Here is a 72089-nt window from a genome sequence, read left to right as displayed (position 1 = left end):
CGACGCCCGCCAGCTCAGCCTTTGGAGCCCCATAGCGACAAGTCTTACAAACAACCTTGTTTTTAACACCAAAAAATATATATATGTAATATGTATAAAAAAGTTTGTGCCACCGAACCTTATGTTTCCTGGCAGATGGTGCGGCTCGCACACTCTCCGAGCCTCCTCTGATATCAAGGAAAAAACACATATTTTTTTATGAATAAAGACACAATTAATGACAAAAATAAAATATAAAAAAAATATAATAATAAATAAAAAGACAAAATTATTTTTTTTCTAAATATTATTTTTTTGTTTTGTTTTTTTTTTCGAGAACAAGAAAGATAGGAAGAACATTTTTGTTTTTGTTTTTATTTTTGTATTTCTTTTATTTTTTACATTTTATTTTAAATTTGAGTTTTGATTTTTACACTAATTTATTATTATTATTATTATTATTATTTGTGAGTTTTTTTTTTACCATAAGTTTTTCTCGGCATTCTTATTTGTTTCTCACTTTGTAGAATAACTTAACTCTATTATAAATATATATTTTTCCAACAGCTAAAGATTTTACTACTAGAACAAGCTATCAAACAGGAGCTAGAAGTATAACACAAAATAATAAGTAATTACGTATAATACAAATTTCATAACAAGTTACAATCTAGAGAGTATTGTTTCTATTTTTTCTTTTAGATTAAGGTATACCAAAGTTGACTTTGATAAAGCCTTTGATTTGGTTAACTATTTTTTATATTGATTCGGTGCTGGAGAATATGGGTTTCGGTTCTAAATGGAGATATTGGATTCAATTAACTCTCTTTTCAGGCCTAGCCTCGGTGTTAGTAAATGGTGCACCGACCGTGGAATTTAATTTCAAGCAAGGTGTAAAATAAGGGGTTCCTTTTGCTCCATTTCTCTTCATAATCGCCATGGATGGGCTTAATGTTGTATTGAATTCGGTAGTTCAACAAAATTTGATTAGAAGGATTCGGTTACCAAAAAACGACCAGCTTATCTCTCACGTTACGTACGTGGATGATGTCATTTATTTAATGTTCGGTCTTAAGGTGAATTTCAACAATAGCTAGGTGTCTGGTGTTGGGGTCACAGAACCGGAAATTAACTCGTTGGCTGCCATCATTCATTGTGAGGCGGGGTCTCTTCTGGTCAATTTTCTTGGCATGCCGGTAGGTGCTAATAAGAGATTATCAATGCATTGGGATCCAGTAATCGATCGGATTAATTAAGAAGAGGCTAAACGGATGGAAAGCAAATTTTTATTATTCGTTGGTAGACTTACCTTAATTAAGACAGTTTTAGGTACTCTCCCGTTTATATTATTTTTCTATGTTTTAGGCTCCATCTAAAGTGGTGGATGAGATTGAGAAATTAAGGATGAACTTTTTGTGGGGCGGTACTCATGTAAACAAGAAGATCAATTGGGTGGCTTGGAACAAGGTCGTTAAGCCAAATATTTATGGGGGTTTAGGTGTCGGGTGTCTTAAATTGATGAATCTAGCATTACTAGCCCAATGGTGGTGGAGATGGCGTTTAGAAAAGGATTCATTATGGGTGAAAGATGTCAACGCAATTCATTTGACCCGACTGCATGTGGATGGTAAGATGGCGAGATCTTCCATTTGTGGGTCGTGGCAGAACATTTATAATACTGGGCATTGTTTCTCTTCATTGGGTATTGCTTTGGCAAGTTTGTTCGCTAGAAAGTCAGGCCGGGAAATACTACAACATTTAAGCTAGACGTGTGGATGGGCAGGTTTCCTTTATTTGTATAAAGACTTGTTCCCTGATTTATATAAGTTGGAGCGATTCAAAACTTGCATTGTGTGTGAGAGTGGTGTCAAACGGGTCGGGAGTAGTAGATACGGGTTGGTCTTGAATTGAATCCAAACAAGTAAGTGACGTTCACTAGTTGGATTCTTGGATTGATTGGTTTGGTCATAAAAAACATCGTATTTTTTTTGAACTCACAACATATAATCATTTATATAATTTACTATTAAACGATTACAATAAAGTGGCAGACAAACGGGCAACAAGCTGCGCCGCAACCCTCTTTTGAAAGATGCGCCGCAACATCGTATTATAATACAGGATCGTACAATCGTACGTTAAAAAAAGATTTATTTTCACCTGGAGGGTGAAAGTATAGTAGAGTAGAGGGTAGACCACATGGGAAATTGATGTCTGAATATTGCAGATCACAGTATCAATGGCCAGGTGGCAGGTAACCAGTCTTCACTGATTGACTTCTCTTCACTTCAGCCTTCCATGTTTTTCTTCTTCACCCTTTTTATACGTTATTTCCTCTAAACATTTAAAATAATTACTTTTGTTAGTGGTCATATTGAGGCGAAATGTTTTAACTTATAACTTGATTATCACTCGTCAACTAATTTAACAAGTTCAGATAATGAATAAAATGGGTTGCGCTGGGAGTATACAAGTGTGTGTACGTGGATTAGAAGAATTAATATTCGAATCGGACAAAAAATATCGAAAGTTGATTAAACTTCAACTTCTAATCAAATTAACTACCGATTTGAATTCAACTTTCATATTTCAATTTTTTTTAGAGAAAATATTGATCCTTTTATATATAACACAAACCGAACTACATCTGGATAATGGGTAAGCGAGCAACAAGCCGCGCCGCTATCCCCTTTTGAATCGCAAAGCCTATTCTACTAAATATAAATCCTTGGTTCCTCGGGCTCTGCGAGTCACTGTGGACCACCTTCTGCACCCGCTCCAAGAAGCGAACCGCCTCGGGAGCTAGGGATCCAAAAGTGTCGAAGGCAAATGGAATGAACACGTGGTGATTCTCCAAACACGATGTCTCATGCTTAGCAACCTTCCTAGACTCCGCTCTCAAAACCGCCTGTCCCGGTACGAAGCCACTGTCTCTCAGCCCCACCAACGGGGACACCCCAGTGAGGTCAACACACGCATGCTTACCCCCTGCCCAGCCAAACACAAGAACATCCACAGGGCGCAGGGTAGATCTTCCCTCACGCGGATCAGTCAAAAGTTAACAGGTGCCTCTTTCTTGGCTGGGATCCCGGCACGTCTAAGCACATCCCATAACACATCTCTAACCCAGAGGTGCCTCTTTCAATTGATTTCGAATTTATGATTTTCCAGGTCGGAATTCTAAATGGAGCCTTTTACGTTAAAATATATATTTTTTCTGTTAATATGAATTAAATTTAGTTTTGAATTCAAGTAATTTTTTAATCTAATTGGAATTTAGCTTCCAAATCTTGAAATTTGAATAACCCAATTCCATACATTTGAGTAACTCAATATTTGATTTGTTGAAAATCCATAAGTTTGGTCGATGTATTTAACACTGTAAAAATATGGGAAGAGTTCGCGTTGAACAATTTAAGTCGCGGTTCTATGTCATGAACTTTCTCGCCGTGTCAGACGCTTCAATGCTTATTCTATGCTACAGACCAGATGTATTCAAGTAAAAAACAAGACAATAAGTATCACTATTAAAAGAAATACAACGTATATACGTTTTTTTAAATGTATTACAACATATAAACTAATATTTATATATACTTACCAAGGTAATACATTTTTTTTTCTTTTCACTTTTTATACAGTAGCAGTACAATACATACATTGAATGCATTGATAAATCTTGTATACATTTTTATCATTTCACCCATTTTTATTTTATTTTTCTAACAGGTAATATACTTGTTATATATAAATTTTAATCATTTAAAAAGGTATTTACAAGAACTACTCGCTTTAAATAATTTTGCAAAAGAAAAGAAAAAGTTGAAAATGGCAATTAAGTATATTAATAATATGGGCTCCATTTTAGTCCACACTTTCGGCATTTTGACAGGCCCCAAGAGTGTATAAAAAACTCAACTGAATTTCCGTGATAAAAAACTTATTAAACATGCGATTAATAAAACAGAATGATTAGGGAAAAAGTATATTAATACATTTATTAAATTTAATGGCGGTGAAGAGAATTTAGAGCCAGTGAAGGTTATGCAAGGGTCCCAATTAAACGCCATTTTAAAATATTTTATTAAAGTTTGTTTGAAAAAAAAAATATTTATAAACGAAATTGGATACTTGTGATTACAAGTTTACAATTTAAAACCAGGGTAACTATTATCCGGCTCGGTTTGGTTTTATGTTAAAGCTTAACCTATAACCGATATATCAATTCTAGTTTTATAAACAGTCAGTTTTAGTTTTAAATGGTTCGATAATTTGGTTATTAAAAAAATATGGTTAGGTTAATTCGGTTAGCCATTTATTTACTGTGGACTTTAGGTGTTGGTGAATTCATATTTTGGGGATAGCATAAAGCGAGCCGACCCCAAAACCAGGATAAGATAACCTAACCGACCCAAAAATCCGAATATATGTTGTATGGTGCAGTCTTACTGTTCAAAAATATTCCTTGTAATTGGGGATGTATGACGAAACCCGAGAAATCCGTTTAATTCTACAAGACCCAATTTTCCCATTGTGTTCCATTTCATAGAATTACCTCCGATATATTACGACAATTCCACAAATTCACCTCAAATAAATATATCGAAGTTCTCGTAACAAATATATAAAAGTTGCTTCTATCATATTAAGTGTGACAACTTCATATGATTTGGGCTTGCAAAAAAGGTTTCTCTGGATTCCAAAGCCCAGCTACATATCAATGTAGAGGTGTAAAAAAACCAGTTAACCGGAAACTATACCGAACCGATTTGTTTCTCAAACTGGTTTCTACCAAATCGAACCAAACCGCTGGTTCATATAATGGTTTGGATATTTTTCAGCTAAAACCGGTTAAAAACTGGGTAAACTGGTTTAAAACTGACCCAAACCGGTTTGGATCAGTTTGGCTGGTTCTATGCTTAAATCGGTTCAGTTTAAGCAAAACTGGTCGGTTTAGAAACCGGTTTGAAATATGCAAAAACCAGGTTGTAAAAAAAACCTGTTTTGTACACCTCTATATCAATGGGACCTCCCCGAGCTCAAGAGATCGAAGACCCGACTAGAAAAACCGGCATAACACAAGTCCGACCTCCTCCTGGTCCGGTTCGGTCCTCGGGTGGGTCTCAATATTCACCTTCCTCGGTTTCGGTCCTTGGTCAGTGCGGTTCCTACCCGGGTTAATCACGCAAGCATATTAAAATTTTAAAAGACAAAAAATGAAAGCTTTTTATGCGGCAAACCTGAACAACTTTTGGTAACTAATGACTATTGTTGTTTCATGAATATCATCAACTACTCCATGACTTTACATGGATAAAAAAATCTGGGCCTATACCTAGAAACATATATTATTCGTTAGCTACCCGTGTAGCACACGAGTTAAAATAAATAAATTTATTTAAACAATAACATAATATGACTTACAAAAAAATATGTTGAACAGATATAAAGATATATTATATGGTAAAATAAATTACACACTATACAATATGGAAATAGAAAATTTATAAATCTCTAAATATTTCTTGATACAGAATATGTGTAGTTTTAATTGTAAATTTACTTGTTTTTTCAAAACTTAGTAGTTTCACATTGTTTCTGATTTTAACTCTAGATAATGCAACAAATAACTGGTCATGAGTTAAAACAAACTGTCTAAAAAACAAACCAACAATCTACAATGATTGACCTTCGCTTTTGTTAATCTTCATTCCAAACAAAAATTAAGTGAAAATTTCATTCTTTAAAATTAGTACTTTTATCTAAAGGTGTAGGATTTAAAAAAATAAATAAATAAAATTGTGAGTTCCAATATTATTTACGGATATGATTTCGGCTTCTATAGCATGGCTATCATATTGTATTTTCACATGTAGCTTAATTTCATTGCATAGATCAATTTTCTAGTTAATATTTTAATCAGCATCAATTCAACATCAGCTTTTAGAACTAACCTATGACTTAACAACCTTATATTTTGAGGTCATTTAAAAAGTCAAGAAACTAATAATTTCTTGTAACGTATCATTTTATTTCTGATAGATACCATATGAAGAATATAAGGATATACAAAGTCAATTCATCGTCTGATTAACAGTGTGCTAACGTTTAACATTTGTATTCCAAAGGTAAGAAGTTGTCTTTACCGCATGAAAAACCAAAACATGTAGTATAGTGTTAATATTTTTTTAGATTTTTAAGATGATGAACTTAACATAAATGATGGGTTGATTAAATAGCAAATTAAAAAAATGTTGTAAATGGCTACTTTTTTAAACCAACCCGTGGATCGAAACCCATTCTAATAATAAATTGTTTTGACTTGAACCATGTTAAAAAATCAGTCGTTTGAATTAACATAAATATCGAGAATACTTCAATAGTTAATTTATCTTTTAAGAGTTTGAATGATTAAACAGAAAAAAAATGTATTTAATATGAGAGAGAGGAAAGAAAATTTAAAATACAAAATTATTAATAATAAAGATAAATGTATTTAATACGAGAGATATAAGGGAAAATTTAGTAAGAATTAATATGGTGATAACATGTGGCAATAAGAAAGTTTTATTTATTATATAGTATAGATTTACTTTCTAATATTTTACATATTTTTTAAAGCAAAGGCTCTGACATCCTAGAACTTCCTTGCAAATTGACCCACCTACCTAAGAGGAAATTCATAATTGGAAAAACGCTATGGGTATGTTTGGTTGGAGGTAATGGAATAAAAGGGGAATAGAATGGGAGAAGGAATAGAATGAACAAGGGAATGAAATGGATCATTACCATTCATTTGTCTTGTTTGGTTAACCTATGAGAATGAAATGAATTATTAGTTAATGTTGTTTGGTATAAAAAAAAATCATAGGAATGAAATAGAAATAATAAAAACATTTTTTCTCATAGTAAATTATTATACAAAAAAAATGCAATGGCGACGGTGGTGGTGGTAGCTCCGGCAACAAAAATGGTGGTGGCGACGGTGGTGGTAGTGGCGGTCAGGCGTCAAGGGCGGTGGTTATGGTGGGAGGGGTGGTGGTGGTCAAGCGATGGTAGCATTGGTAGTGATGGCGATGGTAGGAGGTTGCGACGGTGGTTGAGGTCAGGTGGTGGTGGCGGTGATAGTCAGGAGGCGACGGTGACAATGGTTGCGGTGGTTACGGTGGAAATGGTTGTGGTGGTTACGATGACAATGGTGGCGGCGACGGTGTGGTGGCGGTGGTAACGCTAGCGGTAAGGTGGTGGTGGCGACGACGATGGAGGTGTTGGTGGCGTCGGAGGTGGTGGCGGAGGTGGTGGTGGATACGACGAAAGTGGCGGTGGAGGCAAGTGATGGTGGCTATGGTAGTGGTGGTGGTTGATGTTGTTAGGTGGTGATGATGTTGAGAAAGTATGATGAATGAGGAATGAAATGAAAAAAAAGAAGAGGGGTGGTAAGGAATAGTTTTGATGGAATGAGATTCCATGTATAATGGATGATTCCATTCCATTGAGCAACCAAACACCATATTTTTCATTTCCAAGCAATGAATCATTTCATTTCAACTGTGATTACTGCATACCAAACGCTACCTATGGCTTAACCTGAATCAAATTGCTACAGTAAGACTCGAACTTACCACCTCCTATAAGGAATGCCATGGGACTAAACAACAATGCAATAAAGCACTTAAAAGCCAGTTTCTCTCTCACACGCCTTATGTATTATAGTTAAATTTTAAGAAAAAAAAAGTTAATTCTTTTCTCACAATTCTCTAGTTAAAACTACTTGAACTAGTTATGTACCGGATAACCTTCCCTATGTATGTATATACATTGATGGATTTAAGTGAAAACTACTAGATATTTAAAAAGAACATTTTAATAACTAAGTACAAGTTTATTACCGATTAGATTTTACTTCTATGGTTGGAAACTCATGCTTTAAGATTACATTGATAAAATTGATTTTCATATGCAACTTATTTATTCTAGTCTTCACATAACAAACCTATGTGAGTTGTGATAGAAACTCTTGATGTCTTCATTCATTATTCATATGTTCACTTGGTTCTCGTCTATGATCTATTGATCGTGAACATACATCCGTCATAGACAAACTTTTCCGATAGTTTGTGCTACCAAATCTATATGTTGCAACGAGGTCAACGTTGTTTTTGCTGCATCATGCACTATATATCGGATTCAACCAAATTCTGATGATTCGTTGTACATTTATTTTGTTCACCGAAAATCCCAAGACAGATAACGTTCACTCGCGTGAACTTGAAGCCAACAATGGAAAGATCTGAATTCTCTTACCAAAGATGCAAAACAGTTTCCCAACAGACAAAGCCGTTTTTTTGTCCGAATATGAAAACGAGACAGATTGTAGAATGTAGATGAAGTGAAATAATTTTGTCCGATTTATAATGAAAAATCTACTAGTTTGTATAAACATATGTGGTTTCGTAAAAGTTTTCTTAGCGTGGGAGAACAGAGCAAGCATGCGACATAGGGAACGGGTTGTTCGATTTTACTCAACATCCATAATAAACTACACCATGTTTTTATCTTTAATTACAAAACTATCACCGTCACGAAGCAGATCCAACGGTAATTAATTGTTTCACAAACAAATCCCAAACCATGTAAAAATTTTCCATCCATCATCAATTCATCATCATGCTTTTTATTACTGCCAAAAATGTATGTAAATTCATTTTATTACCTCTGCACACGCGTATATTATGTACATAAATTACCTCCCTATAAGGCTTCAAAGTCAAAATCCATGTAAAAACAACCTCCATGCTAATCTGCATCACTTCCATAAATCTTAATGTTAACAAAACTACATTGAAAACATGTGAACTTAAGGCGACATAGGACATACCAGTTTACCGGGTCAAATGAATGACGTGGAAGCTGATGTGTCAGATTGTTCTCTGTCTTTACATATCATCTTTGGCATGACCCAACGAGGGTATTTTTTACTGAACGGAACGTTTGCTTCCGGAAGAATCTGTGGAAGAAGATCCTTTTCCAGTTGAGAGATAAGACCATGCTAGAGCAGTACCTCCAAGTGTAATTGCAACACCAATTGAACCCCAAATCCACCTCTGTCTTCTCTGCCTCCTTAGCCTAAGTCGACGCATCGTTTCTAAATCATACACGGTTCAAATTAATATAACGCTTATTTTTTTTTCGAAAATCACCAAAATAGACAAGTTGATCCAAGAAATTAACAAAATAGACATGGACTTTTATACTTTGAAAAAACCATATCCAAAATCAACCAATCAGAGGACAAACAGGCGGAGCCAGCTAAGAAGGCTGAAATATAACTGGCACAAAAATCAGTGGGTCATTAAACAACCAATCTAATAGTTACACATGTAAAGTACCGGCTAGATCTTATTAGACGGTGGGTAAAAGAGTTGGCTATATCTTAGCTGGCGGCTAAATATGCTAAACTTTAGCCGCCGGCTAAGAATTAGCCCATCTTTTTCTATGCTGACTAAGAAAGCTGGCTCTTTTAGCCGCTGGTTAAGATCTAGCTGGCACTTTACTCGTGTAATTACTAGATTGGCTGTTTTGTGGACCCATTGTACATTTTAATGCTGCTTTTTGGCGTTTTCTGATTGGTTGGTTTTGGATATTCCTATTTTTTGAAATGCTCAAAGTCGAAGCCTATATTGGTGATTATCCCTAATCTTTGGATAATAAGAAGTCTGCAAAAAGTGATAGAAGACTAGATTCTCACCAACATTTTCTTGATTCCTTTGAGACATTTCATGATTAACAGCTTCGTAGTAATGCAGTCTATCCAACAACCTATTGATTTCAAAATTCTTTGACTGCAACTGGGCTTCCATCTCAACCTCCAGCTCAGCCCTCGCAGTTCCTCGCCCAACCGAATTGGAGACAAATCTGAGAACATTGACCTGATGACAGAGGTCTTCACCAGGGTCAATGGGTGACTCATCATCCACCATTGTGGGGTCTACAGGAAGAGTTAGTCCAACGAAAGATAATTGTTCCCGGATTCTTCCCCATTGGCTTCTCATGTCATTTAGACGCGTTTCTGCTTGCTTCCGTTTTTCCATCTCTATCAAAAAGCCTGATTTTAATTCCTGTAGTTCACCCTGAATGTTGGTTGCAGTGTGCTGAACTCCAGTCTCGGTTGCTAGTTCTGTCGAAATAATGTAAATATAGTATCTCAGGTCAATCCATGCCAACCCGTTCGATCAAACCTGTATAAATAACCAACTATATTTATATATAAAGAAACCAGATTACCTTCCCAAGCATCATAAAACTCAGCAACTACTGGAGTGTTGGTATTTAAAGACCGCTCTACTGCATGATTACTAGTATCTCCATCAGTGTTGCTTCTAACACTCATTGAATCATGAGGATCAAAAAAATGATCCATCTCACCATCTCGTTCCAACGTATCAGACTTTCTTGAAACATCATGTTTATCTGCTTTATGCAGCAGCAACTTGACATTCGCATCTTCAACATCACCAGAAACAGTATCCGTAACGCCAAACATCTGTCTAGATCCAACATCAAGATTTTCATTACTATAAAACTTGACATGTTTATCCTTGAGATCACCAGAAACAACAGCATCCGATATATCAAAAGCCTTGCTAGAATCAATAATAATATCCTCCGCTTCTACACTTTTCTTGATCTTTACGGTATTTTCATCTGTGATATCAGAAACAGCTTGATGAAGAACCGTATCATCCTGAGAATAAGTCTTTGAGAGGCGCGGTCCGCGCCTCTTGTGGTCAACAATGTAAGGTGACGTGGGAAATGATAAGGGGGAATCTGGAAGGGGAGTTGGTTCGGGAGTAGCGTAAAGTGCAGGTGAAATTTGAGTCCAGTGATGCTTTCTTTCAACGGTCATCGTGGCATTTCTCATAATCGGCTTTCTTTCAGCACCTGAAATTACACTGCTGTTCCTCCTCTCCAGTTTCGGTTCAGGCTTAGATTTCCTTGATGCTCCCAGCTTTGAAGCTTTTGGCTCTATCAAAGTATCCAAAGCTACTGTTGTAAATGTAGGCATTGCAACATGAAAAGATCTGTATGATTTCAAACAGAAACAAAATGAAATATGTTCATCGTGTTGGGTTGGTGGGTTGAAATGTGCAACCTGAACCTGACCCATATTATTATTTGTGTCAAATATATCAACCCTGACTCGCACACACATAAATTTGGGTTGACCCGAACACACCCATTTAACCCATTTATCAAAAAAATTAAAAGATTTTTTTAAAAACAAAATTTATAGAATTTTGAGTTGGGATAACAAATAAGTAGGGAAAAGTTAACGTACAAATTAAATAAACGTGTTAAATGTGAGAATCAAGTAGTGTAATTACTTTATGTTGTAATTACTACACTATAATTACACTACCTGATTTGGACAGTTAGCACGTTAATTTAATTTGTATATATGATTTTTTTTTGAAAAATATTAAAAATCTAGAAAAATGGAAAACGGAAAAACAAAACAAAAACAAAAACAAAGAAATAATGACGATAAGATATTCTAAATTCATAATATTTATCGATATATGACGCTAATAGGTTAATCAATTGATGTATTATGTATGTATACTAAACAAACTAATCCAATCTGAGTATACGCCGAATTGCCTACATATCTTCTTCAAAAGAATCAGACCATTGCTCTTAGCATGTGCTACGTAATCTGCATGCAAGGATCTGTTTTATCTGCCCTTCCGAGTCAGCCCGTACTCCAAAAAAGCAGAGGTGAGGTCCGGAGAGTGGGACGGATCTACCTGCACTCAATTAGTAGCGCTGGCACGTCACTCGGCGGGCTTTCAGGGACTGGGTAGGGTGGATTATAGAGCTAGGGGCTAAGGTTTGTCCCCGAACCCGCAAAAAAAATCTAAATAGATCAAGTTTTTCTTGCCGAGGGAGTTGCGTCGGAGACATCTTTTTCTGAGGAGGAGGCATCATTCATTCAACTTACAATACATCTCAACCAAATAAGATCAATAACATGTTAACGAACAAATTAACCGAATTCTGAAATATAAAACAAGCAGATTCGAATGTGAAACATCTTAACATTACCAAATCGAATAACAGATGAATTGTAACGTAAGTACCTTTAAAGAAGCGAAACGAGATGATCGAATTAAAGCAAAGGCGGAAACGAGAAACAAAGAAGAAGATAAAGATTATAATTTATCCCATGGTGTTGTGGAGAAAGTTTTCGAACAAGACTCCTTCCTTCCTGTCTCGATCTCCATTGGTTATGACAAACACCTTAATCATACAACATGCATGCCATTGCTTTTATTAACAACCACAAAATAAGTTTAACGTCTTTTAACTCGTTTATTATTCTTAAAAAATAACTTATTTTGTTTCTACTAAATTTACTGTTACTCATTTTTTTCTTGTTTTAAAAGAAAAACTATATTCTTTTGAAAATTAACATAAAGTGTATTTAACACATATCAGTTAAGGGTTACTTCTATATTCTTTTTGGGAACATTACTTTATGCTTACTTTATGATCTAACATTATACATGGTAGACCATGTGTTGTACTTGAATTATTTCTCTGGATTCATCCAATAATATTGTGCAATGCAATGCTAACTGGACACTCGTTGAAGCCGTCTGAGCCTGTTGTAGTTCAGGAGAATGGTGGTTTCACCAAAATTTCTAATTTTTTTTCTTTTCTTTTGTTTTCAAAAATAGGAAATAAAGAAATAAAAATAAATTTTCTAATAAAAGAAAATAATATATAAATAAAATTTTTATTTATCAAACCATCTAAACAAAATTGAGCCAAGTAATACAAAATAACTTAATAAATTAGGCAAAGAAATAAGAAATAACAAGTATGCTATATAGTTGAGCTTTAAAATTATAAAATTAAAGCCCGTGAAGTAAAACAAATTAGGTCACACTTGTTGCCTTCTTCTTCTTCATCGTGATGGCCTGTTGTAGCAATATGCCTTCTTCCAAACAATCATCATCATCATCATCATCATCATCATCGTACTCAGTATATCCCACCAATAGCAAAACTATGGTAGGGTCTGAGGAGGGTAAGATGTAGACAACCTTGTCTCTACCCTTTAGGAATAGAGAGGCTGTTTCCGGTGAGACCCCCGGCTCGATAGTAGTTTTGCATCAAGCCTTGGACATAAGGCACATAGCACTCAATCATCGGGACACCGCCAACTGGTGCATGTACCCTTGTCTTTCGGCTATCAACGTCACCACATGATGCCTGATTAACCTTCCGCCACTTTTAACGTTATTTTCACGAGATTAATAAAATAACGTCAGATTAGTGCAATTTCACTTTTGCCCAACGAGGGTTCACACATATATACATTATATGCGCGCACCGCAAGCAGGGCGAGCCTTCTTCCAAACAAGCCAACACTAAAAAAAGATCCAATGGCTCTTTCACGAATCACAAGACCCGACCTCTCTTTACCAAAGTGGGCTCGCGCCCCGCTGATTGTGTTACCGCGTTATGGTGTGCGCTACTGACGTGGCTCATGCCACCCTCCTCGCGGCTCCCATCGCGGACCACAACAGTTAGTCTTAGAGCATTCACACGTCAAACCTTCACAAATTGTCACATTATATTCCAAACTTTTATAAAAAAAACTTCGCTTTCATCCACAACAACCTTCATGGACTTTATGCCCACAATGCACAAAGTTTGCAGCCATGAACTTTGTGACCACAATGAAGAAGCTTGTTGCAAGCTTGTCTGCCTCCGAGCCACGTCATTCAAACCTAAAAGTTTGTTCGACATTGTGGATGCTCTAAAGTGGGAATCATAATGAGATCAAATAGACGTAAAGCTATAATAGAAGTTGGGAGGTATATGAACTACACAATGCATTATAGTGACATGATAGTCACACAAATACATTATATAAATTATCTTTGAACCCGATCTACATCTAACATGATCATCAATTTAGTATCAATGAGCAAGTGTTAGAACGTTTATTGTATTTTATAAATTTAAATGGTAGCAAGATGTAACTTTGTTCCCTATATAGTGGGCTATCTTGTATCTCATTATTCAATAATCATAACAAAAACCCTTCGGTCCATCAAGTATCAGAGTTGATAGCGAGGACTGCTGCAACCCACTCGAAACATCTGTAAAATCCGTAAAGGCCCGAGGAACCATAGTTGGCTTGGCCCGGAATTATTTTTGTGAATCAAGAAATCGTGGTCACTTAGAAGCCCGTGTAATTCATAGAAGACAATTGGCTAGGGTGACAACACAATCTTGGGCTCAAATGAGGTAAGCAATTGGAGTCACATCCCCTTTCATCTAAATCTTAAAAAAATTGTGTTTTCAATGTGTATTCTCTAGAGGGGTTGTTTGGCGCATATGATTATTCAAGTGCAAGCCATAGGTTTCTCTGTCAATAACGTGTTTCATGCACGCACAAAACACATTGAGGTTGATTTCCACTTTGTCAGAGAAAAGGTAGCACAAGGCGAACTAAATGTTCAGTTTATATCCACAGGTGATCAAATAGCTGACATATTCACAAAGCCTCTACCATCACAACGATTTCTCCTTCTACCGTCCAAGCTTCAGGTCGTTCCTGCCTTTAGCTTGCGGGGGACTGTTAGAACATTTATTCTATTTTATATTTTTAGATGGTAGTGATATGTAGCTTTGTTCCCTATATAATGGGCTATCTTGTATCTCTTTATTATTAAATCAATCATAAGAACAAAAATCCTTCTGTTTATCTAAGAGTTACAAATTGGTAACATAAACTCACAACTTCATAACAACCAGGGCAACTTTATGCTTACACTTAAAAAATCAATGACAAAATAAACGACCCTCTACTTCTTGTAATTATTCATGCCCTCTCGAGATTCAGTCACTGATGTTTATGTAAAGTCTTCCTGTGTATACTCATGAATTTTGCAACAAACTCTGCAGGAGCAGGAAACATATATAAACAAATTTGAAAAACATAAGGTGTAGCACAACTTTTAACTTTATATCAATTTCATGCATTCATTTATCATCATAAGTTATGTAGGAAATATTACTATTTATCTTTATTACCTTCTAGCTTTAGTAAGGCATTGGTTCCAGTTGGGAGTCTCTTATCCTGTAGGTTGGCATTAACTTTAAGTCAAAATATATTAGACCAAAAATAACATATAAGTCTGGTAAATGAACAAGAACTTTACATAATAACCATGCCAATAATATAATTCCCTTTTGATATTAGCTTCAACTCCCTTGAGGAACTGTTCAATGAGTTTCTGCATAACGGAAACGAAATGAAAGTTTTATTTATTTTATTTTATTAAATTAAAGGTTATCGTTTGACCTGAAGAATAAGTTTTGGATGAACAAATTCCACCAGAAGTTTCTGTAGTTTTCCCCTTGTGAGAACTAGCCTGATAAAAACAAAGTTTAAGGATGTTAGCTAGCTTCTTATCAAGATTTTACAAAGTATAAAATTTATTTTAGAAACTAGCCTCTTGTGTGACGGATCAGCTAAAACGTCGGAAGCGAGGTCAATAAGTACATCTTCCCATCCTATTGCAATTGGTTGATCTTCAACAAATGGATAGCTGCATACGTGGTCGACTTTTTAGATTCATATAAAGATTATTATCAACATAATATTTGTTATCTTACTTGTGAGATTTGCAGGCTTCAAGAGCCATAATTGCTTTCCTAAAATTCTGTTTGGATTTATTAGCAATCTTTGCAGCAAATTTCATCGGTAAATCAAACTTCTCTTTTCTTGATATCTGAATAAGTACTTCCATGATCTGAGATTTAAAGCACGGGAAATTAGATAAAGTTGGAAACTTTAACCGCATAAACTACATTAATAGAACTTACTTCACGAGTTATCGGAGCATCAAGCTTAATAATATGACACTGAGTTTTCACTGATTCAAGAATGCTGACATCATCTTGACAACAAAGAACGAGTTTACAAACATCCGAATAGCAATCGATAATCCACTTTATTAATTTTTGATTACTTTCATCAGCTTTGTCAACATCATAAAGCACCATTACTGTATTAAACAATAGGATGTGTAACTTAAAAAAACTGGACCTTTTAGTTTAAAGAAATTATTAAAATAAATGTACCTGTGTAATCTGGCTTTGTATTAGCTATACTGGTTTCAGTAGTAACTGCATGATCACTACCTATTTGTTTGACTGAAGCCATAAGAGCATATCTAGAATTAGCTTCCAAGTGCATATTTAGCTCTATATGGTGAGGACTTGATGTTACAGGAACTGCTACTTGAGTGAGCTTTGCTTCCTAAATCAATACGATAAGACGTATATAATTACACGGAGAGAAATTTGATAAAGGTAAGGATGCAAATGTCCCTTGATGACTATTAGTGAATTCATGACATGACATGAACCTAACATGAAATTTGTAGTTTGGGTTTAGTCTAAACAGGTTTGGGTCATTTGCCGGTCGAAGCCATGAATACGTTTAGCTAAACGGATCGTGTGTGTGTCTTACCCAGCGGGTTGACTCGTATAACCAGTTTATCTACATAATAACATAAACTATTTGGGTGTTTCTATCTATATAAAGTTTAAAAATAAAATGTCATATTTTGAACACAGTTGCTTCTAAAAAAACATAATTTGTAAACTTAGAACTTTAACATATTAATACGCAATTAGTTATAAATAAAATTCTATTTTTGGGTTAAATTGGTTGTATTTGTGTCAATCTGCGAACACACAAGTCGTGTTAGGCTTCATGTGTGTGACACGATTCTCCGGTCCGTGTCGGGTTCAACCTGCGAACACGACCCGTCTAGCAGCCCTGCATTAAAGACATATAGATCCAAACTCTTGTATGTTTTGTCTTCAGTATCAAGCCAAAAACACATCCTAAAAACTTACATACCTGAATCTGGAAGTATCTTAACTCATGAGATACCTGCAAAAAGAAGACCAATCTAAAGTATCTGTATACAAATCATAAAGGCTAAAAGTTGTTATTCTAAATAAACATAATATTACATTCCGGGCAGCATCCCCATATATCTCACTTAGTAGAGCCATTGCCAAAGCTTTCTTCCCTGACCCGCGAGGTCCCTTCAAAATAATATGTGGAAATATTTCTTGCGACGCCTAAACGAGACAAGGTAAACATTTAAAAGACCAAATTTTCAGACACAATTTCAGAAAATAATGAATGTGCATAATCTACTTACCAGTTTTTTAAGTTGCAGGGCTTGTTGTTTATGGCAAGTGAACTCGTTTAATGATAAAGGTTGATACTTATCCGCCCAAAACCGTCTTAAGTTTTCAACTACAAAAGCTTTCTTAATAAACGAAGCTTCATCGAATGCTCTTAATCTTTCTGGGGACTTCTTGGAATTTTTACTACATCCTAATCCTATGCAAGATAACCAAGTATCTGTCTGGCATTTTCGCCTATTTGCAGTAAACGTGCAATAACTCCCGTTCGACTTCCCATTCACATCTCTTATATTAAAACCTGCAGTATTATGATTAGGAATGGGGTTTAACTTATAACGCATAATCGGTTTGGGCTTTTTTTCTATGAATAATTTGGGATCCGGGCCGGGATGATCTTCCAACCCTTTAGTCTTAATATTCTGGGCTGACACTGCAACATGATCTTGAGAGAAGGAAATGTCACCATATGGAACAGAATGTTCGGTTGCAAGTCGTACTGGACTTTTGACCAATTTTGCGTTTGCAACCGTCTCATTGATCTCAACTTCTTTGTCTTCCGGTGGGGTGATACTTCTGCGCGATGGAGGCGTTCTACTTCTTCCCTCTCTTCTTTTCAACCGTTGATCGTGTTTTAAGTTTTGATCTTTGTCCCTTGATCTAAGTCTAGGTGCTGATAACGTTCTAGCGTAACTCGGCTTATCAGAACTTCCATTATTATAAAAAACAGCAGATTCTTCATCATTATCCGATAGATCATCGTCTCTAGCGGGTATGAATGTTGAAACGCGCCTCCTACGTTCAGATTTTGAAAACGGACTGATACTTCTCCCGGGTGGAAGAGGAAGCGGGCCCGGAGTTGGTGATCTAGAATTCCTATTCTCGCCTCTTCGAAACTTGTAGGGAGACTTGCTGTGTCTTCTTGGAGGATCAAACTTTGAAGAGTGTCTTCTTGTGAGTCTTGATAGATTCAAGTTCCCGGGTTCATCAGAATCCAATTCTGTGGTCTTTTTATTGGACTTAATCCACGGAAATTCATGTAACTCAGTTTCGGTATCAGACGGTTCATATCCGCTTTTTCCATGTTTCATGATGGATAACGAATGCTTACGCGACACTCTGCTATATGATTCCGGACTCTCCATAGCAGACAATTAATAAGCTGAAAACCCACAAACTCTAGACCAAAATAATAATAATAGTTACAAGGGAAAACGAACTGGTTCATGAATATTATAATTAAAAACTTGGTGGGCAACAAGAAACATCGATGTCTACAAAGCAAAGACATCGTTGAAGACAATGTGGTATTGGGTTGGCACATGATTCAGGCTTAGATTTTAAAACCAGTGAATATACAATCAGCATGAACATGCTGTCGTTGGGTAATTGCATAGGTAAAGACAGTATAGTTTTTAATCAGATTCTGGTTTGTCTGTAGCTGTGAAAAAAGGTGCCTTCGGGATATTGTATTATTTTATGTGATGGTTGAAAACACACATGATTATAAATATATAGAGGTTTAAATCAGAGTTATAATAATACTTAGAAACCATGTTATTCATAGCTTAAGACAGCAATAACACATATGCAAAATAAAGTTAAGCGATAAACAAAACAAAATGAATGCTCCGTACCAGAGTTGTTGATCAAACTCTTAACTTATAAGGTTTAAATAAAATTATATATATACAATTTTTTTTTTAAAAAAAATCCATGCCTTACCATGCTCTAGATGCCGGCTGAGACCTGTATGGTGTCAAAGACGGCCCTGCGATTAACCGACTTAAAAATTAAATCGAAGCCGAACTGTTTTGAAGCTGATTATGTAGAAACCGGTTTGGAACCAACTGAAAGTCTGAAACCGTAGGTTCGGGGCCGGTTGGCAATTCTCTCTACCAAAACCGGTTTACCGAACCAAAAATCGGCCAAAACCGGTAGTAAAACGGTCAACAAATCGGTTTCAGCTCGAACCAAAACTGGCCATAAATCGGTTTTGACTTTTTGTGACCGAACAAACCGGTTTAGGGTTTGAAACCAATTTGTGCACCTCTATAATGCGGAGTACGTACGCTCTCTACTTCATGCTAATTTTAGTGTCATTCGGTGATAATGGTTTCGATGGTCATTAGGCATCTACTTCCAAGAAGAGAGCTATGGAATGGTGTAGATTGATGAATGCATAGAAATCTTACGTGATTGTTATATTAAATAGAAATATAAATTTATTAAGGTTGCACACATATGTCACACACATATATATATATATATGCATAGAAGGATAAAGTTGACCGTTGAAAATTGGTGGAGGGTGACAAATGCGACCAATGCTCCCCAATCTCTCCGTAAAGGTTATATGAGCTGCACATTAATCCATGACAAGAACAAAGGATGATTGATTCAATCTTTCCAACATCATGAACAAGAACAAGGGATGAAATTGAAGCAAAATCTTTATTGATTGATCATCAACTCAATGTTTACAATTGTGATCACAGGATATATATAGCCCGATGATGTACATACGCGTCGTTTTACATGATCGACACAAGAGTCTCTAATCTGTTACTAAATACATAATCGACAATAAACATACTTTCTATACACCTTTGACCCTAACTTTATAATCAAACTTGATAGACAATTATGAGGCTAACAACATCATGATTCTTGTGAAAAAAAAATCAAATGTTAATTTCCATAGATTTCATGCATGTTATGATGTTAACGTAGGCATCTACAAGAGTACAAGTAGAATTAACAAACTGTAAAATAATGTCCTAATGTGACGCCATCATTCATTAGATTTTCTGATCAATAAATAATTCAGGTTTTTAAAATGATCAAGATTAATAGAGATAGACATTAAGATATGATATGTAAATACTGCACCCAACCATTACAAATGTGTAACTTATTTAAAATCTTATAGATGCTTCAACAAGGAAAAGTTTAATCATAAACGATGATTATTCTGATACATGAAAGAAATGCTTTTATGCAATTTTAGCAAGATACTCATCAATCGTGGTGTATTTTATCTCTGGATAAAGCTCGCTAGCCTCCACACCAAACGAAGGTTCGATCTCGAAGTTTGTTGCGTCTCCATTTATCAAAACAGAATGCATTATGGACAAAACAATGCTTAACCCAAATGGAGCCTCTGCAAGACAGCGACTTATTATTTTCCGGACTATATTTATTTAAGTCGACAAGTTTTAAATAAGCGTGTTCTTTGATCGAACTCACCTTGAATATTTTTGAGACATTGCTCTTCTTTAACATATGTTTTCTCGAGGGTCTTGCCAATCTTACTTTCCCAGATGGAAACAATTTCATTAAATGACAATGTGTTGCCCGGAGGTCTGAAAATCAATGTCTTGTTCAATGTACGCAGGTCATCAACTGCTTTGATGGTAGTCAAAGCTATATCCTCTTCTTTGACAAAAACAACTAGATCGCAGAAAACAACACAACGACATTAATAGATTCGTTCTTAGTAGGCTTTTGGTATGATCTCTGTATCATCAGATGAATATATCAGTTTTGATGCCTGTTCTACCATGATGAATATATCAGTTTTGTGCATTCATTTTTTTAGTTTTAAATTCGTTTAGTTTTTAGGTTATGACAAGAAAACATAATGGAATAGTATTTAGTCTATTCTTTCTTACTTATACTCACTGCAACTTCAATATGTGTAATTACATCTTTTAGGAATTGTACACAAAATGTGTGCTAGTTTAAAATCCGTTTTATGCTTCCTAAAAGGTTGAGGCGACTCTGTAGAGACTCTGGTTCTACGTACCTCAATCCTTTGTTTTATAACTTATACGCCAATGTACCTTTTGGGTTTCCATCTCCGATAATGGTAATCTTCTCTCTAGGGGCGGTGTATGTGTCCATTTGCCCCACGGTTGGTAAAAAGTAGCCTGCAAAACCATTGCATGACACAAAAGTGTGTGGGATAGCGGCGGCTTCCACAGCTCTACGAATGTTCGCCTTTCCCGCAAAGACGCTCTTTGCTGGTTCGACAGCATTGACATGGTCAACATCGGTTCCAAATTCCGAAGGTAGAAATCTCTACATAAATATTAAAATTACATGTCAACTAAACAAAAACACACAAGCTAGAAAAAATTCATCTTAAAAGATTATAGGTCAAATTATACAATCAACTAGTCAACTAGATATATTTTCAACAAAACAGAAAGTTACCTTAACATTTCCTGCTTCTTTAATTGTTGTAATGAGCTTGACTTGATCGGCTATCAGTTCACCGCCTACCGTCGAGATTACAACATCGACTTGCTTGATTGCCTTCACTAAACTATCATGATCATTAATATCTCCCTGAAAATGGTTCAAGAAAATCATATATTTGCCATATAAATGCCTTAAAATAGTCAAGAAAAACAGGATTATCATCACACAAAGTAAAGTAAGGCTCTACTTACAATAAGAATAGTGGCACCAAGAGTTTTGAAATTGTCTATGAGCTTGGATTTTTCTGGATGTGCGGTTGTGCCTTCTCTGACCAAAACATAAGTCGGGTTTCCCTCTTTCACGCTCGCCTCTACGATGAACTTTCCGATGTACCCGGTCCCTCCAATGATCAAGATCTTGCTTTTCTGTGCCATTGTGATATTGCCGGCTGCCAAAACTGAGTTGATTTTATTTTTTGAAGAGGAAAGAGCTATGAAAACTGATATATGGTGTAGATAGAATATATCGAAAACTTTATGTTAATTATAATTATATTAAATATACATATACTTTTGGTGAAGTTGCTGTCTATGATGAAGCTTTTTAAGGTTGCCATTTGCGAATGATAAAGTTTGACCGTTGAAAATTGGTGGAGGTGGTCACAATGCAACCAATAATATCTAGATTCTAGAAATATATAATCCATCACAAGCCCATCTACAAAGCAACCCATCATATACCCAAACATTTGTTCAAATGTGAGAAAGTCCATATCCAAGCATAGCCCACTCATTTGATAACCAACACAACATGCAACATAAACGTAAACATAAACAAAAAACTAACATTAATATATCACAATATAACATATCTATTTTCAACGGTTCACATATTCTTAAACAAGTATTTTTACCCGCGTATTACTGCAGATCATGTTAAATACATTATATGTTCGAAAACTTTAATATTCATTCGTGGATGGTGATTTTAGATAGGTTACCTACCGGGAGTAATTTGTGTAGTAGAGGAATCGATCTTCCATCTATATATCCTTTATGAGAAGCAAAAGTAGAACATGGTGTCATGTGTTTGGTGATTGTTCTTTGACAAAGAGATTTGGAGGGCGGTTGGTAGATGGTTGGAGGTGTCTTGGCCAAATTCTAAAATGTCTGAGGTGATGTTTTCTTGGTTGGATTATGTGTCGTATAGTAAGCAATAGAAAGTTTTAATTGAAGCGATTATTTTCTCAATTTGGTGGTTCATTAGAAAGAAACATATTGGTATTGTTTTTAACAAAAATGACCTCAACAATGAGCCTCTAGTTGATTTGATTATGCCTTTGGTGTTTTATGCGTTTCCAATCAGTAACGGATCGAGGAATTTTTCTCACAGGGGTCAGAAACTTTTAGATCGGTACTCAGTTATATAAAAAAATTGGTTGGTTCGACTGTTCAGGTCAGGTCAAATCGATATGTAACTTTTTACTCGACCGGTTTGACCGTTCCGGTCGGGTCATAAAAAAAACTTAACCAAACAAAATATAAGATAACCAATATATTTAATGTTGTTTTCTATGGGTTTTCATTTTTTGAAATCTAACCATTACATCTTCTACTTTAACATTGATAAGTAAGTCTTTAATTCTCAATGTAACAAATACAACTATCGCTTAAATTTTCATCACCCATCCGATTACGCAAATCAGACTTCACGTACTTCATCGCCGAAATACATCTTTTAACACTTACGGTTGTGACGATAATACAATAGCTAACTTTAATAAACGATACACCAGTGCAAAGGAATGGTGTTATTTTGTTTGAACCGTCAATAGAACAAGACTTGCTAAACCACTTAAGTGTTTAAATCATTTATCTCCTTTCAAATTATCGATATATGTTGCGAGTTCAAATGAGAGTCTTCTTTTATCATTTTCATCAATATCTTATGGGTACATCTCGACTAATCATAATATTTTTGGAATAAAAAACGCCAGAAAATTATCACAATAAGTTAAACAACTCAAAGAAACAAGTAAGTTGGATTGGGTATTGGGCAAAAATTGGGTAAGGTCTAAATTGGGTTTTGGGATTGAAAATTGAGTTGAGTATTGGTCTTTTGGACTAATTGGTAATTTGGTATTAAACTCAAATTTAATAGGAAAATTTGTTTATATAACATTGATGTAATTATATATGTAAAATTTTTATTTTATTTTTAGAAGGGCCGGTCTCAAAATTTCATGGGAAACCGGTTTCAAAATCTCACAGGGTTTGGTTTTAGTTAAATAGTTTTTCTTAGCTTGTAAAAGAAAAAAGTTATTCAATATGAAAACACCCAACCATTACAATGTGTAACTTATTCAAAATCAATAAAACAACATCACAGTGTTTCAACAAGGAAAAGCATAATCATTAACAATGATTATTGTGATACATGAAAGTGATACTTTTATGCAATTTTAGCAAGATACTCAGCAATCGTGGTGTACTTTATCTCCGGATAAAGCTCACTAGCCTCCACACCAAAGGAAGGTTCGATCTCGAAGTTTGTTCCATCTCCATTGATCAATACAGAATGTGTTATGGACAAAAGAATGCTTAATCCAAATGGAGCCTCTGCAAGATAGATTATTATTTTCCGGTATATAATTCTTTAAGTCAACTCGTATTAATTAAACGTGTTCTAAGATAAAACTCACCTTGGATATTTTTGAGAACTTGTTCTTCAGGAACATATGTTTTCTCAAGGGTCTTGCCAATCTTGCTTTCCCAAATGGAAACAATTTCATTAAATGACAATGTGTTGCTCGGAGGTCTGAAAATCAATGTCTTGTTCAATGTACGTGGGTCATCTACTGCTTTGATGGTAGTCAAAGCTATATCTTCTTCTTTGACAAAAACAGCTGGATAGAATACAAAACATAAAGACATTAGCAGATTCACTCTTAGTCGTATGGTATGATATCTATACAATGAAATGAATATATCAGTTTTGATGTTAGTTCTATCTCGAGTTCTCGACTATCAAAAAAACAAGTTGGAGATAACAGCAATATGTGTGTCAGTTTTTCCTTTTAAAAAATGGGACAAATATTAAACTCCACTTTGGTTCTATGTACTCTACTCCTTTGCCTTATAACTTAAAAGCATTATGCGTTAATGAGTGTACCTTTGGGGTTTCCATCTCCGAGGATGGTAATCTTCTCTCTAGGGGCGGTGTATGTGTCCATTTGCCCCAAGTTTGGTAAAAAGTAGCCTGCAAAACCATTGCAGGCAACGAAAGTGTGTGGGATTTCTGCGGCTTCAACTGCTCTACGAATGCTCACCTTGCCCGCAAAGATGCTCTTCGCTGGTTCGACAGCATTGACATGGTCAACATCGGCTCCAAATTCCGAAGGTAGAAATCTCTACATAAATATTAAAAGTATTGGTTAAGTATGTATTGAGTAGATCTAGAGCCAGCGAACTCATACTTGAGCCAACGGACTGTATCAAAAGTATTGGTTAATTATGATACTAAGTAGATCTAGAGCCAGCGGACTCGTACTTGCACCAACTAACCGAAAACGAATAAGCTAGAAATGATCCAACTTAGAAGATATTGGATCGGATTAATATTAGAAAAGGTCAAATTATACAATCAACTAGTCAACTGTATATGCATAAACAAAACTATAATTACCTTAACATTTCCCGCTTCTTTAATCGCTGCAATGAGCTTGAGTTGATCAGCTATCAGTTCACCACCTACCGTCGAGATCACAACATCGACTTGCTTGATTGCCTTCACTAAACCTTCATGATCATTGATGTCTCCCTGAAAATGGTTCAAGAAAATCATATATTAATTTGCCTTAGAAATGCCTTAAAATGGTCAAGAAAAGCAGGATTATCATCACACAAAGTAAAGTAAGGCTCTACTTACAATAAGAATAGTGGCACCAAGAGTTTTGAAATTGTCTATGAGCTTGGATTTTTCTGGATGTGTGGTTGTGCCCTCTCTGACCAAAACATAAGTCGGGTTTCCCTCTTTCACGCTCGCCTCTACGATGAACTTTCCGATGTAACCGGTCCCTCCGATGACCAAGATCTTGCTTTACTGTGCCATTGAGATATTGCCTGCCTTCAAAACTAAGTGGTTGATTTTACTTTTTTAATGAGAAGAGAGCTATGGAAGTTGATACATGGTATAGATGGTATATATAGAGACCATTATGTGATTATTATATTAAATAAAAATATTCTATTGGTGAGTAGTTGTCAATGATGAAGCTTTTTTTAAGGTTGCCACAATGCATAGTGGAGGGTGACAAAATGCAACCATCTAGAAAGAAACATGATTTAGAAAATATTATAAAATTAAGAAAATAGTATATATGATCAGATGGATTAATGTGTATAGCGAATTTTGTATCTGAAAGCATGATATCTATGAATTCTGTGTATAGCGACTTGAATTTTTAAGTAGTTTACGTTTATTAAGCGTGTTCCTGCCGGCCGTCGTGTATTCATATGTGTATGTTCCCATACTAATAAAATTAAAAACATTAATATATATATTTTTTTTTCTAAAGTGAACATTAGGGCCGTCCCCGAGAATGAGAAAAAAAATTTAGGCCTCATACGAGACAAAATTTGGGCCTCATCCTTATAATATAAAATCATTGGTTATATATCAAAAAACCACAATACGAGTGCTTTGAGATAGTTTTGAAAAAAACACTTATGTATACATGGTCCTTTGTCAGCCTTTGTTTTCCCCCTCTAGCTACTTATTTTTACGTTTTTAGGCGCTGAAGAGTTATTTGAATTTGAGAACGGGAAAAACAAAAATAATTAAAGTTTCAGTTATTGATGTTATGACACCAATATTACATTTTGATTTGGCTTTATAAACCCGTTGTCAAGTTTATTCAAAAACAATTTTAAAAAAATCACGTATAAGGTTGCTCGGGGTTTTGAAAATTCCATCAGAGTTTTTTCCAATAATGCCTCTAGACAAAGGTTGAATGAAAAAGGGGGGAAAATATTTGGATTAATTATACGGAAGACATATGATAAGCAGATATGATATATTAGTAAGCCACTAAGTTTGATTTGAGTTAATATATATAATTTTAATGCTTGTGGTTCAATTTCTATCTCTACATCCAGGCCTTCTTCTTTGTTTAATTAAATTGGACTTGGGCCTTAAATATTATATAAAAACTACAAAAAAATCTTTGGGCCCTTAAAACGTTTGGGCCTCGTGCAGTGGCCTGGACTGCACTGCCCAAGAACCGGGCTTGGTGAACATGATCTGAAATAATTTTCTTTTTTTTATATATATTTTTTACAAATTGTGTTTATTTATTTATTTCTTTTCAAGTGAAATAGTGTTTTTTTCCTAATGATAATTTTTTAACAATAAGTCAATAATCAACCATACGTGATTATTATATACGTTTAATTAAGAATTAATAATTTAAAATGCCTTTAAACAATAGTAAAATACAAGGATATACGTAATCATGTAGAATGCATGACTTTATAGTGATTCAACATGTTTGTAATTAAACAATTCATTATTTTAAACCACATTAATTTGTTTGTAATACAATATTGGCCTTGAATCGTAGAAAGGAAAAATAAGAAACTTCAGAGATAATGCCGGGAGAATAATATAATGCAATTTTCCTGCGACCAATTTTAAAAACGGACATATTAAACAAACATAACTAGCACCTTAGGAAAAAAAAATACATAAACATAAGTGAATGTTTTAACCACTTGATTCACTTAAAACTGAATTTACTTTTCCTGTTAACGCAAAAAAAAATGAGAAAGTAACAATACCGTTTCATTTCTTTGCTCGTTACACCAAAACTCCACAACTTCTTTATTTGAGGCCTTCATTTCCGTCCCATTAAACAATGAACAAGATCTTTAGGACGTTTAGAACTTGGAAGGTATAGGTATAACCTTGAAGAAACCGAAGATAATTAAAGGAACATCAACCCCTTTCTTATCAAGATTAACATGAAATCAAACAACTTCCATACAAAAATATTTACCTTTCTTGGAATACAAAGAATTCAATTTAAGACTTGTTACTACATTTGGAAGAACAACTGGTCAATAATATACCGAGTCACTTCATTTGTCACATCCTGACCAAAGGCGGCGGAACATGCCGGTGTGCAACTGATTGTCCAAAACACAAGACACTATTAAAGTGACAATATTTAATCAACTCATTTATTTCATAAATCAATAAACAATCACATAACTTGTTCATACAAAACAAATTGAATACAAGTAGACAAATATATATTGTTCGTTTTGCTAATATCCTAATAGTCTTGATAACGTTTTTCGTCAAGTCCTCAAGTCAACAAAAGTCAACAAAAGTCAAACCTGTAACATTGCATAAAATAAAGTTTGTCAACACAAAAGTTGGTGAGCAATTTTATACTTTTAAACAATAAGTATATAATAGGAAATTCCACAACTTGTATACAAAATAATATATAATAGCAACAATTTGGATAAAATGAGATCGCTAATAAGCATACATTAGCGACACTGTCTATAAGAGAATACCAAATAGATCGGATTTCCATGAGATCATTAATAATAATACATTAACGACACCTTGCTATAAGGGGATGCCAAATAATCTAGGATTTTATAGTTATCGTTAATAAGAATACATTAACGACACCTTGCTACAAGGGGATGCCAAATAGTTTAGGATTTATGAATCAACCAACCAAAAGCGGTAAACACATAAGCATATACGCATGTAGGCATAGAACACCAAATTGAGGATTTTATTTACGTAAAGTATACAATAAAGTTTGTGGTTTAAGACTCAAGTATAAAGCATTTAGTTTGAATAAGTATGCAATATTACCCCCAAAACGAAAGATGGAAAACGGGGTATGAAAAGTACTCATGTTCAAGTAACAAACTTGATTCGGTAAAATGACGAGTAACCGGAAGGATGAGGTTTAACGAGCAAAGTCTAGGTGAAAGGAAGTCTTTAAAGAATATAAATGATAAGAAATGCAACAATTTAAAGTGGAAAATTGGATTTTAATAATCCCTATTGAATGGCATTGACCGATAATAATCTCTATTCATTTTATCGCCACTAGCGGTCCCAAATTCAAAAAAGTTGGTCCCCAATGGTCCCTCGTTAAAAAGGACTTAACGACGTTATACTTTATTCCGAATTTCAAACCAACTTTTTAGGGCTATTAATCGGAAGGAAGATACGAGTCGAATGATATAAAACTTAGCTCCAAACAATGATTTAAACAACTTAATTTTGGTTAATTGTAAGTTCAAACACCCGAATTGAAGCATTGCTGTAACACCCTTGGCAAACACAACATCGTCCCACTCTTAGGCAAATCCCACATCGGCCGTGGACAAGAGAGATCCTTGGTTCATAAGTAAATGTCCTGCCTCTTCAACCATTAACGCGTTTTGGGCTTAGTTGGCTGTGGAGCACATGAAAACTCCACGGTTAAGCGTGCTTAGGTGGAAGTAGTACTAGGATGGGTGATCTCTTGGGAAGTCTCTATCTGTGAAACCAAAAACAAATCCGTGAGCTCTTCATGGGCAGAGCGGATAATATTGGTGGTGCGAGGGGCCGGATGTTACAATTTCTTCGTCATTTTGAAGCACTGTTTCGAACTAAGTTTTACACCAATCGACTCGTATTCTCCTTACTATCAAAAGACCTAAAACATTGGTTTGCAACTCAGAAAAACTATAACGTCGTTAAGTCATATTTAACGGGGGACCAATGAGGGCCAACTTTTTTGAATTTGGGACTGTCAGTGGCGATAAAATGAATACGGATTATTATCGGCCAATACCATTCAATAGGGATTATTAAAATGTAAAATGTTTAATGTAATCCGTATTCATTTTAAGCGATAAATATTTACATTTTAAGCGAGTGTTCGGTTTTGTCGGTCCAAACTTTGTTATAAGATCAAGTTGGATTCAACATTTCCAAGTACTTAAGAAAATAACTAAAATTAGTTTATGAAGTATTTTTAAAGGTTTATACAAGTCTTGATAACTAAAAACACACTTGTGTGTCTTAAGCGAGTGAAAATCGGTTTAGTTCGGTTTGGTTCGGTTTCCATCTCACAATAAGTTCATAGATGGTTTCCACATGCCCAAATATCAAAGAACTTGTATAAAAATAAATGAAGATACTTAAGTTTTACAAACCAAAAGGTTAACAATAAAGTCTTTAAACGAAAGTTTGGTTTTCGGTTCGGATCTTGTTCGGGTTAAGACCGAGGTAATATTCTACAAACCCATAACCATATAACTTATAAAAATGATTTTAGAAACTTAAATACAACAATAAGCATGTTTAAACAATTATTTAACAAAACTAGTAAACGGTTTACGGTGTGGAGCTATTTACGGTTAACCGAGGCTAGTCTCTTCAAACCCATAACCATAGAACTTCATAAATATGATATACAAACTAAAATAAGCAGAAGTTAAGCGTGGTTAGTAAGCAATAATAAATTTAGATGGTTAGATGCGGAAAATATATAACAAAGACCACGAAAGTCCTCCATGTAGCCTTGCCTTACGAGGCCCGACACTCAACCGACCGAGACTGGAAAAGTGACCACCAAAGGTACCAAGGGGTGTATATTATATATATGTTGTGCCATAAGTTATAAGTGTTAATATGTTAGTGAGAATCAAGTATTATGGTCAGTTTGACTTTTGAAAGTCAAACTACCAAGAACAAAGAAAACAACCATAAAGACTCTTGAATTTGAGTGAGAATATGAAATAAGAGCGGGGATGGATGTAGGAAATGGTCTTGTATTTATGGGACAAGTTGGAGGGTTAAACAAGAGGTTTGGAGGGTAAAAACCGAGTTTTGGTCAAAAGAACAAACAAGAAAACATGGTTGCAGCTGCTGTCTGGAGGTGCCGTCGCGCCACACGACGCCTTAGGTGCTCTCCCATTGCGTAGCGCGATGGGGTGGATGGCCCAGAGTTTTCAAAGTTTCAAAATTGGCAGTTTTGGCCCCCGAAGTTCGTTTTATGTGTTTTAACGCGTTTTAAGGACCGAAAATGATGTTTTCAAGACCCAACAAGTGTAAAACAATATTGTAACATAAAATCCATCATTTTGATTATATCGAGGGTTTCGGTTTACAAAACGGGTCAGCTTACATAATAAACAAATACGAAACGAAAATACGATTGACTCGAAATTTACGAATGTCACATCATTAAAACTCTTCTACCCATCTAACTAACCCAGTGTATTCCCATGCCACCCGTGTCACCCCAAAAGATTCTGGACCGAATCCCCTCTCATAATCACAGAAGACATGCAAAACAAGGACATTTAGTACACATGAAAGTGCCCTTGAAACTAAAATAATCAAAGTAGCCCGAACATCAATATAATCAAAGCATTAAAGCTTTCCATTTCAAAAGTTTCATCTTGAACTTATCAATAGTTAACGTGTCCTTCAACCTAGCAAGAATCGCTCCCAACAATGAACCCAAATAGATAAATGAAATCTTTTGAGATTTACACTCCGCATAGAAGCAAATGATTTTATAACATTGTAATAAACTCAAACACCAATAAGATTAGATTTATGAAGATTACTCTTAAATCCAGAATTCAAAAAGAAGCAGTTTGGAGTCCTCGGACAAATATTATCCTTATTTCTTAGACCATGCCCTAAGGACAATTTTTATTTTACAAAAACAGTTGCATTAGGCATAATGCAAACTTTTTGTCAGATAATGCAATTTGAAAGACATAGTTACATTATCAAACATAAAGGTTGCATCAGGTGTAATACAACTTAACTTAATACAACTGTTTTTGTAAAATAAATGTTGCGTTATACGAATTTTGTAGTAGGAGATAAATACAAGTTATCCCCTCCAACCTGAATACCCTTAAATAACTCTGTCTCCACATAGAGTCCCTCCATAACAAGAATAAACATTAATAAACAAAAATAAAAAGGGTTTCCAGTCTTCATGTCTCAAACCCATATCATTATCATGTATGCTGAATTCGATAGATGGACCCCATTCTTCTAAACAGAAGACCCTACATAATTACGACATACCCTAATCCATCCAATCCATTTATGTCCAAATCTCAATAACTCCGCAACTTTTTCTAACTTGACCCAACAAATAAAGTCGTAAACTTTTTCTAAATCAATCTTGAAAGTCATAAAATATTTGTTTTCTAATTTTCTTTGAACTGGTCCACAAACTCATTCATTATAAGAGGACCATCAAACTGATAATCCTTAATGAAAGGTGATTACTCAGAAACAACTATCCATTACCTTAGTCCTTATATTAGCAAAATTCTTAGCTATAATTTTGTAATAAACACATATTAAACTTGTATGTCTAAAGTCATTAACCCGCACTGATCAAACCAATATGTCTAAAGTCATTAACCAACATCAGACTCCTAAAACTTTCGAATCATAGTAATAAATGAGGAATTGCACCCATTCGGAACACAAGAATCGTTGAAGAATTGATGAACAAAGTTACACACATGCATCAACCCGGATTAAATCTCAAAGTTGCTTATATAGCCAAAGCTAACCCAGTCTGGTGCGGGAGATTTTTCTCTACCAAATGTCCAGACAACTTCCTTTATTTTCTTAATATATATAGAATTCAATTTTAAAAAAATTATTTGGGCATTCTCCAAAGACTTAACCATGGACTACTCCCCATCATGGAGATTTATCGCTACCACATACCCATAATAAGTAATTCAGGTTTTAAAAATGAACAAAATATGCATAGAAATTAAGATATGACATGTAAATACCCAACCATTACAAATGTGTAATTCAAATCCAGAAAACAACATCAGTCTTTCAACAAGGAAAAGTATAATCGTTAACAATGATTATTCTGATACATGAAAGTGATACTTTTATGCAATTTTAGCAAGATACTCATCAATAGTGGTGTATTTTATCTCTGGATAAAGCTCGCTAGCCTCAACACCAAACGAAGGTTCAATCTCGAAGTTTGTCCCGTCTCCATTAATCAATACAGAATGTGTTATGGACAAAATAATGCTTAACCCAAATGGAGCCTCTGCAAGATAGCAACTTATTATTTTCCGACAAATATTTTTTTGAGTCAACTCGTTTTAATTAAACGTGTTCTAAGATCAAACTCACCTTGGATATTTTTGAGAACTTGTTCTTCAGGAACATATGTTTTCTCGAGGGTCTTGCCAATCTTGCTTTCCCAAATGGAAACAATTTCATTAAATGACAATGTGTTGCCCGGAGGTCTGAAAATCAATGTCTTGTTCAATGTACGTGGGTCATCTACAGCTTTGATGGTAGTCAAAGCTATATCTTCTTCTTTGACGAAAACAGCTAGATAGAAACAATATAAAGACATTAATAAATTCGCCCTTAGTAGTCTTTTGGTAAGATCTCTATACAAAGAACTGAATGATCTCTAAACAATGAAGTGAATATATCAGTTTTGATGCATACAACTATAAAAGTATTGCACCAGTATATTTATGCCTTCAGTTTTTTAGGATTTAACTTCGTTGATTTTTTATGTTTTGACAAAAAGATATAAATACTATTCTGTATACTAAAATCGCCACGAATTCAACATGTGTGACTGTGTCTTTTAGAAGTTGTACACAGTATGTGTGCCAAATTATCTTTATTATGAAAAGTACAAATTTTAAAATCCGATTTATACTCCCTGAAAGGTTGAGTCGACTCTGATTCTATGTACGACAACCCTTTACTTTATGACTTACAGATAATGCGTTAATGAGTGTACCTTTGGGGTTTCCATCTCCGAGGATGGTAATCTTTGCGGTCCATTTGCCCCAAGTTTGGTAAAAAGTAGCCTGCAAAACCATTGCAGGCAACGAAAGTGTGTGGGATTTCTGCGGCTTCGACTGCTCTACGAATGCTCACCTTGCCTGCAAAGATGCTCTTCGCTGGTTCGACAGCATTGACATGGTCAACATCGGTTCCAAATTCCGAAGGAAGAAATCTCTACATAAATGTTAAAAGTATAGGTTAATTATGACACTAGGTAGATCTAGAGCCAGTAGACTCATACTTGCAGCAACTAAACAAAAAATAAATAAGCTACAAAAAAATCCAACTTAAAAGGTTATAATAGATGATTATAAAAGGTCAAATTATGCACTCAACTAGATATGTTACCTTAACATTTCCTGCTTCTTTAATTGCTGTAATGAGCTTGACTTGATCGGCTATCAGTTCACCGCCTACCGTCGAGATTACAACATCGACTTGCTTGATTGCCTTCACTAAACTATCATGATCATTAATATCTCCCTGAAAATGGTTCAAGAAAATCATATATTTGCCATATAAATGCCTTAAAATAGTCAAGAAAAACAGGATTATCATCACACAAAGTAAAGTAAGGCTCTACTTACAATAAGAATAGTGGCACCAAGAGTTTTGAAATTGTCTATGAGCTTGGATTTTTCTGGATGTGTGGTTGTGCCTTCTCTGACCAAAACATAAGTCGGGTTTCCCTCTTTCGCGCTCGCCTCTACGATGAACTTTCCGATGTACCCGGTCCCTCCAATGATCAAGATCTTGCTTTTCTGTGCCATTGAGATATTGCCGGCCTTCAAAACTAAGTAGTTGATTTTACTTTTTTAATGAGAAAAGAGCTATGGAAGTTGATATATGGTATAGATAGTATATATAGAAACGGAGAAACCATTATGTGATTATTATATTAAATAAAATATTCGATCTATTGGTGAGTAGTTGTCAATGATGAAGCCTTTTTTAAGATTGCCACAATGCATAGAATGATAAGGTTGACCGTTAAAAGAGTTGTTGACAAAATGCGACCTTCTGGAAAGAAACACGATTTAGAAAATATTAAAAAAATTAAGAAAATAGTATGATCAGATGGATTAATGCTTGTAATTTGTATCTGAAAGCATGATATTTATGAATTTGTGTACAGCGACTTGAATTGTTTAAGATGTTTACGTTTATCAGGCGTGTTCCTACCGGCCGTCGAGTATTCACATGTGTATGTTCCCATACTATTATTATTTACTAGAATAATTTGAAAGTTTGGTGCCCTTAAGTGAATGTTTTAACCACTTGATTCACTTAAAACTGTATTTTCTTTTCCTGTTAACGAAAAAAATGAGAAAAGAACAATATCGTGTCATTTCTTTGCTCGTTAGACCAAAACTCCACAACTTCTTTATTTGAGGCCTTCATTTTCGTCCCATCAAACACTGAACAAGATCTTCATGCCGTTTAGAACTTGGAATGTATAGGTATAACCTTGAAGAAACCAAAGATAATTAAAGGAACATCAACCCCTTTCTGATCAAGATTAACATGAAATCAAACAACTTCCACACAAAAACATTTACCTTTCTTGGAATACAAGAATTCAATCTAAGACTTGTTACTACATTTGGAAGAACAAACTGGTCAATAATATACCGAGTCACTTCATTAAAACTCTTCTACCCATCTAACTAACCCATTGTATTCCCCTACCACCCGTGTCACCCCAAAAGATTCTGGAACGAATCCCCTCTCATAATCAGAGACGGCATCCAATGTCACACCCCAACCTACGGCGGAAGTGCCGGGGCGTGAACTGATTATCACAACTCACAAGGTTACTATCATGAAATTATAAAGCGACAATATCTAATTAATTTATTTATTATCAAACAACATTCATATACAACAAAAATAAAGAAAATTACAAATACAAAACCAACTATTCTTGTATATGATTTATCCTAAAGTCATCTCTATGTGAGCTTCAGTTCGATAAGCAATCCAAATCTATAACCTACAAATGCGTACAAAATATATGTTTGTCAACAACACATGTTGAGTGAGTAGATTTTGACAAAAACAAAAGTGGTAATAATATATAATGATATAAGTGAATAAAAATAGGCAAAACTTTTATCTGTGAGTATAAACAATTAAATCATAGCACATACATAAACAATCAACCATAAAGAAAGGGCTAAACCGTTGCCATTCGAATGGGTATTGGTTACCAAAAATGAGGTGTCGGTGAAACCATTGTCAATGCGATCGGGCTCCGGCCACTACAACGGTCGTATGACTATACTATAATGAAATTATGTTGGACCTCTCCGAATGCGATTCAAGTAAGCAAATAAGCAAAAAAAAAAGCAAGAAACATGCAATCATTCAATTGATACACAACACAAAGATCACAGTTTGCGTTTGAGAAATAATAAGATAAATAATATGATAAATGGTACACAAGTATCCCCAAAACATTTGAAAACAAGTAAAATAGAGAAGTGATTACTCACCTGATTAGATGAACGAAATACAAATGAGGATGACGAGAAAAGTAAACCCTTCGAGATACACGGACAAAGATTCTTAATTAAATATAATATTATGAATTAATTAATAATGAGATAACATGTATAATGAATTTAATGTCTCGATGTGATTTGAGTTATGGTTGGGATTATATTATTATGGATTTGAACGATTGATTTATATAGTTAAGATCATTAGTCTTATTAATTATAAGTTCATCAATAACTATTCTTGATAAAATATACACTTAAATACTTAAATAATTTAAATATGATAAGATATACTTGAAATAACAAAGTCTAAATAATTAAATGATTAAATGTACAAATTAAATAAAATAGTTTAATTAAATATAAGGTAAGATATATTTTTAATTATTTGAATAAATAAGATACTAATATAAATGAATAGATAATCATAATATATATAATATGTGGTAAGATATAAATATTTCGTTTAAATCTTTAAAAGGAAAATCTATTTATTACGCTTATTAGATATCTGATATATATACATACGTACATATATAAAATAAATATAAGTAAGTTTATAAAGACGTTCAACAATGACGAAACGCAACTCAAAGTGTCGGGTCTTAAATAAAAGTAATTATGTTTACTATTATTATAAAAGTAATATATATATATATGTGTGTGTGAATAAACGAAAGCTTTTAATGAAATTTTAACCAAAGACATAACTTAATGATGGTTTTCATAAGATATTATTTGTTGTATGTTTAAAAATAATTATAATAATAATTCAATAAATATATAAACAATTTAAAAGAGCAAAAATTAAATAAAACATCAATAACGCGTCCATGGGGCTCGAACTTGTGGCCCTGGCCGGTTCACAGTACCCACAGAACCAGATGGACTAGCTGGTCAGTTTGTTATAGAACAAAAACAATAATTTAAATACTTAAACAGTTAAAATCCCCAAATCAATAAGAACCCTAAATCTGAAATTGGACCAATTGCTTGTTGTTAGATTAATCAATGTTAGGGCTACTGATCACATCATAAAAACGAACATTCTAGATGTATTAATTACCAGTTGAGATGATCAATTGATGATGAACGGCTAACAAGACCCGACGGCCCAAAACGATGACCAGAAACCATATATGCAGGCCACGGCAATACGATTAAATATGTGGGTTTAATTGGCGATGGGTTGAGGAGGCTGCTTCTTCGTTTAATCGACTTATAACATTCGTTTTATAGTAAATTGAATTTAGGGTTCTTGGTTTAGGAAAAATTAAGACATCTGAACTAGATTGGTGTAATTTGTCTTAATTCCTTTCACTGATGGGCCGCACAGTACTCGAATATTCGAGTTTCCAAAACGATTTTGAACTTGAAAAACGTATTGATCACGAATTAAGATCGGGTTTAAATGTGGGAATGTGGGTCGGGTTCTAAGGCCTGGTTGAACCATGTTTATTAGGGTTTTATATATAATAATATTAATAATAAGAAAAATAATTTAATCAGATTTTTATTTTAGTCCCCAAGGTTTGAGGATGGAAACATAATTGGGTAAAACTTTAACTTTAGGGTGAAAATTGCCAAACTTTGCAAGTTATATAAATATATTACATTATTATAACAAATAATTAACTCGATAATTGCGATAAAATTTCCCGAACATCAATATGTGTCAGGTATTATACAATAATAATTTAAATGAAAATATTTGAGTTGTTACATCCAAATCAAGGACATTTAGTACACAAGAAAGTGCTCTCGAAACCGAAATAGTCAAAGTAGCCAGACCATCGATATAAAGCATTAAAGCTTTCCATTTCAAAAGTCTCACATTGAACTTATCAATTTTTAACGTATCCTTCAACCTTAGCTAGAATCACTCCTAACAATAAACCCAAATAGATAAACGAAATATTTGAGGTTTACACCCCGTCATAGAAGCAAATGATTTCAGACAATACCAATAAGATTAGATTATGAAGAGTACTCTTCAATCCAGAATCCAAAAAGAAGCAATTCAGTGTTCTCAAACCAAATATTATCTCCAGACCATGCCCTAAGGCAATTTTTATTTTACAAAAAACAATTGCATTAGGTGAAGTTGCCTTAGACATAATGTAAACTTTCTGTCAGATAATACAATTTGAAAGAAATAGTTGCATTATACATAAAAAGGTTTCATTAGATCTAATGCAACTTTACCTAATATAACTGTTTTGTAAAATAAATGTTGCGTTAAGTCAATTTTTAGTAGGAGATAAATGTAAGTTATCCCCTCCAACTTGAATACCTTAAAATAACCCTGCCTCCTCATGGAGTCCCTCAATAACAAGAATAAACAAAAATAAAAAGGGTTTCCACGTCTCAAACCCCTATCCTATATGCAAAATTCGATATATGGATTCCACTCTCCTAAACAGAAGACCTTGCACAATTAAGACATCCCTGGTCCATCCAATCCATTTATGTCGAAACCTCAATAACTCCGTAATTTCTCTAAGTTGACCCAACAAATAAAATCATAAACCTTTTCTAAATCAATCTTGAAAGTCACAAATTGCTTTCTCAATTTCTTTAAACCGGTCCAGAAACCCATTCATTATAAGGGCCATCAAACTGACAACACTTTATTAAAGGCGATTAATGTAATCGTTATAGAACAATGACACATAAAGAAAAGAAGAAATGAAGTAGGGAAATAAAATTTTATTTCATCAGAATCAAAATTACAAGAATGAAAAATCACAAAACTATATATATATAAATTAACATATACGGCGTGTAAATTTATACGGTGTATAAACACATGCGGCGTATATGTTCTCACCCCCCCCCCCCCAAGTTGGATGATGTGTTGTGAAACACACATTTTTCATTGCTAGTTTATATGTCGTTTTGTGCTTAAACGTTCACGAATATAATTTGTTTTTGCGTGAATTTACATGATTATGTATGTGATAGGTCCAATGTTGAAGAGAGCGAGAAAACAAGTTAAATGAAGAAAAAATCATCTAAAACGGGTATCGAATGAAGCCGGTACACACAAACGAAGTTTAAACGAGTCGAAAAATGAAAACCGGAGACCTAATGGGCCTGACACGCGACCAGGTGACCCTTGCTGCTTGCACTACGCCGCGTATCCCATGTTCCCAACCTTCCAAAAACCATCGGCCCGTCTATTTTGTCCTATTAGGGCTGATCCGACCGGGTTTTAGTATTTTAACTTGTTTAACAAGTTTATAACATATATATATATATATATATATATATATATATATATATATATGTATATGTATATATATATATATTATAAAACCCTAGAACGATTTGATAACCCTACCAGCCACCAAAGAGGCCCGAGGAACGAAGAATCAAAAAGGAGAAGCTGTCGGTTCGTAATTTTATTCGTTATTTGTCGGTTTTTGAATTATTACCGTCTGCAAGTTCGTTTTGAGTTTTTAAACCGCAAGACAAGTTTTAATCAGTTGCTTATGAACATATTTATCAGTTTTATCATTATTATCTTCTGTTCCATGATTATTATAGGCTAAACTTGTTTGAATCACTTAGGTTTGATGTTTAACGGTTAAAATAAACTAGTTTAGGGTGTTTAACAAGTGGTTGATTGTTTTTGTATTGTCAAAGTTCATAATTTGTGATTTAATCCCATTAATATCTGCCGCCATAGATGTATCGTAGGTTGCATGAGCCCCGTGTGATTGATTATTGCATGAATTAATTTTGTGTGGTCGTTAATTGCATGGTTCGGTTAATACTATGTGAGTTGATTGATTGTGATAGACATATCATTAGGGTTTGTGTTGTCTAGATCATTAAAATCAGTAGATTAACCACCTTTGAGTTGGACCAAAACCTTAAGTGTCGGCTTATCTTGCTAGTTAGTTGATCGGGTTAGTCGTTGCGAGACCACATGCGGTTTTTCCCACTGTCGATTAGGTTGAGTTTGTAAGTTGAGTTGTTTGATCCTTAGGTAGCGTTTGGTATACATGAATGAGAGGCGGAATGGAATGGACCATTTTGATGGAATGAAAAAAATGTGTTTGGTTGGTCAATGGAATGGAATCACTCATTACCATGTCCATTTCATTCCCTTTAAATCACCCAAAATTCATTCCATCCACCCCCTTATTTTTTTCATTCCATCGCTCTTTCACACTATATCTCCTCCACCACCCTCCCACCACTACTACCCAACGCCCTCTCACCACCACTACCACTATTATCCATTGCCCTCTCACCACCATCACCACCACTACTACCCAATATCCTCTCACCAGCCCCATCACTATTACCCATTGACCTCTCACCGCCACCACCACCACCCACCACTGCCTTCGCCACCACCACCAACTACCCACCACTACCTACTATCGCCGTCCACCACCAACCATCGCTCCCCGCCATCACCACCATCACCCGCCGCTTACCACCGCCTCCGCCACCACGGCTCAGTATCACCACGATCTGCCATCACCAACCATCGCTCCTACCGCCCACCACCCACCACCACCATCCCACCGCCACTCACTACCATTTTTATGTTATTATAACTTTTTCTAGCTTACCAAAAAATAAAAACTATTTATGTCCTTCTCACCTGGTAACCAAACATGTCAATGGAATGGTAATAATCCATTTCATTACCTCGTCCATTTCATTCTCTCGCTCATTCCATTCCATCATTCATTCCATTACCCCATACCAAACAGACCATTAGTGTTGAATTACCCCTTTTATCATAGGTTTACAATAGTTTGAACCTTAGCGAGTCTTGTAGCTTAAAAATGGACCAAGTGTTTAGTTATTAGGGTACTTAGAATAAACAACCAAGAATTAAAAGTTGACTAGACGTCGTTAGGGTTTTCTGGTAAAACTGACCGTATGAACCCAGTTAGGCAGTTACCTTAGCCTCTCCTATGTTAGCTCATCTTTAGAACCTTAGTTTCAACCACGTGTTAGCACTCGAGCCATCCTACAACTGTTAAGTCCTCCTACCTAGTTGATTCGCTTTCTCATTATCGTTAAATCCCGTTAAGTCTTTCAGTTAGTTCTATTAAGTTAGCTAAGTTAATTAGTTTAAAATAATTAATATAAAATCAATTAAATATTAAGGTAGGACTTGGATTAAGGTTTATAATCTGATCCGTTCTCACGTATCTTTGAGTTCGATATCCGGACTTTCCCCTGATCTTTGCTATACGCGACTGGTACACTTGCCGTTTGTGTGAACTAGGATAGATTGTTTGGTTTTTAAAGCTTAGTTGCGATTCATGTTTACTATTTATTTATATTTTCGCACATCATTGGATGTTGAGAAAACCCCAACTTGCACAACATCGAGTGAAAATGAGGTCCGGGTAAGTTCTTAGTAAAAATGTCAACAAGCGGAATCTTCATGTTTGTATGCACCAAAGTCGCCAGACAGTCTTGTAACTTCTCACGAACAAAATGACAGTCAATTTCATTGTGTTTAGTTCGCTCATGAAAAACATGATCTTTGGCAATATAGATAGCAGCCTGACTATCACATTTAAGCGTGACAGGAGTGATGTTAGGAACATTTAATGTGACAATCGTCAATTCCAGGTTAACTCCGTTAACTCAACTCCGTCAATTCAAACTTTAAGATCGTTGAATCTATAACGCACACTTCATTACATTTAAACTAGGGTTTAAATGACGCTTAACACTCACTACATGGGTAGTCTTTCGGGATTTGCACCGAAACGCAAACGAGTTGACGCAAACGATTGATAAATAAACGACAAACGTAAAAACAATAATTATATGATTATTATGTGTTAGGATTATGTGCTATGTGATAATACTATGGTCATGTTAACTTATTGTCCAAGTATGATGGAATGTTCTAGAAAAACAACACTTGAAAGTAGAAGGACTAGAGTGTAACTTGTTTGCTTATAAATATATCCTAAACTAAACCCTAACCTATTATTATTATTCCTTCCAAATCCCGATCGGAGCTCTCACCTCCCCTCTCCAAGGCTGCCGTCACTTTCATACACACATACAAACCCTAATCAAGTGTTTAATCCAAGAACTAGGTGCTAGGAAGGTATAATTGATCATCCTTTACCTTCTTGTTGTTTAATTTTGATGTTTAATGGGTTAATTAAGAACCCTAGGCAGCCGATTTTGATAAGTATGTATGAGTTAACATGATGGTTGTTGAATTCATGATGATTGATAAACTAGATTGATATTGATACATGATTGATTGTTGTTCTTGATTTGAATTAAAACACAAACCCTAATCTTGTATGTATGGTGTGATTGATATGCATGGATAGTAGTTATAGTGTCTAGAGGGTTATATGGATGCATAATAGTTCATAGATTGTTATTTTGTTGAGTTTTGATGTGAACAGATTCTGGACAGAATGTATATACGATGTTTAACTGACTGTAACGAAGTGTAAACGTGAAAATTGATTGAGATTGTGGGTACTGCAGTAAACTAGGTTGAGTCTAGTTTCTATAAAGTATAAATTCGTAATTTTTGGATAAGTGGAAGTATACTTTTATGATTTTACAAAAACGTGATGCAAAGCTGAGCTGTTAGACCTGCTGTTAGGTTATATTGTAAATTCTATATCTCATGAACTACGAGGCAAATTGGGTTGGTTCCACTTCTGGAAGTTGACTCACTGAGTTAGGAACCAAACCCAAGTGGTCTTGCATTTATTGGATTTTTCGTTTACCGGGAATTGCAAATAACATTCTGTTGTGCATGAATCTGACTGATATGAGTTTACTGTAGTGTTTTGATCATTATGAGAAATCTATATGGAATAAAAATAATATAAAATATGTTCTGGAAACCTAAGACATGTATGTTTCAGTGGTGATTTTTGGTGAATTAATTGAGATGATATGATCGGTGAAATAGTACAATCTTTCAAGTAGAAATTCTGTCACAATGAAACTAGCTGCTGAGTTGTGTAGGAATGCATGAAATATGATAGTTTTTATATAATTGTTGTATTTTGACCAAAATACCCTTGCGGGGAATAGTTGCTAGTTTGATTGCCATGAATTGACCAAATTGCCCTTATGGGGAATAATGGTTAGTTAGTCTTTGTTTGTTGACCAAAATGCCCTTACGGGAATAATTGCTTGTAAGTATGTTATTAATACATGACACGAAAGTAATTGCTCACTCGTGTATCGTATCACAATTGTACTTGTTTAAATCACACACGGTTCACAAACGAAACACGAAACATGATACGTGCATAGGTATTATGTGCCGAGTCTAGAGACTCGTTAAACGTTCCGATACTTAGAAAATCTCTTTGTTATTTTAGAACGCTAGAGAGTTTTCTACGACGCGCATCACTCGGTGATCTAATTTGGAATATTCTTCGCAAACAGTGAGTTCACTTACCCCGCTCTTTGAACTGTTTTCAAACGTTTTTCACTTGGGGGAGATAACATACTCCGATAAACGCATTTTTGAGATAAACACATATTTAAGATTTTGTTATAAATTATATATATCACTTGTAGAGGCTAAGCGGCACGTAACCCTTGAAGTCCCACGCATCGAACCGGTTAATATTTGGAATAGCGAGTCACTGTTGAGTAGTACTACTGGGTTTGACAAACCCCACCCGACGCTAAGCTCAACTGGAGGTTGAGTGGGTGTAATTTTGGCTAACACTTACCATGGTCTGGGTTGACCTGGTGACGGGCACTTGATAAACAGTCAGCTTCGGTCTCGAACCACTTAGTAATACTTGTTGTATAGATTAGCTACCTATCGATATATAATTTGACATAACATTATCTGGTAACACTTAAACGCTGTAACGTGGTTACACACTTAAACGCTGTAACGTGGTTACACACTTAAATGCTGTAACGTGGTTACACACTTAAACGCTGTAACGTGGTTACACACTTAAACGCCGTAACGTGGTTACGCAAAACTTTTAAACGCCGTAACGTGGTTACGCAAAACACTTAACGAAAACGCTGAACTCAAACGCTAAACGATTTATCTTATATAACTTGTGAACTCACCAACCTCGTGTTGACCCCTTTTAGTATGTTATTCTCAGGTAGCCGAGGCGGGCGCGCGGTTTAGGAGCATGCATTAATTGTTAAACATCTTACTCTGCAAACTTAATTTTAACATTTACATTTGGTTTTAAGTCGTCCTGCGTGACGCAACTTTTGAATTAAGGTTTTACGCTTCCGCACTTATTTTTCATTTAAACGTTTTCTTGGGTTTGGTTATAACTAATGATTCCGATCCTGCCAGTTCACACCCTCTGACGGTAAAACTCCGTTAGTGGATTTTGAGGGTGTGACAGATTGGTATCAGAGCCATTGGTTATAGCGAACTAGAAACTGCATGCATACTAGACTATAACCGCGACGACTCATTAGTTATAATAATACGCACTGCATAGGTTTGTGTAGTCTTGTAATCTTATCTCTTACCTCTTTCGCTCATACGCGCGCGCATATACACGGCTTACCTGTAGAAATGTCGACGCCACCCTCATCATCATCCGATTCGATGACGCATGCTCACGGGAAGGAACCTCAGTTACCTACCGCCTCGCCACCCCGCGTAGTCCCGGAACTCGCAGCTCCCGCACCGAAGAGGTACCGCCTATCCGGAGGCTTGTATGACAACAACGTTAGCTGGGAATGGTACCCCAACATGATCAGACGTATGGTCTACCGTGAACAAGTTCCCCCATTGCCTCACCCGAACCACCCTGCTTACCCTAACACTCTACCACCTATACCCGAACCTGTAGAGCGAGTTCTCGCAGCTGTCGTTTCTTGTTTGGAGCGTGATGTGGGTTACATGCGCTACACTAGAGAAAACGTTTCCAGATTGTTAAAAGACGAAACCGAGAATAAGGAGGAGGTTGCCCGCATGGCGGCGGCAATGAAGGATATGCAAGGGGCTAGTGATCAACAAACGAAGGTTATGATAAAGATGCAAGCCGAAATGATAGACTTGAAAGAGCAACTCCAAGAAGCAAGGACCCGAACCGAAATAGCGTTAGAGCGTTGCGATATCCTACAAATGCAGATTGCTCAGAACGCAGCCGACCCTGAGGCAGAGCCTGAGGCCGAGCCTGGGGCAGAGCCTGAAGTAGAACCTGAAGAAGATCCCGAAGAGGAGCCTGAGGAAGATCCCGAAGAAGATCCCGAGGAAGATCCCGAAGAAGAACCGGAGGAAGAACCGGCTGAGCCAGAGGCACACTCAGAGGTGTCCCCAGACGATGTGCAGATGTGCAAATTCTTGGATTGGAACTGGCTAACGCGATGAACTGGGAGGAGTTCAAAAACATGATGCGAGAAGAGTACTGTCCGAGGGAAGAAATTTCGAAGTTAGAGTCGGAGTTTTGGTCATTGAAAATGGTGGGTTCAGAGATTGAAGCCTACACTACTCGTTCGCACGAGTTGGCGGTGATGTGTCCGCGGATGGTGGATCCGCCGAGCAAGAGAATAGAGATGTACATTGATGGGTTAGCACCACAGATTCAGGGTATGGTGACATCTTCCAGACCAGCCACGATCCAACAAGCGATCCGTTTGGCTCACAAACTGACGGATCAGGCTGTGACCCAGGGTGCGTTACCACCGAGGGGTTCGACTGCTAAAGCCCGTGACAACCCGAGTAATGACCACGTCAGCAACAGTAACAACAACAGCAACCCGAACAGCGGGAAGAGAAAATTTGACAACACCAGATCTTCATCCTCAAACCTCCCGCCGCAACACCACTACCGTGAGCCCGAATTTACTCGGAGTTTCAACACTCAGAATCACAACAACAACAACAACGGTAGCGGGCAGGTTTCGAGCGGATATGTTGGGAAGTATCCAAAGTGCAACAGGTGCAACTTTCATCATGTTGGTCAGTGTGACCGTGTCAAGTGTCAAAGATGTGGAAAGATAGGTCACCTAGCGAAGGACTGTAGAGGAGACCTTGCGGCAAAGGGTGCTCCTAAACAACCGATGACGACTAAGGGATGTTTTGAATGTGGACAGGAAGGTCATTTCCGGAAGGATTGCCCCAAGCTGAAACATAATGACAACAATGGGGGCAATGGAAGTGGCAGTAACGGTGGAGGAAATGGCAAAGGAAGAGCGTTTGTGATTGGATCGGGTCAAGCCCGCAATGATCCGCATGTGGTGTCCGGTAAGTTCCCTGTAAACGATTATTTTGCTTCTATTTTGTTTGACACTGGAGCTGATAGGAGTTTTGTGTCGAAAGCCTTTAGCCAACTTTTAGACCTTACTCCAACCCCGTTAGACGCTAAGTTTCCTGTTGAATTAGCTAATGGTAAAGCTGTAGTAACAACTCATATACTTGCGGGATGTAAGTTGAAACTGTCAGGTCATGTTTTTGACATCGACCTTATTCCTTTTACGCTTAGTAGTTTCGATGTCGTTGTCGGCATGGACTGGTTATCCGAGAACCGAGCGGAGATTATATGCCATGATAAAATAGTCCATATTACCACCCCTTCCGGCGAGATCATTTCGGTCCGAGGCGAGAGAAGCGGCATGACCAACAGCATCATCACCCTTATGAAAGCACAGAAGTATCTACGAAAGGGTCATCCGGCAATTTTGGCGCAGATTGTTGAGAAACCCGCGGAGGAGAAACGAATTGAAGACATACCGGTTGTGCGAGACTTTCCGGAAGTTTTCCCGGAGGATTTGCCCGGACTCCCTCCTATTCGTCAAGTCGAATTCCAAATCGAGTTGACACCCGGTGCAGCACCCATAGCACGAGCCCCGTATCGGCTCGCACCGGCGGAACTTCAGGAGTTGTCCACCCAGTTGCAAGATTTGTTGGATAAAGGTTTTATCCGACCTAGCTCATCGCCATGGGGAGCCCCTGTCTTGTTTGTCCGAAAGAAAGACGGGACTTTCCGAATGTGCATCGACTACCGGGAATTGAACAAGGTGACGGTCAAGAACCGTTATCCTTTACCCCGAATTGATGATTTATTTGACCAGCTTCAGGGATCGAGTTACTACTCGAAGATCGATCTACGATCCGGTTACCACCAGTTGAGAGTGCGCGAAGAAGATATTTCAAAGACGGCTTTCAGAACACGGTATGGTCACTACGAGTTCTCGGTTATGCCTTTTGGCCTAACCAACGCGCCAGCCGTATTTATGGATCTCATGAATCGAGTATGCAAGGCGTACCTCGACAAGTTCGTGATTGTTTTCATCGATGATATTCTTGTCTACTCCAAGAACGAGACTGACCACGAAGAGCACTTAAGGATAATTCTGGAACTACTGAAGAAGGAACAACTGTATGCTAAAGTCTCGAAATGTGAATTTTGGCTTCGCGAGGTTCACTTTTTAGGACATGTGATCAACGAGAATGGTATCCATGTCGATCCCGGTAAGGTAGAGGCCATCAAAAACTGGGAAGCACCTAAGACTCCGACTGAAGTGCGACAATTCCTAGGACTGGCCGGCTACTATCGGCGTTTCATCGAGGGATTTTCAAAGATTGCTCAACCCCTCACCGCTTTGACTCACAAGGGCACTAAGTACAACTGGGGTGACGCGCAAGAATCCGCTTTCCAACTGTTGAAAACCAAGCTTTGTAGCGCCCCTATTTTAGCCCTCCCCGAGGGAACAGAAAATTTTGAGGTACACTGTGACGCATCTATACAAGGTCTCGGTTGTGTGCTGATGCAACTCGAGAAGGTTATAGCCTACGCCTCTAGACAACTACGGGTTCACGAGAAGAACTACACGACCCATGATTTGGAACTCGGAGCTGTGGTGTTTGCTCTTAAGATATGGAGGCATTACTTGTACGGTACCAAGTTTACCATTTACACCGACCACAAGAGTCTCCAACATATCTACGATCAGAAGGAGCTGAACATGCGACAGCGTCGTTGGGTCGAGCTGCTCAAAGATTATGATTGTGCCATCAAGTACCACCCGGGCAAGGCCAATGTGGTGGCCGACGCCCTCAGCAGAAAAGAAACAGAAAAACCCAGACGAGTAAGAGCATTGCAACTTACGATTCATGCCAGCTTACCCGATCAGATTCGCGATGCGCAACTGGAAGCTTTGAAAGATGAAAATCTTCCATCGGAACTCATGCGGGGCATGAACAAGCAACTTGAAACCAGATCGGACGGGGTCCGATATTTTGAGAACCGGATTTGGGTTCCACGATACGGAGAGTTGAGAACTCTAGTGATGGACGAAGCTCACAAGTCCCGATATTCTATCCACCCTGGCTCAGATAAAATGTATCATGATTTAAAGGCACTTTACTGGTGGCCGAACATGAAAGCCGACATTGCCACCTACGTGAGCAAATGCTTGACTTGTGCCAGAGTCAAGATTGAATACCAGAAACCATCTGGTCTACTGCAACAACCGGAACTCCCAATGTGGAAATGGGAGCACATCTCAATGGATTTTATTACGGGTTTGCCTAAGACACCGACGGGATGCGATACCATCTGGGTGATCGTTGACCGGTTGACTAAATCGGCGCACTTCCTAGCGATTAAGGAAACAGACAAAATGGAAAGACTGACTCGAGTATACATGAAAGAAGTGGTGTCTAGACACGGAGTGCCTGTCTCGATCATTTCCGATCGAGATTCTCGTTTTACCTCACACTTTTGGAAGTCGCTGCAAAGCGCACTGGGCACACGTCTCGATATGAGTACAGCATACCATCCTCAGACGGATGGGCAAAGTGAACGGACTATTCAGACCCTGGAGGATATGTTGCGTGCATGCGTTTTAGATTTCGGAAAAAGTTGGGAACCCCACTTACCCTTGGTAGAGTTTTCGTATAATAACAGCTACCACGCAAGTATTAAGGCAGCGCCGTTTGAAGCGCTGTACGGACGGAAGTGTCGATCACCACTCTGCTGGGCAGAGGTGGGTGACAGCCAAATCACTGGTCCAGAACTGGTACTCGAAACCTCGGAAAAGATTGTTCAAATCCGAAATCGCATGGCAGCAGCACGGGATCGCCAAAAGAGTTACGCCGACAAGCGCCGAAAACCTCTCGAATTTAAAGTGAACGATCGGGTGTTACTCAAAGTCTCACCTTGGAAAGGTGTAGTTCGCTTTGGTAAGCGAAACAAACTCAACCCACGGTATGTTGGTCCGTACCGGATAACTGAGCGCATTGGTCCGGTGGCGTACCGACTGGACCTACCAACAGAACTCAGTGGCGTACACGATGTATTCCACGTATCAAATTTGAAGAAATGCCTATCTGATGAAACCCAAGTAGTCCCTTTGGAGGAACTGCAAGTTGATGAACAGTTACGGTTCATTGAGGAACCAGTCGAAGTTTTGGATTGGGAAACCAAAACACTCAAACACAGCAAAATTCCAATCGTTAAGGTTCGTTGGAACTCGAGACGTGGACCGGAGTTCACGTGGGAACGCGAGGATCAAATGATGAAAAAGTATCCTCACCTTTTTGAAGGGCTAACCAAACACCGAAAACCGCGAAACCCGGCAAACCGTCAAACATCACCGAAGGTATGAATTAAATTTCGGGACGAAATTTCTTTTTACTAGGGGATGATATGACAAACTGAAAATTTTTCTTCTTACTCTTTCAGACTCTCATCACGACTTGACTCAAATTTTCGGGACGAAAATTCTTTAACAAGGGAATGATGTGACAATCGTCAATTCCAGGTTAACTCCGTTAACTCAACTCCGTCAATTCAAACTTTAAGATCGTTGAATCTATAACGCACACTTCATTACATTTAAACTAGGGTTTAAATGAAGCTTAACACTCACTACATGGGTAGTCTTTCGGGATTTGCACCGAAACGCAAACGAGTTGACGCAAACGATTGATAAATAAACGACAAACGTAAAAACAATAATTATATGATTATTATGTGTTAGGATTATGTGCTATGTGATAATACTATGGTCATGTTAACTTATTGTCCAAGTATGATGGAATGTTCTAGAAAAACAACACTTGAAAGTAGAAGGACTAGAGTGTAACTTGTTTGCTTATAAATATATCCTAAACTAAACCCTAACCTATTATTATTATTCCTTCCAAATCCCGATCGGAGCTCTCACCTCCCCTCTCCAAGGCTGCCGTCACTTTCATACACACATACAAACCCTAATCAAGTGTTTAATCCAAGAACTAGGTGCTAGGAAGGTATAATTGATCATCCTTTAACTTCTTGTTGTTTAATTTTGATGTTTAATGGGTTAATTAAGAACCCTAGGCAGCCGATTTTGATAAGTATGTATGAGTTAACATGATGGTTGTTGAATTCATGATGATTGATAAACTAGATTGATATTGATACATGATTGATTGTTGTTCTTGATTTGAATTAAAACACAAACCCTAATCTTGTATGTATGGTGTGATTGATATGCATGGATAGTAGTTATAGTGTCTAGAGGGTTATATGGATGCATAATAGTTCATAGATTGTTATTTTGTTGAGTTTTGATGTGAACAGATTCTGGACAGAATGTATATACGATGTTTAACTGACTGTAACGAAGTGTAAACGTGAAAATTGATTGAGATTGTGGGTACTGCAGTAAACTAGGTTGAGTCTAGTTTCTATAAAGTATAAATTCGTAATTTTTGGATAAGTGGAAGTATACTTTTATGATTTTACAAAAACGTGATGCAAAGCTGAGCTGTTAGACCTGCTGTTAGGTTATATTGTAAATTCTATATCTCATGAACTACGAGGCCAATTGGGTTGGTTCCACTTCTGGAAGTTGACTCACTGAGTTAGGAACCAAACCCAAGTGGTCTTGCATTTATTGGATTTTTCGTTTACCGGGAATTGCAAATAACATTCTGTTGTGCATGAATCTGACTGATATGAGTTTACTGTAGTGTTTTGATCATTATGAGAAATCTATATGGAATAAAAATAATATAAAATATGTTCTGGAAACCTAAGACATGTATGTTTCAGTGGTGATTTTTGGTGAATTAATTGAGATGATATGATCGGTGAAATAGTACAATCTTTCAAGTAGAAATTCTGTCACAATGAAACTAGCTGCTGAGTTGTGTAGGAATGCATGAAATATGATAGTTTTTATATAATTGTTGTATTTTGACCAAAATACCCTTGCGGGGAATAGTTGCTAGTTTGATTGCCATGAATTGACCAAATTGCCCTTATGGGGAATAATGGTTAGTTAGTCTTTGTTTGTTGACCAAAATGCCCTTACGGGAATAATTGCTTGTAAGTATGTTATTAATACATGACACGAAAGTAATTGCTCACTCGTGTATCGTATCACAATTGTACTTGTTTAAATCACACACGGTTCACAAACGAAACACGAAACATGATACGTGCATAGGTATTATGTGCCGAGTCTAGAGACTCGTTAAACGTTCCGATACTTAGAAAATCTCTTTGTTATTTTAGAACGCTAGAGAGTTTTCTACGACGCGCATCACTCGGTGATCTAATTTGGAATATTCTTCGCAAACAGTGAGTTCACTTACCCCGCTCTTTGAACTGTTTTCAAACGTTTTTCACTTGGGGGAGATAACATACTCCGATAAACGCATTTTTGAGATAAACACATATTTAAGATTTTGTTATAAATTATATATATCACTTGTAGAGGCTAAGCGGCACGTAACCCTTGAAGTCCCACGCATCGAACCGGTTAATATTTGGAATAGCGAGTCACTGTTGAGTAGTACTACTGGGTTTGACAAACCCCACCCGACGCTAAGCTCAACTGGAGGTTGAGTGGGTGTAATTTTGGCTAACACTTACCATGGTCTGGGTTGACCTGGTGACGGGCACTTGATAAACAGTCAGCTTCGGTCTCGAACCACTTAGTAATACTTGTTGTATAGATTAGCTACCTATCGATATATAATTTGACATAACATTATCTGGTAACACTTAAACGCTGTAACGTGGTTACACACTTAAACGCTGTAACGTGGTTACACACTTAAACGCTGTAACGTGGTTACACACTTAAACGCTGTAACGTGGTTACACACTTAAACGCCGTAACGTGGTTACGCAAAACTTTTAAACGCCGTAACGTGGTTACGCAAAACACTTAACGAAAACGCTGAACTCAAACGCTAAACGATTTATCTTATATAACTTGTGAACTCACCAACCTCGTGTTGACCCCTTTTAGTATGTTATTCTCAGGTAGCCGAGGCGGGCGCGCGGTTTAGGAGCATGCATTAATTGTTAAACATCTTACTCTGCAAACTTAATTTTAACATTTACATTTGGTTTTAAGTCGTCCTGCGTGACGCAACTTTTGAATTAAGGTTTTACGCTTCCGCACTTATTTTTCATTTAAACGTTTTCTTGGGTTTGGTTATAACTAATGATTCCGATCCTGCCAGTTCACACCCTCTGACGGTAAAACTCCGTTAGTGGATTTTGAGGGTGTGACATTTAACTCCGAAAGAAGTCTTGTCAACCAAGCAAGTTCAGCAGTCACACGTCGAAGAGATCGGTACTCTGCTTTAACCGAGCTTAAAGAAATAGTTGGTTGCCTTTTAGATTTCCAATAAATTGGAGAACCCCCAAGAGAAACATAAAAATTACTAACCGACTAGCAAGTATTAGGACATGCTGCCAAGTCTGAATCACAGAATGCTTGCAGATCAAAAGAAGAATTATTATAGAAGAATAAATCCTTAAGATAAAGTTCCTTTGACATAAGAGAGGGCATAAAGAGCAGCATTCCAATGAGAAATCCTCATATCTTGCATGAATTGACTTAAAAACTTAACAACAAAAGGAAAATCAGGTCTTGTGTGAGTAAGGTAATTAAGTTTATACATATGTTATACGGCGTATAAACTTATGCGTATATGTTGTTCACAATTACTCAGAAATTACAACTGAATCCATTAGTCCTCATATTAGCAAAATTCTTAGCTATAATTTTGTATTAAACACATAATAAACTTGTATGTCTAAAGTCATTAACCTGCACTGATCAAACCAATATGCATGTCTAAAGTCATTAACTAACACCAATCAAACGAATATGTCTAAAGTCATTAACCAACATCAGACTCGTAACACTTTCGAATCATAGTAATAAACGAAGAATTGCACCCATTCGGAATACAAAAATCACTGAAGAATTGAGAATAAAGTTACACACATGCATCAACCTGGATTAAATCTCAAATTTGCTTATATAGCCAAAGCTAACCCAGTCTGGTGCGGGAGATTTATCGCTACCAAATGCCTAGACAACTTCCTTTATTTTCTTAACATAGAATTCAATTTCAAAAAAATTATTTGGGCAATTGACAAAGACTTAAACCATGGACTACTCCACATCATGGAGATTTATCGTTACCACATAGCCATAATAAGTAATTCAAATCTTAAAAATGAACAAAATAGGGATAGAAATTAAGATATGACATGTAAACACCCAACCATTACAAATGTGTAATTCAAAATCCAGAAAACAACATCATAGTCTTTCAACAAGGAAAAAGTATAATTATTAACAATGATTATTCTGATACATGAAAGTGATACTTTTATGCAATTTTAGCAAGATACTCATCAATAGTGGTGTATTTTATCTCTGGATAAAGCTCGCTAGCCTCAACACCAAACGAAGGTTCAATCTCGAAGTTTGTCCCGTCTCCATTAATCAATACAGAATGTGTTATGGACAAAAGAATGCTTAACCCAAATGGAGCCTCTGCAAGATAGCAACTTATTATTTTCCGACAAATATTTTTTTGAGTCAACTCGTTTTAATTTAACGTGTTCTAAGATCAAACTCACCTTGGATATTTTTGAGAACTTGTTCTTCAGGAACATATGTTTTCTCGAGGGTCTTGCCAATCTTGCTTTCCCAAATGGAAACAATTTCATTAAATGACAATGTGTTGCCCGGAGGTCTGAAAATCAATGTCTTGTTCAATGTACGCGGGTCATCTACTGCTTTGATGGTAGTCAAAGCTATATCTTCTTCTTTGACGAAAACAGCTAGATAGAAACAATTTAAAGGCATTAATAAATTCGCTCTTAGTAGTCTTTCGGTATGATCTCTATACAAAGAACAGAATGATCTCTAAACAATGAAGTGAATATATCAGTTTTGATGTATACAACTATAAAAGTATTGCACCAGTATATTTATGCCTTCAGTTTTTTAGGATTTAACTTCGTTGTTTTTTTATGTTTTGACAAAAAGATATACATGAATACTATTTTGTATACTAAAATCGCTACGAATTCAATATGTGTGACTGACTGACTGACTGTGTCTTTTAGAAGCCGTACACAATATGTGTGCCAAATTATCTTTATTATGAAAAGTACAAATTTTAAAATCCGATTTATATACACCCTGAAAGGTTGAGTCGACTCTGATTCTATGTACGACAGCCCTTTACTTTTTTGACTTACAGATTATGCGTTAATGAGTGTACCTTTGGGGTTTCCATCTCCGAGGATGGTAATCTTCTCTCTAGGGGCGGTGTATGTGTCCATTTGCCCCAAGTTTGGTAAAAAGTAGCCTGCAAAACCATTGCAGGCAACGAAAGTGTGTGGGATTTCTGCGGCTTCAATTGCTCTACGAATGCTCACCTTGCCTGCAAAGATGCTCTTCGCTGGTTCGACAGCATTGACATGGTCAACATCGGTTCCAAATTCCGAAGGTAGAAATCTCTACATAAATATTAAAAGTATTGGTTAAGTATGTATTGAGTATATCTAGAGCCAGCGGACTCATACTTGAGCCATCGGACTCGTACTAGCACCAACTAAACGAAAACGAATAAGCTAGAAATGATCCAACTTAGAAGGATATTGGATTGGATGAATATTCGAAAATGTTTAATTATACAATCAACTAGTCAACTGTATATGCATAAACAAAACTATAAGTACCTTAACATTTCCTGCTTCTTTAATTGCTGCAATGAGCTTGAGTTGATCAGCTATCAGTTCACCACCTACCGTCGAGATCACAACATCGACTTGCTTGATCGCCTTCACTAAACTTTCATGATCATTAATATCTCCCTGAAAATGGTTCAAGAAAATCATATATTAATTTGCCTTAGAAATGCCTTAAAATGGTCAAGAAAAGCAGGATTATCATCACACAAAGTAAAGTAAGGCTCTACTTACAATTAGAATAGTGGCACCAAGGGTTTTGAAATTGTCTACGAGCTTGGATTTTTCTGGATGTGTGGTTGTGCCTTCTCTGATCAAAACATAAGTCGGGTTTGCCTCTTTTGCGCTTGCCTCTACGATGAACTTTCCGATGTACCCGGTCCCTCCGATGATCAAGATCTTGCTTTTCTGTGCCATTGAGATATTGCCGGCCTTCAAAACAAAGTAGTTGGTTTTACTTTTTTAGTGAGAAGAGAGCTATGGAAACTGATACATGGCATAGATAGTATATATAGAAATCATTATGTGATTATAATTATATTAAATAATATAATATACTTTTGGTGAGTTGTTGTCATCGATAAACTTTTTTTTTTTTTTAAGATTGCTACATCCAAATGCATCGAATGATAAAACTGACCGTTGAAGATGAGTAGTGGATGACATCATGACAAACGCAACCAATGGTATCTAGAAAGAAACATGATTTATTAAAAATTTAAGATACTGATTTTGAATGAATTAGTAAGCGAAGACTACGCGTAATATCTATGAATTTGTGTATAGCGACTTGAATTTTTAAGTAGTTTATGTTTTATCAGTCGTGTTAGTGCCATCGTGTATTCAATAATTTGTGTATGTTCACATATATTATTAAAATATATATACTAGTTTTGCTAAAGGGAACATGATTTGAAATAATTTTTAATTTGTATTTGTTTTCTCCGAAAGTTATCGCTAAACATTACAAGTATGTATACCAAATTCTTTATTTTTCGTCCTAACCCTATAAATTCTAATTTAGGTCATTCTCTTAAACAATAAGTCAATAACATTAATAAATCTACCTTTTGGTCTTTTATTAAATTTCGTAACATAACATTTGGTTTCATAGTGATTATTCTAAATGCCTGATTGCGAATTAATTATTTAAAATGCATTAAAAAATAGTAAAATACAAGAATATGCATAATGTAGATGCACGGCATTCAAGTCATTCCACATATTTATAATTAAACAATTGATTAGTTTAAATGGCATCTTTTGTTAATATAATACAATATTTTGTAACTAAATCATTAAAAGAAAAAAAAAACCTTAAGGGATAATGCAATGAGATACCAATATGTTTCGTGGCACATTGACAAAGACACGACCTTTAAAAAAATAACTAGAAGGTTTTGTTTCAAGTATCCCAAGTGACAGAAATTCGTCATTGAAGAAAAAAAAAGATAACGCAATGAGAAAGGGAGAACAATTATTTGTAATTTTCTCCATTATTTTGAACAATATTTTATAATATTCCTCCATTATTTTTAACAACGAACATTAAACAAACATGACTAGCAATAAACATTTCAATTCTTTGCTAGTTAGACCAAAACAACCACCTCATTCGTATATTTGAAACAATTTTCAGACCATTTAGAACTTGGAAGGTGTTAGATATGACGCTTGGTTTGATTTTTTTTTTAAATGGCTTGTTTAATGGAGAACATGGGAATAAAGACCGTTAGGTACAATTAGGGGAATACTTACGGCTTGTTTACTCGTTGAGAGTTAGTTAAAATTCTCTCTCGTTTGTATAATTCATTTTCTTACGTTCTTGTTTCTCTGTATTCGTAACCAATAAACAATCGTTTGCCTTAATTCAATTTCATGTGTTCATTGTTAATTCATGATATCAAATCGTTCGTATCATTAGTGTGTTGGGGATTTCTACAATCGTATATCTTAGAAAAATCTAACAGTCGTGAAACACTTTCATATCTAAACTATTTGTTGGTTTCCAAATGTTTTGACCGGATAAAACTTAGATTGAGTGCAAGAATCAAAATGGACATTGAGAGAGTTTTTGAACCAGAGAACATATCGTATGATCAAACTACGTTATATTAGGGTTGTAGGTCCTATGCGCGGATCAAACAACACAATGACTAGTCTACTTGGATCAATCTCAACATTAGCTAGCGGAAATCACTAGTGAGGAACCGAGATCTCAGATCTTGTTTGGTTGGCTTATTACCGGAAATAGAAGAGATAAAGGAGTTGAGTGAGAGTTGGTATTAGGATAAGGTTGTAGTTTTTCGAAAGGTTATTTGTGCATGAGAAGCTTGCACTATTTATAGTACAAGTCTCATGCATCTATCTTCATTACCAAAGGCCAAATGGGCTAGATTACATGACCTTGGCCCCAAACATACAAAGCAAACAAACCGACTAGCTAACTAAAATAAAAATTACAACATGAGTAAATACAAATGACTATTGAACAAAACATGACCTTACAATCTCCCTCTAGTCTTTAGTGTTTAGTCTTTTAGCCCTTGTCTTCAGTCGGTCTTTAGTATTTAGTCTTTTAACACTTGCTTTGTTTAGTTTTACAACGGATTTCATAATCCATTTCCCTAAGCTGTAAGGCCCCGTTACCGGTGCCTCACTTTTGATTTTGGATTTACTCATAAACACAGTTCTAAATATCAGAGTTAATCAAAACTTTACGTGGAATATAAAACTTCAACATAACATATTATATAACTTTCCAATCTTGTCTTAACAAACATTCATAGTCATTCAAAAACAAAACATAGTCTTTAAAACATCACATCATTTCCTTGAGATGCCAGTATCTTCAATTTCATGCCATGTGTCCTCATCAAGCGAGCTGCCTTATCCTACTCACATGCGTGCATACTAAAAGTCAGCTACGCTGAGTAAGTTCTAGTTAATCAGATAACTTACTTTGTGTATACATATACGTGCCCGAAGGTACCCATTACATACTTAACCTGTTCATCATACGTCCATATACATTCACAACTAACCTTACATTATAAAGAGCATTTCACCCTACATACCTCGGATATTATTAGGGTCCAGTGCCCTACATCCTCGGATATTATTAGGGTCTGGTCTCCCTTCTTCCTCAGATATTATTAAGGTTCGGTACCCTCCATCCTCGGATATTGTTAGGGTCCGGTCCCCCTTTCTTCCCTACTATCATGCCATACATTTCCATATATATATATATATATATATATATATATATAATTATAAGTTTCATACTTAGATACATCATTCATTCATCATATACAACAATCATATCATCAAACCATCACCTGGCAGTACATGCAATATCCCAAGATCATTCACGCACCCACAAGCACTCATTCATACATAAATCATATAAGGTATACACTTACCACTTATGGTAAGTGTATTAACTAATCACATCGAGTATTCACACAGCCCCGAAAACATAACAAGGAATGGGGCTAGAAACTCACCTGGATCATGTTTCGCTCTCCGTTGATCGTTATCCCTTTCTTTAATTGAGCTCTGCTAACTGTATATGAGTTACACGTATCAATACTTGTCCTAATTGTATTGCTCGTATTACAGCCAAAATGGCTAAGTCTGATATAATCTAATGGTCTTGTTTTAGATTACAATTACTTAGAATATTTCATTCCTAAAACACTTATCATTTTCAATTACCCTTGTTCACTGGATTACAATTGTGTTCAAGTGTTTCTAAGTACTCGGGTCATCATTGCATGACAACATGCATATTGGTTTTGGGTATTGTGTGTTTTCAAATCTACAATGTAACCGAGTGTACACTTGTAATTGAATTGACATTGTGATCGAATCATACTTTGTATTCGGATGACTCGTTATAATCGAGTCCTCAATGTATTCAATCATTAAGAGTGTAATCGAAATGACCCTTGTAAAAGAGTCTCCTTTTGTAATCGAATCTCTTTATTGTATTCGAGTTAAGGATTGTAATCGGATTGAGATTCGTAATCGATTGTATTATTGTAAGCGAAAATCCACTTGTAATCGATTACATTATTGTAACCGAGTTGAACCATGTAATCGAATACAACAAAGTAAGAGAATATGGATTTGTAAGCGAATGAACACATGTAATCGATTAGACTTGTGACCGAGTTGATCTAATGTAAGCGAGTTACCAATGTGATCGAATACAACAAATTAAACGAATCAACCCATTGTAATCGTTAGAATCTTGAAATCGAACGAGCTGGTCTTTATTTAAGTATTAGGTCATGGTTTGGTCCTTTATCATCGTTATCTTTGCTTGCTTTAACCCTAACACCTTGTTATGGCTCGGTATGGACCATAAATGTTTCCCTAACCGTTCTCGGCCAAAACTTAACCCGGTTAACCATAAAGTTTGAACCTTTATGGCTAAAAATGTTTAAGGCTAGATCTAGGGTTTCTTTTATGAACCATACTTATCCATTAGTTCGTTATGTCCATTTTAATCATCAAGTTTGCGACTTTATGACTTATCTAGCCCCGATCTACTCTAGGGTTTAGTTTCATAACAATCCGTTCATAAAAACATAACCTTTAAAGATAAAGAACATACCTTTACTCGTTTTTTGGCTGTGGTTTAGCTTGGTTATGAACTACAATCTTGTATCTTGCTTGCATATCAAAGATTTATCAAGATTTAGGCTAGGTTTGATCTTGGATCTTCTTCTTTCTCTCACGGCCGTAAGTTTGTGTGTGTATGTGTGTGTAGAGAATAAGATGGAGAGAAATGAGGTTTTAGGGTTTTAGGGAAGTTTAAGAGAGTATTTATACTCTCTTAAGCCCATGGACCTAAGACCCATCTCATCCCTTATTCCATTTTTTCCCACCCAAGTCCATACTCCTTATCATTTTTAATACTAATTAAATATTAGCACACGTTCACAACATAACTTTCCTTTATGTAATATTATAAAAGTGTAGGATGTTACATAAACAGTATAAGTACTCAAAACATTCCTCATATACGATCTATATACTATTAAAGTAATACAATTTCATTTGTCATTCACTTAACATCTACCTATACTATTAAAGTAATAAAATTTCATATGTCATTCAGTTAGACCATCTACATAGGTTGTCAAGTGTACATGTTTCCATTTTTACAATTTTTCCTTCATGAATGATAACATAAAAATATGTTGTTGGTGAGATCCGAACTCACTACCTTGTATTTAAAATGTTTGTAGCTTACCAACTCAACTAAGATGAATTGATGTTAGTATTATCTTTTTCTTAATTTGTATATATTCACAACCTTCCATTTTGATTTATTTTAAAATACAAATAACAATTATTCTTACTAATATATGTGTTTTAGGAAATTATTTATATCTTATGAATCCGTAAGATATGTTATATATATATACAGGGGATGGTTCAAGAGAGAAATGATATTATTGCAAGAAATGTAAGAAATGAATATGAACCACTAGTTTTGTTTTAAGTTTCAAATGCTTAAATCTAAATAAAGAAAATATTAATTATTCTCTTTCTTCAATTAATATAACTAGTAAACTATAATACTTATCTATTTAATTAATATAACTAATTAAATTATTATAATTAGAAAATATTAAGAACTCATTTATTTTTTGAATTTTTATCCTACACAAGTATAATTTATTCATACATTAAAATTTCTTTCTATCCAAAACTAATTTCTTCCAACTCAATATATTAATATCCATCAACACATACTTACATTATGATAAATAATACCAAAAAACTATTATACATGTGTTTGTATTAGATATCAACAAAAACATACAACCTACACAAAAACGTATAATCTACACTTGTTCTAAGAATAAGACAACATATAACCTACACACGAAAAACATTTTACATACACACAAAATTCATCATCAATAAAATACACACGCACACGAAAACATTTAACCTACACACAAAAAACATATAACCTACACACGGAAATTTTATCTTACACAAATACAATTTATTCCTACATTAGTTTCTTTTCAAAACCAATTTCTTCAAACTCAACATACCAATATCCTTCAACACGTAGTTACATTGTGATACATAATACAAAAAATTATCTTACACATATTTGCATTAAATGTCAATAAAAAATATACAATCTACACAAAAACATATAACCTACACTTGTTTTAAGAATAAGAAAACATATAGCTTACATACGAAAAACATATGACCTACGCATGTGTATGGTATGTGTATCTTTGTGTAGTTTATATAATTGTTGATGTCAAATTACATATGTAAGCTATATACTTTTTGTATGTTGTAAGTTTTTATTGCTCAAAACAAGTGTATGTTATATAACTTTGTGAAAGTTGTATATTAATTGTTTACATTTAATGGACACATTTATATGATATTTTTTTATTATTATTTATGACAATAATTTTTATAGGCATGCTAATTTTTATAGGCATGAAATTAAAAAAAAGTAATTTCCACTCATTATATATGCTAATATAATGAGTGGAAATTATTTTTTTAATATAAAGAAATAGTATTATATGAATAAATTGTATTTGTGTTGAATAAAATGAAGAATGTGTAAATAAAAAATAAAACTAAAGTAGTGCTTTTATCTTTTTAATTATTATAGTTAAATTAGCTAGATATATTAATTAGAGAGAGATTTATTATAGTTATATTAGTTATATTAATTGGAGAGAGATGGTGCATTTATTGTTATATTTACATTTTTTTATTTATTTTTAAGTATTTAAAATTTAAAAAAACTAGTGGTCCATATTCATTTCTTTCAATAATATCATTTCTTTCTTGAACTTAAACATATATATATATATATATATATATATATATATATATATATAGGTTTGATCAAATACAAATGAAATTAACGTGCTAAACGTGAGAATCAATTAGAGTAATTATATATACAAGTAGAATAATTACGTAATTACTCTATGATGTAATTACGTTATTACTCTACTTATATATATAATTACTCTACTTGATTCTCACGTTTAGCACGTTAATTTAATTTGTATGTTAACCTTCCCATATATATATAACTAAATTATAATTAATATTTTATGTAATGGTAATTATATTACGAAAAATATTAAAATACAAACAGAGAAAAAAATGAGAAATATGAGAATGTTATGTGCCCTAAAAATGTTCAAGAAAAATAATAAAAAAATTCATAATTCAAAATATAAATAAGAAACAAAAAAAACTAAAAGTGTCATCCGTCTTTCTTGATAAAAACCCAAAAAGACGATTTCGAAAAAAAATACCCAATAACGAAAAAAACACAATGTTAAATAAAAAGGACATAATAGATCACAAAATATAACGCAATCGTGAGCAAAATATAAAACAATGTTAAGTAATATAACACAATATTAAGAAAAAAAAAGACACAATATTAATGAAAAATGTCATAATCGATGACGAAAATAAACAAAAAAATACAATGATATATAAAAGACACAATAATCATTTTCCTCAATATTATTTTTTTTTTGTTTTTTTAGAACCAAGAAGACCGGGGAACATTTTTGTTTTTGTTTGTTTTTAATTTTTTCGTTATTCTTTTTTAATTTTAAGTTATAATTCTTTTTATTTTTTAAAAAAGTTTTCTTATCCCCCGTATGTTTTTCATCCTTCTCATTGTTTTCTTCTTATATAAAACTAGTGTGTTTTCTTAGCGCACGTTGCGCAAGAAACTTGATAACGGGGTCGAGTTTTTAAATGCAAATATATAAATATATCATAACGACTATCACCTCAATAAAAAATTATTTATCTAAGTATAAAAAATTGGTTTGTATCATTTCGGCTCCTTACAATATCATTATGGTACTACACTCACTATATAACTTACAATAAAAAATATTATATTTTATTGCGAACACAATTTCATTTTCAACTAAAGTTATATACTTTATTGTGAAAACACATTCGTTCATTCGTTTTAACGGCGCTACATAAATGAAATAAACATGTCGTAATGACACACTAAAAAATCTAAAAAAAAAACTTAGTATGGTGGTCATAAAAAAGATCATTAACTTAAATATACATATATAATAACAAATTATGGAACATATTAAAACCATGAATACTTTAAGGGTCAAAATTAATCAAAGTTTGGCAAAAAAAAAAAAAAGAAAATACTTGTAGGTTCCCAGCCGGATCTACACGAGATATCTCGTTCTACGTAGGTGCGAAATCCCTACGTAAGACGTTACGAGCGTAGAAGACGATACGAGTTAACACAATCGAACACACGTTACAATAAACAAATACTCGTTATATTGCAACCTTAAACACGTGATATCAATCACTGATTACAGGACTCTCTGACTCGTAAACTCGAAATAACAAAACTTCTTAATGTTTGTTGCTTTTGATTAAGTCGTAACCTAATCAATATATAACACGACAACTTCGCCTGGCATGTTCAGGCGAAGTTGTCCCTAACTTCGCTTGTCTAACAAGTTCGCCTATATAAGCGAACTTGTTAGCTAACTTCGCTTACATCAAATACAAAACATTACAAACTCGATTACAGACACTAGACACTGAACTACTGACATCATGCACCAACAGACTCCCCATTGGCAGTAGCTTCATCTCTTTATCTTCAAGCACGTGTCTTGTAATCTTCAACAATCTTGAATCTTCATCTTTAAGCATTCACTCCTTCTCGTACACATACCGACACAACTCTTTGATATTTCCTCGCTTCGTCTTTCCAAGCAGGAATATAAAAGATTTTCTTCTCATTCAGCACCTGCAGATCAGCTCGAGACAGGTTCACCAGATGCATCGGATCATAGACTCTCAGCAGCTCTTGTTCATCTTCATCTTCCATCACTGCTTCAGCTGTCTCACAATCTACATACCACCACTTCAACTCTTTGAGCACATCCTTGGGCATTTGTTTCATCGGCACTTCTTTCAAACACCGGATCGATTTATACTTCATAATCATCCAAGGCTTGCCATCTGCTCTCAACCCTCTATCTTTATCTTTGATAAGTTTACCCTTCTGTGGTTTCAGCAGCTCGAACTTCTTTTCCTTTATACTCTCCTTCCATACTATCTTCCCAATGACTCTAGCCATGTTGTCATCACTTCGATTTATCAATCCCAATCTGGCTAAGTCTTTCACTTCACACTCTGGCAATGTGTTCAACGATCTCAACAATCTTTTGAAGTACTGAACGCCATCATACCTTTTAATCACGAAGAGCCTCAACTGCTCATCGTATATCCAGCAAATAATCCCCTTTCTCGCTTCAGCATAGCCTCTAATGTTGTAACTCTTCTTAAACATTGTAGGGACCGCTGGTTTCTTCGTTTTGACGAACCACTGAGCATAGCCTTCTTTCCATCTAGGCTGCTCTTCCCATTCAGTCTCATCATTCCCATCTCTTTACTCATATCTGCGTTATCGACTTCTGGAATCTCATGCTCTACATTCTCTTCTACTATCTCTCCCTCTTCTATCTCATCATCAATCACAATCTGTTCACCAATCTTCTCTATCTCATCACTCGGTAATGCATCATCATCACACATAAAGTCATCATCCATCTCCTCAACCTCCACTACCACCAAATCATCACCACCAGCTGCAGTTGTCGACTCCCCCTGAGTTGTGGAAGTCCCAAGAGCTTATACAGTTCTTGGCAACTCACCACCTGCACCTTTCGATGCATTGGGATCATCGTCTCGATCATTTCTCCTCTTGGTCCTCAACTCATCGCCTTTACAGCTTGTCTCCCCCTGAGATGCCAAGAACTCCTTCAGAGCATCTATGATTTTTCCATGTTCTACCAGCAGGGACAACTGCATCTGATTCTCTGCAACTAGGCGTTGAATAGCCTGGGTCTGGATAAGATTAATCCTTGACTGTTTTGCCACGACCCGTTTAAGTGCTGCTATTCGTTCTGAGTCTGATAAGGTTGCATCGAAATCAAACCTCAGATGTGATATATCTTGAGTGTACTGAGGAGGGATTTCCGATGTAACCGGGACCTCAGAAGTAGACGTAACCGCAGGTGGTATCGTCACCGATAACCCTGCAGTGGCCACAACCGTCGACTCAATAAAATGTGCCACAACCTCCGTTGGAGTAAGAGTTGGAGGTGGCAACGAGACAATCTCCGGAGCCGATAGTTGAAATGAAGTGAGTGGGAGGCCAAATGAGGATGAGATAGCCACCACGGGAATGTCCGTGGCGCTTGGCCTTGTAACCTGTAATGATGAGGGAACCATTGTCATACCGGACAGTGCGGGTAGGGTGAAACGTACCACCCTCGAGCTCTCACCAGCTCCCGATCCTGCACCTATCCGTTCCCTTCTTGATCTGCGAATCAACTGTTGAACTTCTTCTTCATAGTCTGACTCGCTATCATCATCAGTTCTCTTCCTTTTCCCATGAGTCCGTTCATGTGTTACCAAAATCCGTCTTGCTTCGGCCACTTCATCATCAGAATCTGAGCCAGCCACCGTTGTAGCTGCCCTAGTAACATTCACACCCGAAACATGTGCAACAGAGACTTGCACAATCTCCTATGGATCAACCCTCTCCATGTCAAAAAATCCTTGACCGCCAAACTCTGCGTCAAGGTCAACGTTCTCCTCCGGTGACACAACAGGAGCAGCAGGTAAAGCTTGAGGTACTCCTGCCTGCCGGGTCCCGAAACTCGTCCCCACGAGCAGGCACATACCCCGGGTTGATTAAGTACCCGAATAGTGGAGTATGTCGAGGACGGAGCTCAGGTTTGCTCCTCGCACTGGAGGATCTGCATTGGGCAAAGATCCTTTTGCTCACACTTTCTACGTATCGGATTGGTCGGCGCTGAGGTAGCGTTGGAGCAACATGATTCAAGATCATTTGGAGAAATCTTGGATACATGATAAATCTCTCACGCGCCACCGCTCTTCTTTGTCGATCGATCTCGTAGAAGACCATCTGACTAAAGCTGTAACGCTTATTATAAGTCAGAGCAGTCATTGCCGACTGCATGGTCGCGCCCATGCCATCAGTGCCCGCCTTTCTCCCTGACATGCAAACAATCATGACATGCATGAGAAAGCGCCACTGGTCAAGCAAAAATCCCTTCCTTCTCTGGGTATCTCCCAAGGGACCTGAGTATCCCATCCTCAAAAACGCTCCATCACGGAAAGGAGCTACAAAGTCTGTCGGGTCATCCCTAGTCTCATCTCCAAAACGTAAAGCCGCCAGATCTATTCAGATGAGAACTGAACAATGTGATTGTTGACTGTTGCTCGCATCACCGGGGGCTCGACCCTACAATCATATTCCACGGTCTGCCAAAAATCCTCAATGTTGGGTAAGGATATCGGCAGAGTTGTCGTAATCGCGTGGAATATACGCGAGCGTAATAGGAACGTGATGATTTCACGGAAATCATCAACTCCGCTCGCCTCCGGGTCTAATGTTATATACATGTTGTGACCCGGGAAGAACTGTCTCTGGTTATCACCACCGTCATCACCGCCTGCACCACCTATAGCAGCCATATCTGCACCAAAAAGACTAAGTTAGATAAGCGACAAAGCAAATCACAAGTTCGCCTGTTACCATGAGCGAAGTTGTGATCTTTTCAGTATAGGCGAAGTTAAAGGTGGGGCGAAGTTGGGAAACAACTTCGCTTCAACTTTAACTTCGTCTGTTAACTGTTAAGTAAAAAAGTCCAGGCGAAGTTAATGGTAACTTCGCCTAACCACAACATCGCCTCATAAACTGTTTCAAAAATAATTATCAGGCGAAGTTAAACCTCAGGCGAAGTTACGGACAACTTCGCCTAAACTGTAACTTCGACGAATATGAAACGGCATCAGTTAGGTTTATCGAACGACGTGATTTGGTCAATTTTGAGCTTGCGGATCTCGTAAAACTTGATTTAATGACGATTTAGACGATTAGATTGATTATGAACACGTAAAGATACGTTTGAAAATCGGTTGTTAAGGGTTCGAAAAAACGAGGACGTGAATCGGTTCGAATCGACCGATGATAAACGTTAATGAACATGATTAATCGATTCGATTACCCTACACACCTTTAAACACGGATTAGAATCGAAGGAAGAGAGAACACAGAAAGATTGATAAGTTCGCTGTGGGTTTAGAGGTTAAGTTCGCTGAGTTTTGAAAATAATGAACCAGTTTGACCTTTAATTTCCTTTATATAGGGTCAAAATTATACAGGCGAAGTTGTGGATAACTTCGCTTAATGCAGGCGAAGTTATGGACAACTTCGCCGGTATTAAAATTTTCAAAACAAACCCCTATAATTTGAACAATTTGCAATTAAGTTTTAAAAACAACCTTTAATGTGTTAACTGATACGATCAAGACCAAGTAACCAGATATAAAATCATACAACTACATAAGTAGAAAAATTTTAAAATTTAAAGTACACGGGATCAAATTTCAGTCTTGATAGGGACTACCATGTTTTAGAAAAGATCCGAACAGGAATCATACTAACTACGTGACTGTCACACAGATCCGTGTTCAGCTTTATTATGACATAAAGAGACAGGTTGTAAGCAGGTAATTAACTTAAAATGGTTTTCATCGTTTATGTGATACGGGTTAGGTTCAATTAAGCTCAAAACTTAAGTGGGCAACAACTCAGAGATTATGATACCTCCTATCTATTCTCAAAGCGTATTTGGCTTTCCCCAAGTCACCCCGAGTTGACCTCGACCCGTAGTGTCTGATTAAATAGTAAATGCTCTTCGATCGTCAGACTCTTCTTCCCGTTCTCTATCTTGCATCTTGATTGAGAAGTCTTATCATTATGAACTCTATAATGTCTCAATAACTCACATATTTTTTTTAAGTATTTACACAAACTTCAGATAAACTACTGCAAGTCCCGAATCTGGATCACTGCAGTTTCTTGACACGCTATCTTCACGGGAATCAGAACACTCACGGGCTCGTGTATGACTGGGTAATCGCTTTTCTGCCTATCATTCGGAAAGATTATATGGAGACATGCACAATTGTTAAGAAGTTTCCACGTAAAATCGAGTAGATTTAGTTAGTATCACTTCTACTTTTACGCACCATAAAAAGCTACCATGACATACAATGACTGTTCTAAAGTCTTTTAGGCCTAATAACTTCACTAGTTAAGCACACAGAATCAGTATATCTATCACTTTCCAAGGTTGGATCAATTTTCTGTTAAACATAGTAAAGGAACTTCTTACGAAGTAGTAGACTTGAAAAATAATTTCATCTCCCATTTCGGTGGGAGAGCATTAAGAAGCTTTTCAACAATTTCATCTTCTTTGTAAGCAATTGAATAATTGTTGAGTTCGGTCATCAGATGATAATATCTAGTGATGATATCATCAAGTGATTCATTCTTCAAGTACTTGAAGACCGAGAATTGGGTTTTAAGTAGTTTAATCTTTGAAGCACGAATTCCCACATTACCCTCAAAACGGTTTTCAAGAGCTTCCCAAAGCTCTCTAGCAGTCTTATACTTTCTGAAGGTGTGTAGAATCTCTTGTGGAAGAGCCATAGTAATGCAGCATGAGCTTTGCTTTCAGCCTCATACATTTTCTTCTCTTCTTCTTCCATCTCTTTGTATTTCTTTATCTGATCACGACCCTCATACTCAGCAGTAGGTGGAATGTAACCATCTTGTATGCATACCCACATCTTAGCATCTTGGTACTTGACATATTGTTCAAAACGATCTTTCCACGCTACATAATCGGTTTTCTTAAACATCTTCGGTGCCTTTGTAGCCGAACCCGCTTCAACTTCCATCTTAACTAGTTCCGTAATGTTGATTGAAGACATCTTTCACGAAACACACAGAAACCCGAAAAATAAAAATTTTATTTTTAACAGTACTGTAGGCGAAGTTGTGGATAACTTCGCTTAAGTCTGAACTTCGCTGATTCTGAACTTCGCTTTCTTTTTAAATTCGCCTGATTTGGCGAAGTTGTAAATAACTTCGCTTAATGTAAGCGAACTTGTGAAGTAGGCGAAGTTGTGGGTAACTTTGCTGATACAGGCGAACTTGAGAAGGTAGGCGAAGTTGTGGATAACTTCGCTTAACCTTATATCTTCGCTGAAACCCTACGAACAGTGACGGCAACTTCGCCTGATGAACACGATGAATATGCATGTTAGATTTCTGGATTTTACGAGGTTTGTGAAGGTGTTATGGGTTGTTTATGATTGTAGGAGGTGAGTATAACACAAAAACTCAGAAAACTCGTCCCGCGAATAGTCGAACGGAACGATATCTATACCCGCATGATAATCCTGAACCACACAATTGAGCAAAAGCTCTGATACCAATTGTAGGTTCCCAGCCGGATCTACACGAGATATCTCGTTCTACGTAGGTGCAGAATCCCTACGTAAGACGTTACGAGCGTAGAAGACGATACGAGTTAACACAATCGAACACACGTTACAATAAACAAATACTCGTTATATTGCAACCTTAAACACGTGATATCAATCACTGATTACAGGACTCTCTGACTCGTAAACTCGAAATAACAAAACTTCTTAATGTTTGTTGTTTTTGATTAAGCCGTAACCTAATCAATATATAACACGACAACTTCGCCTGGCATGTTCAGGCGAAGTTGTCCCTAACTTCGCTTGTCTAACAAGTTCGCCTATATAAGCGAACTTGTTAGCTAACTTCGCTTACATCAAATACAAAACATTACAAACTCGATTACAGATACTAGACACTGAACTACTGACATCATGCACCAACAATACTTGAGATCAAATTATAACATTTTAGAACTTTATAATAGCTAATTTTATATAACTAAAAATTAAGGTACTAAAAGTGTACAAACTTGAAATGTACTGTAGCTGCCATGTTTCCTTTCATATATTAGTATAACTAGATTAGTTACCCGTGTAGCACACTGGTTAAAGTAAATAATTTTTTTGTTAAATAATAACATAATGTGAAATACTAAAAAAATGTATCAAATATATAAAGATATATTATACGGTAAAAAAAATTACACATTACGCAATTTGGAAGTAAAAAGTTGTTAGAAAATTTATAAATCATAAATTATTTCTTTGTTATTTTCTATATCAAAACTTGGTTGTAAATGTCTACTTTTTTAAACCAACTCGTAGATCAAAACTCATTCTAATCTTAAACTATTTTGACATGAACAATGTTTAATACTTTAACCGGTTAAAGAAACCCACCCGTTTCATATTGGTTACTTATAAAAATCTAGTATTAATAACTAATGCAATATATTTTATATTAATTAAACAAATTAACATATTTATGATGATATTAATTCTTTTAAATTAGGATGGAATTATTAAAAATTGAAAATAAAATATTAAAAAGAGAAATGTATTTAATATGAGAGAGAGAAGAGGGAAAATTTTGTAAGGATCAATATAGTGATTACAAGTAGCATTTAAAATGTTTTATTTATTAAATAGTATAGATGGTTAAAGTTGTTTTAGAGTAATTTTTTTTACAACAACATTAATATTTTTTCAGAGCAAATTATATTGACAGATGAGTGGGTTATTTGTTTTTGAATTTCGTATAGGTTATATATTTTTCTCTCTATTTTTTACTGAACCATATTTTTTTTCCTTAACTTTATATGATTGTTAGTGTTCTTAAAATAATCGATTTATTATGTTCTTCGTCACAACCTGATCCGAAAACGACTGATCCAAAAAATTCTAACATTTGGTTATGAAAAATCTGATCATAAAAAAGAGGACCTCATTAGACAAAAATCTTACGTCCGCCATTGATTTTATTACCCCATATCTACCAAACAAATTATGAAGTGTGTGATATCGTGGCTAAACTAATCTTTAACTGTTATGTACTAAATAAAAATAAAAATAAACCAAGCATTTGTTTACTTGTCTAATTATTATTAATAAATAAAATTGTACTTTTTAATGAAAAAAATAAACAGTTAATTTAAGATATATTTAGTATTGTCAAAATAAATGAAACGTGCACTTTTGGGATATGAAGGATAACGTGACCGAGAAACCGTTTTATAAATAGAAAATGTTCTTTAAACCGGTATATTTAATCTTTGAAAAAGTTGATCATGCATATAATTATGTATGATTTTAATCCAATTTAAACACTTTTGTTGCTAAATATGTTAATTGCGTACTTGATTTGGTGTTTTAATAAATAAAATTGATCTTAATATTCCGTTGGCGCAAAATTTTATTCAAAAGCGTTATCATTAACTGCAACATTCGCTGCCACTACCACCAATCTCGTCATGCCGTGACCTTCCCTTCTAGTTGTTTGCTTTCGAATGACAAACTTTCTTAAATATTTTGGATTCAATCTCATCCTATGTACGTCTATATAGAGCGTTAAAATATTTGTACCACTAACAAAGTACATTACTTTCAAAGAGAGGATCCAAATAGCTTTTTTTATTTACCGGATTTCATTACAAGCAAAGCAGCTGAAGATGTGGAAAGAGTTACTTATGATGGTGATTGCAAAATTGTTGGTGGCTGCCTACACCATATCCTACAAATTAGCTGAAGCTGAAAGAATGGAACTGAGCATATTAATTTGTTATCGATTTTTATTTGCCTCGGTTATAATGTGTCCCATAGCCCTATTATTGGAAAGGTAAATAATAATAATAATAATAATAATAATAATAATAATAATAATAATAATAAAAAAGAAAGCACTGTTTTATCATTTTATAATCTAATATAAAAAAATATTTTAATTTCGATAATTGTCCGAATAACCGTAAATAGGTCAAAATTGTTAGATCAAGGCTTCATACCTAATTTAACAAGCAAACAAATAAAACCCAAATTCTATTTCTTATTGAAAATTTTCTTTTTTATAACTTCCTTAAATATAATTGACAATTACCATAGTTGTTACCGTATTTATTCATATAATGTTAGGGTATTTATTTTTATCTACGTTTTGACTTACATATATGTAAGGCCCCGTTACCGGTAGCCCTACTTTTGTGTTGGATTTACTCATAAACGCAGTTCTAAATATCAGAGTTAATTAAAATATTCGCGGACCATTAAAAACATTCAAACCATTACATTCCATAACCATAATTTTGTCTTATCGAGCATTCATAGTCATTTAAAAACAAAACATAGTCTTTTAAAATAAAACATCATAGCAAAATCTTCAGATGCC

At 35.7% G+C, this 72089-nt stretch overlaps 5 protein-coding genes and 1 pseudogene across 7 annotated transcripts; all 6 read right to left on the bottom strand.

The window, feature by feature from the left end:
* Window positions 1-8226: 8226 nt before the first annotated feature.
* On the bottom strand, window positions 8227-11059 carry LOC143530929 (uncharacterized). Of its 2 annotated transcripts, none has more exons than XM_077026334.1 (3): window positions 10264-11059; window positions 9728-10156; window positions 8227-9124 (listed from the first exon to the last, which is right to left on the bottom strand). In XM_077026334.1, the coding sequence occupies exons 1-3, from the start codon at window positions 11042-11044 to the stop codon at window positions 8955-8957; spliced, it is 1380 nt and encodes a 459-aa protein (XP_076882449.1). In that variant the 5' UTR covers window positions 11045-11059; the 3' UTR covers window positions 8227-8954. The 2 variants fall into 2 exon arrangements, with proteins under 2 accessions (XP_076882449.1, XP_076882450.1); XM_077026335.1 differs by having other exon boundaries at window positions 8971-9105.
* A 3782-nt stretch (window positions 11060-14841) lies between these two features.
* LOC143530928 (replication factor C subunit 3-like) lies at window positions 14842-16302 on the bottom strand. Its single transcript, XM_077026333.1, has 8 exons — window positions 16144-16302; window positions 15886-16067; window positions 15676-15812; window positions 15513-15608; window positions 15362-15431; window positions 15219-15293; window positions 15091-15136; window positions 14842-14955 (listed from the first exon to the last, which is right to left on the bottom strand). Exons 1-8 carry the CDS (start codon window positions 16256-16258, stop codon window positions 14900-14902), a joined length of 777 nt encoding a protein of 258 aa, XP_076882448.1. The 5' UTR covers window positions 16259-16302; the 3' UTR covers window positions 14842-14899.
* Window positions 16303-20120: 3818 nt separating this feature from the next.
* LOC143530953 (eugenol synthase 2-like) lies at window positions 20121-21953 on the bottom strand. Its single transcript, XM_077026361.1, has 5 exons — window positions 21684-21953; window positions 21445-21579; window positions 21072-21309; window positions 20476-20679; window positions 20121-20389 (listed from the first exon to the last, which is right to left on the bottom strand). The coding sequence occupies exons 1-5, from the start codon at window positions 21864-21866 to the stop codon at window positions 20223-20225; spliced, it is 927 nt and encodes a 308-aa protein (XP_076882476.1). The 5' UTR covers window positions 21867-21953; the 3' UTR covers window positions 20121-20222.
* Window positions 21954-23854: 1901 nt separating this feature from the next.
* On the bottom strand, window positions 23855-25686 carry LOC143530954 (phenylcoumaran benzylic ether reductase POP1-like). The gene is made up of 5 exons (XM_077026362.1): window positions 25360-25686; window positions 25117-25251; window positions 24604-24841; window positions 24134-24337; window positions 23855-24050 (listed from the first exon to the last, which is right to left on the bottom strand). Exons 3-5 carry the CDS (start codon window positions 24662-24664, stop codon window positions 23884-23886), a joined length of 432 nt encoding a protein of 143 aa, XP_076882477.1. The 5' UTR covers window positions 24665-24841; window positions 25117-25251; window positions 25360-25686; the 3' UTR covers window positions 23855-23883.
* A 6687-nt stretch (window positions 25687-32373) lies between these two features.
* LOC143530952 (isoflavone reductase homolog A622-like) lies at window positions 32374-34199 on the bottom strand (annotated as a pseudogene). Its single transcript, XR_013134944.1, has 5 exons — window positions 33921-34199; window positions 33682-33816; window positions 33287-33507; window positions 32656-32859; window positions 32374-32569 (listed from the first exon to the last, which is right to left on the bottom strand). The product of XR_013134944.1 is annotated as an isoflavone reductase homolog A622-like (transcript).
* Window positions 34200-53376: 19177 nt separating this feature from the next.
* On the bottom strand, window positions 53377-55301 carry LOC143530951 (isoflavone reductase homolog A622-like). The gene is made up of 5 exons (XM_077026360.1): window positions 55043-55301; window positions 54800-54934; window positions 54340-54577; window positions 53690-53893; window positions 53377-53603 (listed from the first exon to the last, which is right to left on the bottom strand). Exons 1-5 carry the CDS (start codon window positions 55223-55225, stop codon window positions 53437-53439), a joined length of 927 nt encoding a protein of 308 aa, XP_076882475.1. The 5' UTR covers window positions 55226-55301; the 3' UTR covers window positions 53377-53436.
* Window positions 55302-72089: the final 16788 nt, after the last annotated feature.

Source organism: Bidens hawaiensis, unplaced genomic scaffold, assembly GCF_021521415.1.
Source record: "Bidens hawaiensis isolate Kalapana, Puna unplaced genomic scaffold, B.hawaiensis_p1.1 tig00009067_1, whole genome shotgun sequence".
Classification (NCBI taxonomy): Eukaryota; Viridiplantae; Streptophyta; class Magnoliopsida; order Asterales; family Asteraceae; genus Bidens; species Bidens hawaiensis.
Note: the sequence above shows the minus strand (reverse complement) of the source record. Positions and strands in the feature narration are given on the sequence as shown.

Coding starts and splice junctions, on each gene's coding strand:
- LOC143530929 (XM_077026334.1), bottom strand. CDS start 11,044: ATGCCTACATTTACAACAGTAGCTTTGGATACTTTGATAGAGCCAAAA. Junction 10,157..10,263: donor GTTTTATGATGCTTGGGAAG/GTAATCTGGTTT, acceptor TTATTTCGACAG/AACTAGCAACCGAGACTGGA. Junction 9,125..9,727: donor AAGGAATCAAGAAAATGTTG/GTGAGAATCTAG, acceptor TGTATGATTTAG/AAACGATGCGTCGACTTAGG.
- LOC143530928 (XM_077026333.1), bottom strand. CDS start 16,258: ATGCACTTGGAAGCTAATTCTAGATATGCTCTTATGGCTTCAGTCAAA. Junction 15,813..15,885: donor ATGCTCCGATAACTCGTGAA/GTAAGTTCTATT, acceptor TTTAAATCTCAG/ATCATGGAAGTACTTATTCA. Junction 15,609..15,675: donor GAAGCCTGCAAATCTCACAA/GTAAGATAACAA, acceptor CCACGTATGCAG/CTATCCATTTGTTGAAGATC.
- LOC143530953 (XM_077026361.1), bottom strand. CDS start 21,866: ATGGCACAGAAAAGCAAGATCTTGATCATTGGAGGGACCGGGTACATC. Junction 21,310..21,444: donor AAGAAGCAGGAAATGTTAAG/GTAACTTTCTGT, acceptor ATATTTATGTAG/AGATTTCTACCTTCGGAATT. Junction 20,680..21,071: donor CGGAGATGGAAACCCAAAAG/GTACATTGGCGT, acceptor TCTGCGATCTAG/TTGTTTTTGTCAAAGAAGAG.
- LOC143530954 (XM_077026362.1), bottom strand. CDS start 24,664: ATGGACACATACACCGCCCCTAGAGAGAAGATTACCATCCTCGGAGAT. Junction 24,338..24,603: donor CGGAGATGGAAACCCCAAAG/GTACACTCATTA, acceptor TATTCTATCCAG/CTGTTTTTGTCAAAGAAGAA. Junction 24,051..24,133: donor AGTTCTCAAAAATATCCAAG/GTGAGTTTTATC, acceptor TCTATCTTGCAG/AGGCTCCATTTGGATTAAGC.
- LOC143530951 (XM_077026360.1), bottom strand. CDS start 55,225: ATGGCACAGAAAAGCAAGATCTTGATCATCGGAGGGACCGGGTACATC. Junction 53,894..54,339: donor CGGAGATGGAAACCCCAAAG/GTACACTCATTA, acceptor GTTTCTATCTAG/CTGTTTTCGTCAAAGAAGAA. Junction 53,604..53,689: donor AGTTCTCAAAAATATCCAAG/GTGAGTTTGATC, acceptor GCTATCTTGCAG/AGGCTCCATTTGGGTTAAGC.